Genomic DNA, 72,089 nt, shown 5'->3' with positions numbered 1-72,089 from the left:
CCTCCAGTTCCATCCTTGTCGATGTCAATGGTAAGTATAATCCTTTCTGCTGGCTAAGTAATATTCCATTGTATATATAAACCACATCTTTTGTATTCACTCATCTGTTACAGGACATCTTGGCTCCCTCCACAGTTTGGCTATTCCACAAACATTGCTGCTATGAACATTGAGTGCAGATGCCCCTTCATTTCCCTACATCTGTACCTTTAGGGTAAATACTCAGTAGTGCAATTGCTGGATCATTGGATATCTCTATTTTTAACTTATTGCGGAACCTCTATACTGTTTTCCAGAGTGGCTGTATCACTGTTGCATTCCCACCAACAGTGTAAGAGGGTTCAACATTTCCTGCATCCTTGCCAACATCTGTTGTTTCCTGTCTTGTTAATTTTAGCCATTCTGACTGGTATGAGGTGGTTTTGGTTTGTATTGATTTGTAGTTCCCTGATGACAAGTGATGTGGAGCATTTTTTTCATGTCTGTTGGTCATTTGTATGTCTCTTTGGAGAAATGTCTGTTCATGTCTTCTGCCCATTTCTTCACTGGATTATTTTGTTTTCTGGGTGTTGAATTTGATAAGTTCTCTATAGATCTTAGATACTAGCCCTTTATCTGACATGTCATTTGCAAATATCTTCTTCCATTGCATAGGTTACAGTTTAGTTTTGTTGGCTGTTTCCTTTGCTGTGCAGAAACTTTTTATTGTGATGAAGTCACAAGAGTTCACTTTTTGTTTTGTTTCCTTTGCCTTTGGAGACATGTCTAGCAAGAAGCTGAAGAGGTCAAAGAGGTTGCTGTCTATGTTCTCTTCTAGGATTTTAATGGATTCCTGTCTCACATTTCAGACTTTCATACACTTTGAATTTCTCTTTGTGTATGGTGTTAGAAAATGGTCTAGTTTCATTCTTCAGCATGTGGCCGCCCAATTTTCCCAGCACCATTTATTGAAGAAACTGTCATTTTTCCGTTGGATAGTTATTCCTGCTTTGTCAAAGATTACTTGACCATAGAGTTTAAGGGCCATTTGGGTTTCTCTATTCTGCTTCACTGAGCTATATGTCTGTTTTTGTGCCAGTACCGTGCTCTCTCGATGATCACACCTTTGTAATGTAGCTTGAAGTCAGGCATTGTGATGCTCCCCACTTTGGTTTTCTTTTTCAACATTCCTCTGGCTATTCAGAGTCTTTTCTGGTTCCTGCCCTGTGAAAAATGTCCATGGTATTTTGATAGGGATTGCATTGAATGTGTAGATTGCTGGATAGCACATACATTTTAACAGTACTTATTCTTCCAATCCATGAGCATGGAATGTTTTTCCATCTCTTTGTGTCTTCCTCAATCTCTTTCCTAAGTGATCTATAGTTTTTAAAGTACAGATCCTTTACTCTTTGGTTAGGTTTATTCCTAGGTATCTTATGATTTTTGGTGCAACTGTAGATGGGATCAATTCTTTGATTTCTCTTTTTTTAGTCACATTGTTGTGTAAAGACATGCAAGTGATTTCTGTGCATTGATTTTATATCCTGCCTCTTTGCCGAATTGTTGTATGAGTTCTAACCATTTTGGGGTGCAGTCTTTTGGGTTTCCCACATAAAGTGTCATGTCATCTGCGAAGAGTAAGAGTTTGACTTTTTTGCCAATATGAATGCATTTTATTTCTTTTTGTTGTTTGATTGCTGAGGTTAGGACTTCTAGTAGTATATTGAACAACAGTGGTGAGAGTGGGCATTACTGTCATGTTCCTGACTTTAGGGGAAATGCTCTCAGTTTTTCCCCCCTGAGAATGATATTCACTGTGGGCTTCTCTATATTAAGGTATGCTCCCTACACTTTGAAGGTTTTAATCAAGGAAGGATGCTGTATTTTGTCAAATGCTTTCTCTGCATCAATTGAGAGATCATATAGTTCTTGTCTTTTCTTTTATTAATGTGATCTATCATGTTGATTGCTTTGTGAATGTTAAACCACCCTTGCAGCCCAGGAATAAATCTCACTTGGTTGTGGTGAATGATCCTTTTAAGGTACGGTTGGATCCTATTGATTAGTATTTTGGTGAGTATTTTGGTATCCATGTTCATCAGGGATATTGGTCTGTAATTCTCTTTGTCGGAGGTCTTTGTCTGGTTTTGAGATCAAGGGAATGCTGGCCTTATAGAATGAGTTTGGAAGTTTTCTCTACTCTTTCTATTTTTTGAAACATCATCAGTAGAATAGGTATTATTTCTTCCTTAAATGTTTGGTAGAATTCCCCTGGGAAGCCATCCAGCCCTGGGCTCTTGTGTTTTGAAAGATTTTTGATTACTGCTTCCTTGCTGTATTTATAATTTCCTTGCTGGTTATTGGTCTGTTCAGATTTTCTATTTCTTTCAGTTTCAGTTTTGGTAGTTCATACTTCTCCAGGAATGCATTCATTTCTTCCGATTGACTGATTTCCTGGTATATAGTTGCTCATAATATGTTCTTAAAATTGTCTGTATTTCTGCGGTGTTGGTCAGGAACTCTCCCCTTTCATTCATGATTTTGTTAACTCAAGAACTTTCTCTTTTTGACAAGTCTGGCTAAAGGTTTATTGGTCTTATTAATTCTTTCAAAGAACCAACTTCTAGTTTTGTTGATCTGTTTTACTATTCTTCTGGTTTGTTATTTCATTGGTTTCTGCTCTGATCTTTATTATTTCTCTTTTCCTGCTTGGTTTAGGCTTTATTTGCTGTTCTTTCCTCAGATCCTTTAGGTGTAAGGTTAGCTTGTATATTTGAGATTTTCCTAATTTTTTGAGAGAGGCTTGTATTGCAGTTGCGACTTCCTTACAGCAAAGGCTGTATCCCAAAGGTTTTGAATGGATCTGTTTTCATTTTCATTAGTTTCCATGAATTTTAAACTCTTTAATATCCTGGCTGACCCATTTAGTAGGATGTTCTTTACTTTCAAGTGTTTGAGTTCCTTCCAAATTTCTTCTTATGGTTGGGTTCAAGTTTCAAAGCACTGTGGTCTAAATATATGTAGGGAATAATCCCAGTCTTTTGGTATCTGTTGATACCTGATTTGTGACCCAGTATGTGATCTATCCTAGAGAAAGTTCTATGTGCACTCAAGAAGAATTAGTGTTCTGTTGTTTTAGGATGGAATGTTCTGTATCTATCTGTGAAGTCCATCTGGTCTACTGTGTCATTCAAAGCCCTTGCTTCTTTGTTGATCGTTGCTTAGATTATATGTCCATTGTAGTGAGTAGTAGTTCCCTACTATTATTGTATTATTATCAATGTGTTTCTTTAATTTGGTTATTAATTGGTTTATATAATTGGCTGTTCCCATGTTGGGGGCATATATATTTACAATTGTTAGATTTTCTTATTGGATAGACTCTTTAAGTATGATATAGTGTCCCTCTTCATCTCATTATGGTTTTTGTTTAAAATCTAATTTGTCTGATATTAGGATTGTCATCCCAGCTTTCTTCTGAAGCCCATTAATATGGTAAATGGTTCTCCACCCCATCAGTTTCAGTCTGGAGGTGTCGTTAGGTCTAAAATTAGTCTCTTCTAGACAGCATATGCATGGGGCTTGCTTTTTTTTTTTTTTTTTTTTAATCTAATCGGATACCCTGTTTCTTTTGATTGGAGCATTTAGCCCATTTATATTCCAAGTAACTATTGAAAGATATGAATTTAGTGTTGTAAAGTTGCTTGTAAAGTCCCTATTTCTGTAGATTGTCTCTGTTTCTTTCTGGTCTATGTTACTATTGGGCTCTCTCTTTGCTTACAGGATCTCCCTTATATTTTTTGCAGGGCTGGTTTTGTGGTCACATATTCTTTCCATTTTTGCCTGTCCTGGAAGCTGTTTATCTCTCCTTCCATTCTGAATGACAGCCTTGCTGGATAAAGTATTCTTGTCTGTATATTCTTCCCATTTAGTACCCTGAATATATCATTCCAGTCCTTTCTGGCCTGCCAGGTTCCTGTGGATAGGTCTGATGTTCTAATAGCAGATGTTCCTCCCTCTGTAGGTTAGCCTCTTGCCTTGAGGTGCTCTCAGGATTCTCCTCTTCTCTGAAATTTGCAAGTTTCACTATTAAATGTCAGGGTGTTGCTCTATCTTTATTTATTTTGGGAGGGGTCATCTCTACCTCTTGGACATAAATGCTTGTTTCCATCCCCAGATCAGGGATGTTCTCAGCTATGATTTGCTCAAATAACCCTTCTGGCCCTCTATCTCTTCACCCTCAGATACCCCAATAATTCTGACACTGGTGCATTTCATGGCACCATTGATACCTCGAAGCTCTCTTCATTGGTTATTAGTTGTTCTTCTCTCTCTTCGTCAACCTCCTTTCTATCAACCTGTCTTCTAGATCACTTACTCTCTCTTGTGCTTCTCACCCGAGCTCTTAGAGCATCCAATTTAGACTGCATCTCAGTTATAGATTTTCCATTTTGGCCTGATTAGATTCTCTAGTTTCGTTTATGCTTTTTAAAAAATATTTTATTTATTTGACAGACCAGAGATCACAAGTAGGCAGAGAGGCAGCAGAAAAAGAGAGGGGGAAGCAGTCTCCCCACTGAGCAGAGAGCCCAATGTGGGGCTCGATCCCAGGACCCTGAGATCATGACCCGAGCTGAAGGCAAAGGCTTTAACCCACTGAGCTACCCAGGTGCCCTATTTTATGCTTTTTTTTTTTTTTTAAGCCCAGCTATTAACTTTAAAATTGTTATCTTGAATTCCATCTCTGACATGTTACTTATAACCATGTTGCTCTTTCTTTTGTTGTGAATTCTTCCTTGTAATGATTTTTCCAAGAGAAAAATGGATGAGTGAATGAGCAGAGTCAAAAATATCAACTATGACCCAAGCAAAATACACACTACATAAATCTGAAGAGACCAGGAACCAAAACAGAAAAGCCAACAAAAACAAAACAAAATGCGGGGTGGGGGTAAAGAGAGAATATAATGTCACAGGGTGACATTACAGGGTGTCACAGAATGGACAAAACAGGATGATCCACTTGTGCCTGAGTGAATTTTGGTCTGTTTGTTAAAAGACACTAAATCCCAAGTTGCAAAGAGAGCAAAACTTATATATATACAAAAATAAAATTGAATAGAATGAAAAAAGGCCATAACTGAAGCATATATCTATCAAATGAAGATGCAAAAACTAAAAGTTAAAAAGCGACTTGAAAATAAAGAGCTGAAAAAAATAAACTAGTTGTAAAGGGGAAAAGGAAAAAAAAAAAGAAATAGAAAATTTTAGCCTGAAAGATAAATGAATCAAGAGAAAAGTCCTTGGGGCACCTGAGTGGCTCAGTGGGTTAAGCCTCTGCCTTCAGTTCAGGTCATGATCTCAGGGTCCTGGGATCGAGCCCCGCATCGGGCTCTCTGCTCGGCAGGGAGCCTGCTTCCTCCTTTCTCTCTGCCTGCCTCTTTGCCTACTAGTGATCTCTATCTGTCAAATAAATAAATAAAATCCTTAAAAAAAAAAAGAGAGAGAAAAGTCCTTGAGTTCTATATACTACTTTACCATAGCACAGAAGTTTTACAGTCTTGTGCTGCGTCTCAGGTGTCTTTGCCTGGGTGGTGTTGCACCACCCCTTGCCAGGAGGCTGGGCTCAATGCAAGCTGGCTCTCTCTATGGCTTTTGTTCCCTGAAGACTTTCTGTGCTTCTGTAGAGGATCAAAATAAAATTGCCCATGCCCTGATCTCCAGCCCCAGAGCTGAAAATTGTTCAGTAACCCTGCTGGACAGTTTGTGTGTTCCAAACTCCACAGACTCCTGCCAGTGCATGCCCACAGCAATCCTCCCACAGGAGTCTGAGGATCCCAAGTTACTGCCCTTTGTAAGGTCCCAGGGCTGAGAGCAGTCACAGAATCATGTGCATACCCATTCTGCTGCTCCCAGGGATGGTGGATGGTCCCCAAGTTCCAGTCCACTGCTGGATGCCCAGGCAGAGAGCAGTTACCTGATCTGGCCGGCTTGAAGTTTCTGACAACCTGAGCTGAAAGACCCTTCCTGGACTTGTTGGTGGTAACCAGTTTCCCCACTCCACTGCTTTAGTATTCTACCAGCTCAGGCATCCCTGTTAGTTCTGGTTCCTGGGGTCCTGAGACCATGCTGACTCACCTAGAATTCTGCCCATTTCATCTCCTGGGCCTCCTTCAGACAGCGATGTCTCTCACTGAAGCAGATTTCTAAGAGTACTGATTTTGCCCTCATCACTTTCTGGTATTCAGCTTATGGAGGATCCCCCCCCCCACTTCATCTTCTGATACCCCCCCTCAGATTCACTTCTTTGCACTTCCTACCTAGCAAAAAAGCAGTTGATTTTCTACTTGTAGAGTTCCAGATATTTTGTTCTTACATCTCAGGCTGATTTCATGGGTGTTCAGAACGGTTTGATAGTTTTCTAGCTAAATTCAAGGGACCAGATGAATTGAGGTCCCCTACTCTTCCACCAGCTTGCCTCCGCCTCCTCATAACTAAATTTCCATCTGGTAAAAAAAAAATTCCAAAAAGTTCCATTGTGATTTGAAATTGAAACATCTTATTATGAGCTACACTTGACCGCAATGACCAGTATTACCTTCATATACAGTTCTTCTCCTCACCCCAAGTTACCCTTGCTTATTATATTACTGGATCAGGGCCTTATCTATAAGGTTTAACGCCTGAAAAGACAGCCTGGTTCACAGGTGAAATAGTTTGTCCCTACGTGGAAATATCCAATATAATTTGCAGCCATCTAACCTAGAGGTGATGATTGCCAATAGCCTCACTGCACTGAATGCTTTCATAGTAGGCTGAATTTCAAATGGTATTCTTGGCTATAGAGCAAAGACTGAATACATTTACACAGACCAATGGATCGACAATACCACCTTAGGACTAGATTATGAAATACTGCTCTATGGGAACAGATACAACTTACTAGGTACTGGCTTTATGTTACATGTGCATACAACAATGCACGTGTGCATGAAGCAACTCCATCTAAAGAAAGGCATCTGGTGATTCAAAGGGGCACATGCAGCCCCAAGTTTATAGAATCAATGTCCACAATGGCCAAAATATGTAAAGATTTCCATCAACAGATGAATGGATAAAGGAGATGTGCTATATGTACACAATGGAATATTACACAGCCATCAAAATAACGAAGAAATCTTGACACTTGCAACCATGTGGATGAAGCTAGAGGGTATTATGCTAAAGAAAATAAGTCAGAGAAAGACAAATACTATACAACTTCACTCATATGTGGAATTTAAGAAATAAAACAGATGAACATAGGGGAAGGGAAGGAAAAATAAAATAAGATAAAAATTGAGAGGGTAGAAAACCATAAGAGACACTGAACTCTAGGAAACAAACTGAGGGTTTCTGGAGGTGAGGTGAGAGGGAGTAAGCGATAATTGGGTAATGGACACTAAAGAGGTCATTTGATGTAACGAGCACTGGGTGCAACTGATGAGTCACTAAATTCTACCTTTGAAACTAATAAAAAAAATGTTATCTGGATTGAAAAAAACAATCAAACATGTAAAATCATCATCTCCATGATGAAACCACTACAGAAGACTGGGATCCCCCAAAACAGGTCTTTTAACATGTGTGGGAGCTACCATTCTCTCCAAAGCAGCCTCCATGGGATCAGCTCACCTGGCTCTTGTCAGTCATTTATGTGTACCACACAGCCATACCTCTCTATTCTTGGCTCAGCAACTAAGTACCCCGAACTCAGGAGCTGGGGAAACAGGAGAATTTGAGGAGGAACAGAACATTTCTTTCCCCCTTTTTATGGCATAATACCACCTCTTTTTTTTTTTTCTTGTGCCTGTTCGATCTCAGTGGACAGATGGATATAGATCACACTGTGCTTTCTTTGAATTCAGTGGATGGTCTCACAGTTCATATTCGTCAGAACCAAGACCCACTTTGAAAAACTTGAACTTGGACATTGACTGCCCCAGGTGCCTCTCACCACCTCCTTGGCTTCTTTGGTCACTTGTAATAACAGCATGGCAAGAGTGGAACTCATTGCTCTGGGGGAAAAAAAAAGAGACTAGCTTATTTTTAAGAGGAGATGGTAAACTTTAATTGGTTGTGCATGTGTAAATCAGAACTTGAAAAGTGGGATGGGACAGTGGAGTAGAAAACTCTCTTCCTATTACAGAAATGGAACTAAGAGCCCCAAGTAGCCTTCATTACTGTTCTAGGCAGTAATTCATCATGAGAACACTTCATGATGTTTGTTCATCTGTCCCAGACCATGGGATGTTATTGACGTCTCATTCTTTTTTTTTTTTTTTAAGATTTTATTTATTTATTTATTTGACAGACAGAGGTTACAAGTAGGCAGAGAGGCAGGCAGAGAGAGAGGAGGAAGCAGGCTCCCCACTGAGCAGAGAGCCTGATGTGGGGCTTGATCCCAGGACCCTGGGACCATGACCTGAGCCGAAGCAGAGGCTTAACCCACTGAGCCACCCAGGCGCCCCCAATTTGGTGTTTATGTATGGCAAATACTTTTCATAAAATGTCAATTACTCAAAATTTTCTAACACATTGTTGGAACCTAATATATAGTCAAATGTGGAAAAAATTTGTATGTGTTTGTTGTACCTATAAGAGACTCTATATACCCCTTAGCTTAAGCTTATTGAAAACATTATTCAATGAATTAATTTTTGTCTGATTGAGCTAAGGGTTTTCAGTATGTATGTATAATAAAGTCCCCTATTTAACATTGAATTTGTCAATTTTTCTTTGTACTTATGTTACTTTCTACTTTATGTATTTTGAGGTTACATTGTTAAATTTATATGTGATCAGGATTTCTAGGTTTTCTATGCAGATTCCATTTTCCTCACTTAAGTACTATCATTCCTTAATGTTATTAAATCTGTTTGCCTTAAATGCTATTTTGTCATTTGTTAAGTGTTACTCTACCCATTCTCATCTGCATCTATCTCTTTAAATACTTTTTCCTGAGATCAAATCCTTTCAGTGAATTCTGTCTGTTCTAATTTTATATTTTTGTCCCTCTTGGCCTGGCTTAACACCCTTAGAACCAAATCCCATACATGATCCCCAGACTCCTGTTGATACCAACTGATAAACCCTGACACTCTTAAGTCTATAGACCATTTTCTCCTGGACCAGGATTTGTACTCTGCTAGTGGGCCATGGTGGGATGGGGGATGGTTGATTTAAGGGAAGGTTGGAAGCATTTGTTCTCAGCTCCATTTGTGTCTGCTGGTGCCATGACTGAGTCCACTCATACTGTGCCAAACTCCATCAAAGGCTTTTTTATTTTCTTCCCTTTCCCTGAATTGGAAATTCAGAGCTTTTAAGTTGTCTTTTCTCCACTTTTCTTGGGCTGTGCATACATCCTGTGTACTTCACAGTCTTTGTTGCCATGGGAAGCAGTGCCCAGCCCCTTGATCTCCTAGTGCCCGCCTTCCATCTGCACTCTACCCCATGCCTGTCATAGTGACAAGTTGAGTAATCATGCCACCAACCAACACCAAAGACATCTCATTTCCCTCCACCAAGCAGGTTATCTACGGGTTTACTAAACACCTTTGTAACCTCATTTTAAGGGTTTATTATCTGAGGCCACTTCTGCCTCAATTACTCTACCAGTTAGGTTTCCAGCAGGGAAGAAGGGTACATTCAGAAGGGGTATGACTGAGGTGAGCTTTGTTAGGGGTGAATTTAAAGAAAACCCATGAGGGATAATGAAGCACTTCGGGACTTGCACCAGCAGGAAATAGGGAAGCCACTTCCACTTGTAGCCTATGGGCCAAAGCTGCTACTAGAGCCAGCACAATCTGCAGCTGGATCAAAACACTCTGTCTACAGTCTGTCTGTTGGCCTCTTGTAACTCCCAGATCTCACCACTCTAAGCTTGGGGCTCCCATAGGTTTCCCCTTTCTTTTGTGGGGACAGGTCTTCATCATCGCCATTCTAAGTGGCTATCCTCTCTTACATAATCCTATTTGCTTTCTGTTTTTATGGGATTCCAGTTTTCTGAAACCCCTTGCTTTTGAGTTTAGTTATATTCGCTTATTTGAAAATTTAAGTCTGTCTTCTTGATCATTTCCACCATTTGGTACAAGGGAGGAAGATTGCAGTATGTCCACTTAGCTAACTTGAAACTAGAACTCTATGTACATTGCAATAATAATGTTAAAATTTTCAACTTTATAATTCCTTATCTGTAATTCTGGCATTTACAAAATTTGGGGAAACCTTGCATTTTTCTCCCAAGTCATTTGGCAGCACATCTTGATGCAATGTGAATTAATTTAACAAAATTAATTAATAAAACCTGTTTTGAATTGACCTGACACTTTTTGATTGTCTTTATTTATCCTCCTTAATATGAATGTTCAGATGTATCACTGAAGAAATATTAATATATTTCTCATAACTTCTGTAGATTTATTCTGTTAAAATGTCCCTTTTTTATGATTTCATGTTGGTACACGTGGAGGAGTTGAGCAGGTGCACTCAGTACTTTGTAGATCCAGTTCTGGGCTCTCTGACTTTGGGCAAGTTGTTCAGACAAAGCCTGCATTCTGCAGATAGAAAATGCAGATCATATTTGCACTGATATCAGTTGGTTACTATGAGGCAAAAGTGAGGTAACAGCATATTTTGTCTATTATTCAGCACAATGCTTGAAGCACAGTGAGCTCTCAAAACTTAGAAGCTGTTACTGTTACGATGATCTTTTTAGCAAGCAACTCATATATGAATGGGACCGTGCTGTGTGTAATATTCTGTAACTTGCTTTTTAAATTAAACAGTATTGGGACCTGGTTTCCATCTCATTAATTTGATCTTTGCCTTTTAATGGTTTTTATAGTGTAATCTCTACTGACCCCTACAAGTGCGTTCCTTCTGCTACCACCCATAAGGTGGGTGAAATATGAATTTGAGCACATGTCTCTCTGTTCCAAACCTTAACTGACTCCTCTTTCCTTAAAGTGTCAAGTCTGAACTCCTAGGGTAGTCTGAACACTGCTTCTGTAACCTCAGCTGCCAAGCCCATCACCTTTAGGTTCTGCTTTAGGAATTCCAAGGACCTGTGTTTCTCTACTTCTGGAAAACCCTTTGTAATTTCTTGGCATTCTATTTTTACACATTTTGTTATGGCCTAAAAGAGAACCTAGAGAACTTCTCCCCTTTCAAGAGCCTGTTCAAGTGAATAAACCCTTTCCTGCCCGAATGAATCCCTTTCTCCTCATAGTGCCTGCATAGGCATTGCAGGACTGTGTAGGGCTCTCTCCACTGTGGTGCTTAATATTGTCCAGAGACTTGAACATCTATTTATATGATTGTCACCTCATCAAGGCTCAATCTGAAGGGAGGAAACATATCATTGTTATCATATTGTATCATATCTTTGAGTCTAGCACAGTATCACCTGGGAGACACACACACATATTTCCAGACAAATAAAAACTTTGATCATTTCTATATGTAGCACATCCTTTTCTAATTCTCAATTTCAGGAAGTAAGGTGATTTCTTTGAAATATTATCTGCGTCCTCTGGTTAAAGATAATCTTGTGGAGGACCTGTGCCAGATCTCATGTTACTGCTTCCTCATTGTCTTGTACAGGACCTAACACAACAATGGACAGTAGCAAAGTAGCAAATAGGACTAAATTTACCCACGAGGATGAGCATCTCAGAGAATTAAATACATTTTCTGAAGTTGTACATTTAGAGGAGCTGAGGTCAGAATTCTGGTTTTCACATTCTGAGGACGTACTTTTTCTTCTCTTTGCAAATATCTTTTCTTCGGTTCCCAGTTCTGTGCTGACCAGTTGATGTGCTTCTACTCAGTTCTCTATGTATCCTCACATAAAGCATCGGAAGGGTCTTTGTTTCTCTCCTTCTAATCAACATAAATTTCTCTCAGATCAGGTTGCTTGCTAGGGTTTAGTTTTTTGTAGTAGTCACATCAAAGAGCTTTGGTAACATCTCTGTACTTGCTCGTAATTAGAAAAAACTGCCATAGCAAACTTGCAACACAATCTAGAGTCTTCTACTGGATTGATTCTCACTATGGAGTCTGACTTCCACATGGTCAGGGCTGCTCTGCAGTTTCCCAGGTGGCCTGTGAAGAAAACAGTGAGGGATATGAATCTCCTTTGGCTTGTCTTTTCCTTGTTTTCTCTGGATAAATTTAAACTAGGAGGGGGGTAGTTAAAGGATGGGCAGGGGAGAGTCCCCTCCATCTTCACTTTCTGCCTTTCTTCAAGCCAGAAACCGTATGTTTGGGCTCTCTTTGTCACAATCCCCACGGGATTTCTATTCTCACCCACTCAATTTTACACTTTTACACACACTCATTGACTCATTTCTCCCACTCGATTTTACACACACTTCCAGCAACCCTTTGACTTGTCTCTCTTATCTGGCTCCACCTTACCTCAGTGAAACTTGAGTTTTACATATATATATATATATATATATATATATATACACACACACACATATATGTATATATATATCCTCACCCTCTAATTTATTTTTCCTCTTGGCTGTATCATATATCACTTTTTAAAAAGGTTAATTATTTATTTATTTGGGAGAGAGAGCAATCATGAGCAGGGCGAAGGGCAGAGGGAGAAGGAGATCTCTTTTTTTCCTATTTTTAATTAAAAATATTTTTTAACATCTTAATTTAATTTTATTTTTTTCAGTGTTCTGAGATTCATTGTTTATGCAACACACCCAGCGCTCCATGCAATGCCCTCCTTAACACCCACCACCAGGCTTAAGCAGACTCCCTACTGAGGTCAGACCCAAATGCAGGGCCCAGTCTCATGACCCTGAGATCATGATCTGAGCTGAAAGCAAGAGTCAGATGTTTAAGTGAGCCACCGAGGCTGCCCTCACTTTTTTTTTTTTTTTTTTAAAGCCAAAGGGAACTTTCTAGATCCCAATCTTATAGCTGTTTTACTTGAAAGGCTCTTGGTGGAAAATCAAAATACTCTTTTTCACTTATCAGGCTTTTTAGGGTCTATTTAGGTCTTCCCTTGTATTGGAGTGATGTGTCTCTAGCTAGCATAGTTTCCAATATACCATCAGTTAAGATTCTTTCTTAGAGTGACTGAACAGGAAACTGCTTCATTGAGGACAGCCATCAGACATTTTCTTAACTTTGGATGCCTCTTTCTTATATTACTGGAAAGCCAGTTTATAGGTCATGCTTAAAAATATATATACTCAACTCTTCAGTGACAGCAACTGGTCCTGAATCCTGTTCCTACCCTGGCCTCAGACTCTTTTATGGGTTTTCCTGGGCTACACTCCCCACTCCTGATAATATGGTGCCAGTCCCATTTGTGGGGAGAGCAGCAGGTGTCTACCTGTTCCTACTGAGTTAAGTTTGGATTTCAAAATGTACTAACTTTAGATCACAGAATTAGTTATGGAGACACGTGAACTCATGGTTCTTTGTTTTATAGATATTTTTATTAATTTTGCACTCCCTAGTAAAATTAGAGTATACATTCATTTCAGTGGAAAGACTATTGGAAAACCAAGACAACTTTGACAACTCTATTCTAGTAATATTCCTATTACCGTTCTAGTCTCTTCTAGTAATATTCCTGTTAAGTCATGCATGTTTTTTCCTAGTGGAAGCATAGTTAACTAGCTTCACAAAGACCGATGACTTGTCTTTTTATCTCAAAGGATGGCCAGATGTGCTCTTGCTGCTTCTTTCTAAAACTCATTCCCAAGACTCCAGAGGCTTCCTTCCTTCTGAGCCTGTACTTCACACCTCAGGCTGGCATTTCTTTCACATTTGGAACACCCATCCCTCCTCCTGCAGTTGTCTAAATCATTTATGTAGTCAATAAGCACTTGTTGAAGGTTTCTTACATGCCAGGAAGTTTTTTCGGTGTTAGGATCCAATAGTGAATTGGACAGTCACAGTCTCTGCCCTCATAGAGCAGAAATTTGTGGTGTTGAAAGAGAGACAACAGATCAAAAATGGAGTCACTTGGTTGCTAAGCTCATGTAACCAAACCAAAACTTAATACTTACTAAGTAAGTATTGCAGTTTCAACCTCTCCCAGGAAGGTAATCTTAAACCAAAAATCTGGAATTTTCTGGTCAGCACTAGTGAGTTAATTCATTCCACAAACCCCTTCCATTCCCAAAAGAAAAATGAGTGAATCTGCTCTTTCCTTGCCCTTCCCCCCATTATGTGTATAAAAGTCACCTGCTCTAGGCTGAGACTACATCAGGTAGCAGGAGATCAGCTTGATAGCTTATCTAAACATTGCAAACACCTACAAATCCAACGGGAGATCGAAGAGAAGAAGAACAGCAATTCTAGAAACAGAAAATCAACCACTTTCTGAAAGGTAGGACTGGCGGAGAAGTGAATATAAAACGACGGGAAGATAGACCGCGAGGGGCCAGCTCCCGGCAAGCGGCGGAGCAACGGAGCACAAAATCAGGACTTTTAAAAGTCTGTTCCACTGAGGGACATTGCTCCAGAGGCTAAACCGGGGTGAAGCCCACGTGAGGTCAGTGTGACACCAGGTCCCGCAGGGTCACAGGAGGATCGGGGGTATCGGAGTGTCACAGAGCTCGCAGGTATTAGAATGGAGAAGCTGGCTACAGAGACAGAGCCGAGGACTGAACTCTGAGCTCGGGGTTACCTTGAGCTGGTCGTGGGCTGGGTGAACTCGGAGCGCGGCTGGAGGCTGGGGATACGGGAGTGATTGGGTGCTGTCCTCTGGCGGTGCACTGAGGAGTGGGGCCCCGGGCTCTCGGCTCCTCCGGGCTGGAGACTAGGAGGCCGCCATTTTCATTCCTGTCCTCCGGAACTCTACGGAAATCATTCAGGGAACGGAAGCTCCCAAAAGCGAACCCGAGCGGATTCCTTAGTCTGGCCACTGGTAAGAGCGGTGCAATCCTGCCTCGGGCAAAGACACTTGAGAGTCACTACAACAGGCCCCTCCCCCAGAAGATCAACAAAATATCCAGCCAGGACGAAGTTCATCTATCAAGGAAAGCAGGTTCAATACCTAAGACAGCAGCGGATTTCCAGAGGAGGAGAAAGCAAAGCACGGAACTCATGGCTTTCTCCCCATGATTCTTTAGTCTTGCAGTTTATTCAATTTTTTTTTCTTTCTTTTTTCTTCCTCTGCTAAATTGTTTAAAACTTTTACCCTTTTCTTTTTTAACATTTTTGACTAGTTTATCTAAAATATATATTTTTTCTTTCTTTTTTATATTTTTTCTTTGTTTTATTTTTAAAATTTTTTCCTTTTTTGAACCTCTTTTTATCCCCTTTCTCCCCCCCACAATTTGGGGTCTCTTCTGATTTGGTTACAGCGCATTTTTCCGGGGTCTTTGCCACCCTTTTAGTATTTTATTTGATCCTTCATATCCTCTTATCTGGACAAAATGACAAGGCGGAAAAAATCACCACAAACAAAAGAACAAGAGGCAGTACCGAAGGCTAGGGACCTAATCAACACAGACATTGGTAATATGTCAGATCAAGAGTTCAGAATGACGATTCTGAACGTTCTAGCCTGGCTCAAAAAAGGCATGGAAGATATTAGAGAAACCCTCTCTGGAGATATAAAAGCCCTTTCTGGAGAAATAAAAGAACTAAAATCTAACCAAGTTGAAATCAAAAAAGCTATTAATGAGGTGCAATCAAAAATGGAAGCTCTCACTGCTAGGATCAATGAGGCAGAAGAAAGAATTAGTGATATAGAAGACCAAATGACAGAGAATAAAGAAGCCAAGCAAAAGAGGGACAAACAGCTACTGGACCACGAGGGGAGAATTCGAGAGATAAGTGACACCATAAGACGAAACAACATTAGAATAATTGGGATTCCAGAAGAAGAAGGAGAGAGGGGAGCAGAAGGTCTATTGGAGAGAATTATTGGAGAGAATTTCCCTAATATGGCAAAGGGAACAAGCATCAAAATAGAGGAGATGCAGAGAACCCCCCTCAAAGTCAACAAGAATAGGTCCATACCCCGTCACCTAATAGTAAAATTTACAAGTCTTAGTGACAAAGAGAAAATCCTGAAAGCAGCCCGGGAAAAGAAGTCTGTAACATACAATGGTAAAAATATTAGATTGGCAGCAGACTTATCCACAGAGACCTGGCAGGCCAGAAAGAGCTGTTATGATATATTCAGAGCACTAAACGAGAAAAACATGCAGCCAAGAATACTCTATCCAGCTAGGTTATCATTGAAAATAGAAGGAGAGATCAAAAGCTTCCAGGACAAACAAAAACTGAAAGAATTTGCAAACACCAAACCAGCTCTACAGGAAATATTGAAAGGGGTCCTCTAAGCAAAGAGAGAGCCTAAAAGTAGTAGATCAGAGAGGTACAGAGAAAATATACAGTAACAGTCACCTTACAGCTAAAAATGGCACTAAATTCATATCTCTCAATAGTTACCCTGAATGTTAATGGGCTAAATGCCCCAATCAAAAGACACAGGGTATCAGAATGGATAAAAAAACAAAACCCATCAGTATGTTGCCTACAAGAAACTCATTTTAGACGCGAAGACACCTCCAGATTTAAAGTGAGGGGGTGGAAAACAATTTACCATGCTAATGGGCATCAGAAGAAAGCCGGGGTGGCAATCCTTATATCAGATCAATTCGATTTTAAGCCAAAGACTATAATAAGAGATGAGGAAGGACACTATATCCTACTCAAAGGGTCTGTCCAACAAGATCTAACAATTTTAAATATCTATGCCCCTAATGTGGGAGCAGCCAACTATATCAACCAATTAATAACAAAATCAAAGAAACACATCAATAATAATACAATAATAGTAGGGGACTTGAACACTCCCCTCACTGAAATGGACAGATCATCCAAGCAAAAGATCAACAAGGAAATCAAGGCCTTAAATGACACACTGGACCAGATGGACATCACAGATATATTCAGAACATTTCATCCCAAAGCAACAGAATACACATTCTTTTCTAGTGCACATGAAACATTCTCCAGAATAGATCACATCCTGGGTCACAAATCAGGTCTCAACCGGTATCAAAAGATTAGGATCATTCCCTGCATATTTTCAGACCACAATGCTCTGAAGCTAGAACTCAATCACAAGAGGAAAGCTGGAAAGAACACAAATACATGGAGACTAAACAGCATCCTTCTAAAGAATGAATGGGTCAACCAGGAAATTAAAGAATTGAAAAAATTCATGGAAACAAATGATAATGAAAACACAACGGTTCAAAATCTGTGGGACACAGCAAAGGCAGTCCTGAGAGGAAAATATATAGTGGTACAAGCCTTTCTCAAGAAACAACGAAGGTCTCAAGTACACAACCTAACCCTACATGTAAAGGAGCTGGAGAAAGAACAAGAAAGAAACCCTAAACCCAGCAGGAGAAGAGAAATCATAAAGATCAGAGCAGAAATCAATGAAATAGAAACCAAAAAAACAATAGAAAAAAATCAATGAAACTAGGAGCTGGTTCTTTGAAAGAATCAATAAGATTGATAAACCCCTGGCCAGACTCATCAAAAAGAAAAGAGAAAGGACCCAAATAAATAAAATCATGAATGAAAGAGGAGAGATCACAACTAACACCAAAGAAATACAGACAATTATAAGAACATACTATGAGCAACTCTACGCCAACAAATTTGACAATCTGGAAGAAATGGATGCATTCCTAGAGACATATAAACTACCACAACTGAACCAGGAAGAAATAGAAAACCTGAACAGGCCCATAACCAGTAAGGAGATTGAAAGTCATCAAAAATCTCCAAACAAACAAAAGCCCAGGGCCAGACGGCTTCCCAGGGGAATTCTACCAAACATTTAAAGAAGAACTAATTCCTATTCTCCTGAAATTGTTCCAAAAAATAGAAATGGAGGGAAAACTTCCAAACTCATTTTATGAGGCCAGCATCACCTTGATCCCAAAACCAGACAAGGATCTCACCAAAAAAGAGAACTACAGACCAATATCCTTGATGAACACAGATGCAAAAATTCTCACCAAAATACTAGCCAATAGGATTCAACAATACATTAAAAGGATTATTCACCACAATCAAGTGGGATTTATTCCAGGGCTGCAGGGTTGTTTCAACATCCGCAAATCAATCAATGTGATAGAACACATTAATAAAAGAAAGAACAAGAACCATATGATACTCTCCATAGATGCTGAAAAAGCATTTGACAAAGTACAGCATCCCTTCCTGATCAAAAATCTTCAAAGTGTAGGGATAGAGGGCACATACCTCAATATTATCAAAGCCATCTATGAAAAACCCACCGCAAATATCATTCTCAATGGAGAAAACTGAAAGCTTTTCCGTTAAGGTCAGGAACACGGCAGGGATGTCCATTATCACCACTGCTATTCAACATAGTACTAGAAGTCCTACAGCAATCAGACAACAAAAAGAAATTAAAGGCATCCAAATCGGCAAAGAAGAAGTCAAACTATCATTCTTCGCAGATGATATGATACTATATGTGGAAAACCCAAAAGACTCCACTCCAAAACTGCTAGAACTTGTACAGGAATTCAGTAAAGTGTCAGGATATAAAATTAATGCACAGAAATCAGTTGCATTTCTCTACACCAACAACAAGACAGAAGAAAGAGAAATTAAGGAGTCAATTCCATTTACAATTGCACCCAAAACTATAAGATACCTAGGAATAAACCTAACCAAAGAGGCTAAGAATCTATACGCAGAAAACTATAAAGTACTCATGAAAGAAATTGAGGAAGACACAAAGAAATGGAAAAATGTTCCATGCTCCTGGATTGGAAGAATAAATATTGTGAAAATGTCTATGCTACCTAAAGCAATCTACACATTTAATGCAATCCCTATCAAAATACCATCCATTTTTTTCAAAGAAATGGAACAAATAATCCTCAAATTTATATGGAACCAGAAAAGACCTCGAATAGCCAAAGGAATATTGAAGAACAAAGCCAAAGTTGGTGGCATCACAATTCCGGACTTCACGTTCTATTACAAAGCTGTCATCATCAAGACAGCATGGTACTGGCACAAAAACAGACACATAGATCAATGGAACAGAATAGAGAGCCCAGAAATAGGCCCTCAAATCTATGGTCAACTAATCTTTGACAAAGCAGTTAAGAATGTCCAATGGAAAAAAGACAGAGTCTTCAATAAATGGTGCTGGGAAAATTGGACAGCCACATGCAGAAAAATGAAATTGGACCACTTCCTTACACCACACATGAAAATAGACTCAAAATGGATGAAGGACCTCAATGTGAGAAAGGATTCCATCAAAATCCTTGAGGAGAACGCAGGCAGCAACCTCTTCGACCTCAGCCACAGCAACATCTTCCTAGGAACATCAGCAAAGGCAAGGGAAGCAAGGGCAAAAATGAACTATTGGGATTTCATGAAGATCAAAAGCTTTTGCACAGCAAAGGAAACAGTTAACAAAACCAAAAGACAACTGACAGAATGGGAGAAGATATTTGCAAACGACATATCAGATAAAGGGCTAGTGTCCAAAATCTATAAGAAACTTATCAAACTCAACACCCAAAGAACAAACAATCCAATCAAGAAATGGGCAGAGGACATGAACAGACATTTCTGCAAAGAAGACATCCAGATGGCCAACAGACACATGAAAAAGTGCTCCACATCACTTGGCATCAGGGAAATACAAAGCAAAACAACAATGAGATATCACCTCACACCAGTCAGAATGGCTAAAATGAACAAGTCAGGAAATGACAGGTGCTGGCGAGGATGCGGAGAAAGGGGAACCCTCCTACACTGTTGGTGGGAATGCAAGCTGGTGCAACCACTCTGGAAAACAGCATGGAGGTTCCTCAAAATGTTGAAAATAGAACTACCCTATGACCCAGCAATTGCACTACTGGGTATTTACCCTAAAGATACAAACGCAGTGATCCGAAGGGGCACACGTACCCGAATGTTTATAGTAGCAATGTCCACAATAGCCAAACTATGGAAAGAACCTAGATGTCCATCAACAGATGAATGGATAAAGAAGAGGTGGTATATATACACAATGGAATACTATGCAGCCATCAAAAGATATGAAATCTTGCCATTTGCAACAACGTGGATGGAACTAGAGGGTACCATGCTTAGTGAAATAAGTCAATCGGAAAAAGACAACTATCATATGATTTCGCTGATATGAGGACATGGAGATGAAACATGGGGGGTTAGGGGGATAGGAGAAGAATAAATGAAACAAGATAGGATTGGGAGGGAGACAAACCATAAATGACTCTTAATCTCACAAAACAAACTGGGGGTTGCTGGGGGGAGGTGGGGTTGGGAGAGGGGGAGGGGGATATGGACATTGGGGAGGGTATGTGCTATCGTGAGTGCTGTGAAGTGTGTAAACTTGGTGATTCACAGACCTGTATCCCTGGGGATAAATATACATTATATGTTTATATAAAAAAAAAAAACTGGAAGGGGAGGTAAACCATAAGAGACTATGGACTCTGAAAAACAACCTGAGGGTTTTGAAGGGGCGGGGGTGGGAAGTTGGGGGAACCAGGTGGTGGGTAATAGGGAGGGCATGTATTGCATGGAGCACTGGGTGTTGTGCAAAATCAATGAATACTGTTGCGCTGAAAAAAAAATAAGTAAATTAGAAAGTGAATAAAAAAAAAAAAAAGAAGCCACCTGCTCTGTTCAGCTCTTCAGACCTCCTTTCCATCTGCTAGATGGGATGCTGCCTGCATCATGAATCATTGAATAAAGTCCATTATATCTTGATCTCAAGGTCCTGGGATCGAGCCCCGCATCGGGCTCTCTGCTCCGCGGGGAGCCTGCTTCCTCCTCTCTCTGCCTGCGTCTCTGCCTACTTGTGATCTCTCTCTGTCAAATAAATAAATAAAATCTTTAAAAAAAAATATATCTTGAAATTTATTCAGTTGAATTTTGTTTTTTTAATAGTGGAAATTGGGTACCTTTTTTTTTTTAAGAGATAGCATGATTTTATTGAAATGTTTTAGCACAAGGTTGGGGAATCTTAAAATCCTGTATTCGCAGCCAATATGAGCACTGTAAATGACATATTCCTGAATTTAGCTGGCATTGTATCTGAGTTAAGTTATAATATGATAGTAGTACTAATAAACTAATATAATTTAAATTGGAAGCTAACTAATTTCTGCATATTCACATTTCTCTGGTTGACCTTTATGACTAGACATACTCAAAACTACATTCTTTCAACTGAGTTGGACAGGACCAACAAATTTAGTTGTCTCACTTAAAAGTCTTCACACCACTAGTGGCAAGGAATAGGAAAGTTCTGGCATTAAGATACAGTCAATGTGTATCACACAATTACTTTACCAGGTTACAATGTCATTCTTTCTCAAAAGCCATTTTAAAATACAGCAAAGTGCTAGGCTCTGCAACAACTAAAATGATAATTCTAACTTTCATCCAAACTCTGATGCGATAAAATTTGAAGTTTTAAAAATTGTTGCTCAGTGGGGCGCCTCGGTGGCTCAGTTGTTAGGCATCTGCCTTTGGCTCAGGTCATGATCCCGGGTCCTGGGACCAAGTTCTGCCTTGGGCTCTCTCCGCTCAGCAGGAAGCCTATTTCTCCCTCTCCTGCTCCCCTTGCTTCTGGTCCCTCTCTGTCAAATAAATAAAATCTTAGAAAAAACAGTTGTTCAAGTTTGTTAATGGCTTAAATAGATTTGATTTTCCACCCACAGCATTTAGATCAAAGAATTAATTCTCTAAAAATTTTAAGATTCGACAGAAGGGTGAGATTGTTGTTGGTTACCAGCCCTCTTCTTTTGGGGCTGAAGAAATCAGTTGGTTGTCTACCAAAGCACACAGAATAAAATTCACAGAGTCAGGGCATGACTTATCCCGGATACAGTGAGGTACTTCACTTAGGAGAATGCTGTCCAGAGTCATCTCACAAATAATGACTACTCAGTGAACTTCTCCTCCATGGCACTTTTGGGCCACTTTTTAAAAATTATCTTACTAGAGCAACTAATGTTTAATTATTTGTATTTTTTCCACAGGCCTCTCCTACCCACATTTTTCATGTAACTGCTTTAGTTAAAATAATCAGTTGCCTTGGGCCTTGCTACTTCAGATTACAAAAAGCAAAAACACAACCAAAATGAACAAATGTTTAAATATGCATTCAGTGGCGCTCATAAAATTTTGCCTTTTTATTTATGTTAAAAGCAAAATAATGATCATCAGATTGGTAAATTTGAGGAGAATTATAGGAGCCTTTATCTTGATGAAAATCCAAAATATGAAATTATATTGGAAAAAATGCAAAGTAAAAGCTATGGTTAAAAATGCAACGTTAAAAGGGCAAGACCTGAGCTACACTAAAGAACCGTACATCTGGAATGGAGAGAGGGGAGTATCGGTGTGACAGTGACTTTGGAGACTGTATCTCAAAACACTTTCTCGATCAGATCTTTGGCCGAGCAGGACTTTGGAATTTTAGCACACAGCATTTCGGGCAATAGCTATGTAACCAAACCCAAGTTCATCTGTCTGATGTGCAGTAAAGCCAATCACTGAGACACAGAAGAGAAAGCAAGGAAAGGGTTCATGCTAGAGGCAGCCAAATGAGGAGACAGGAGACTAGCTTAAATCCAGCTCCTCAGCTGCGGTTAGAATGTCTTAATAACCACAAGGGTTGGGATTACACACATACTGATAAAAGGGCAGGGAAAGTTATGATCATGGAACATATGCATTGAACAAACACATAGGTAACATATTGTGTGTTCACTGCAGGGTGAACTAACACTGCAGGGTGTTAGTGCCTAACACTAAAATTAGGCAGATTTGGCCACTGACATCAGAAGGTCATCTTCAGGACAAGGAGAGGAATTGTGTGTGAGCTCAGAGAGCTGATATAAACTGGATTGGGTCTTGGGCTCCTTATCTCTGGTAAGGTATGCAGGGCCTTGCATGTTCCCAGGCTGGAATCGTATCAGTGACCTTCAGTTGTGTCAGCTCAGGCCTCTGTGGAGACAGCTAGCGCATTTGTTGGTGGCCGTTTTTATATGTTCTACTCCAGGAACCATGGTATGGGGTTTAAAAGATAAATTTAGTCATATTAAAATTTTTTTAAGTTTTTTAGAGCAAAACTTTGAGTTGGGCAGCATCCAGTCTTGCAGAGAGAAAGAAACTCTGAGGAGCCATACAAAATGAAAGACTTTTAATAGGTTGAAAGGAGGGGGTTTAAGGAAATTATACTGGCATAAGAGTGGGTTGCTTTATGCAAAGTTTCTTTCCTTTAGAGGATGGCAGGGTTGTATTGTGCAGATTATCTCACTAGTGCTGATCAGGTGATTGACTGGTTTAAGATTCCATTTCTGGGGGCGCCTGGGTGGCTCAGTGGATTAAGCCTCTGCCTTTGGCTCAGGTCATGATCTCAGGGTCCTGGGATCGAGCTCCTTATCGGGCTTTCTGCTCTGCGGGGAGCCTGTTTCCCCTCTCTCTCTGCCTGCCTCTCTGCTTACTTGTAATCTCTGTTTGCCAAATAAATAAAATCTTTAAAGAAAAAAAAGATTCCATTTCTGGGAGAGCTGAAAGCATATTTCTCAGTTTAGTGACTTAAGGCTTCACTTACGTGACTTCATTTTGGGCCTGTTGTCTTGTTTGATATCTTTTATTTTCAAAGAATATGCAAATTTGCATTTTTCTTTCATTCCTTTGTCTATTTGGGGTTATTTCCAAGAGGGTAAGGGGAAACCACAGCCTTTGCTCTACCATTTAAACAATGGAAATTCTCTTTATTGGTTGATCCAACATTTGCAATTGTTCTTTTCTTTTGGCATTTAGATTGACTTAAGCATTTGGCAGGTTCTTGGGAAAGACAATGAGAAACCTCTTTCTAAACAATTTCGTTCACAAAAATGAGCATCTTTTTAGTGTTACCAGATAAGAGCACTTGGATACCCAAATTCGCTGTTTGCTGCCCTAAGGTTTATTTTGAGTGAATTCTTCATTTAAGGAACTCAGATTCTAGAAGGGGAAAGGATAAAAGGCAGATTTAGAACATGTTTTCTGCCTTCAAAGTCTTATAATTTAATAGGGAAATTATAAGACATTCCGCTACAATGTTAGTTCATGATTCATCCATGTTAGAGGGAGAAAGCATTTCAGACTGGAAGGATTTGAAAAGAAAGGATTCAAGAGGGGGACATAGAATTCATAGACATAAGTCTATGAATACACAGAATGTATGAGGTGAATGGGCAAAGTGGATCCCAGCTGGACCAGGGGCGGGAAGAGGGTGGGAAGAGAGCTGCAATGTGTATTTGAAGAGGCTGCTTCTTTTTCAGCTTATGGTGGTCTAGGGAGAGTAGGGGTGGGAAAGTCCAATAAAATTGGAAAGGTATATTGAGCTTGAATTTAGAGGGTCATACACACCAGGTAAAGGAGTTTGAATTTTACTTGATCAGCAAAATACACAAGATATTTTTAATCAGGAGAAATGTTGAGGGTAATGCATTTGAAGGAGAGTTTGAAGAATGGCTATGAACTGGGAGGGGGGGGGCGGGGTGGGTAAGTTGTGAAGTAGACTAACCCAATCAGGAGGTGATGGTCATAGTCAAATGTGTAGTTATTGAGTTTCAACATGACTGCAAGTGAGAAAGGGCAGATGTGAGGGACAAGGGGGCTGGTGTTGAAAATGTCTTGCAGTGTGACTACCTTTGGGGGTTCATATGCTGAGAGGTCCTACACAGAACTAAGGGACTCACTGGATGTTATATTTTCTCTTTCATGGTTTCTCTCTTCTTTAAGGACATTTGGTGAAATTATAGCATTATTAAATGGACATTTGTCACAAACACTCTCAATTTTGTTTTCTGAGAAAGTTCCCAAATGGGGTCTATACCTGGCAAGGATGCAATGCTTATTGCAGAACACCAGAAAGCTTTGAGCTATTGTCTGGCATTTTCCAGTTAACAGAAACAAAAAATAAAATGCTGGTCAATAAACTTTTATTGAAGAACATCTTCTGTGTGACTAGAGCCATACTAAGTGCTGGGGGCACACACAAAAGACTAGAAGACAAACCTTACCCTTTGCAGGCTCATTGTTCTAGGAGGGTGGGCAGACACACCTGGAGTGTAACTATAACAACTACCTTAACATTCTTTTCTGCTAGTTCCTTCACTTGTGAATATGTTTCTACTGATTAATTTTTCTCCTGGTTATGCACCATACTTTCCCTGGCAATTTTTTAAAAGATTTATTTATTTATTTGAGAGAGAGAGAGAGAGCATGAGCAGAGATAGAGAGAATCCTCAAGCCCACTCCCCACTGAGCACGGAGCCTGTTGCAGGGCTCTATCCCGGGCTCCTGGGATCATGACCTGAGCTGAAATCAAGAGTTGGCTACTCAGCTGACTGAGCCAGCTAGGTGCCCCTAGCTGGTAATTTTTTATTGTATGTTGGGCATTGTAAATTTTATGTTGTTTGCTGGATTTGCTGTAATTCTTTATGTATTTCAGAATGGGATGTCACTATGTCACTTGGAATTAATTTGATCATTTGAAGGATTGTTTATAAGCTTTGTTAGAAAGAGAATATATTCCAAATCATTATTAGGACTCTACTGGGTGCTCCACACTTTAAGAGATCATCTTCCCACTCTGGGTGGTGAGATGTGAACAATTCCCAACCCTGTGCAAGCCCTGAGGATTTTTTTCTGCTTAATCCTTTTTAGTCATTTTTTTCCCCTGGCCTTGGTAGTTTTCTCACATGTATGCCCAGTTCAGAACTCAGACAAAGATTCATGGGAACCTCTCTGCAGATCTCCAGAGCTCCCTGTGCAGATTTCTTTTGGGCACTTTGTTCTACAAAGTAGCTATCTTGATACAATTTAGCTATCTTGGTCCCCCAGCATTTGGATCTCTTATTTGGATTCCTTTACTGTGCTATACCCTGGAAGCTGCATGCAAGCACTAAGCTCATGCAATCATAGGGCTTATCTTGTTGGCATCCCTTATCTCAAGAATCACAGTCCTGTGCTGCCTTCTGTCCATGTCTGGAAAACATTGTTTTAAATATTTCTGTCTGGTCTGGTTTTCTAGCTGTTTAAGGCAAGAGGGTAAATCTGTTCTGTGTTTTAAATGTTACATATTACACCTTGGTTGGATCAAGTTCTCTCTCTAGATTTTAGGATTATGGAAACTGCTCTAATTTTCATCTTATTTAAATGCCTAAATTTAATGAATGGTAAATATGAGAAGCTGAATAATATACATACACTTTGTTGGAGTAGGGATAATTAATAATGAGTGTTGGATTAATTTATAAGAAAGTTTCAGAAATTGGAAAAAATATATAAATATGAAAACCAGGTAAGAACCCTGAAGTTTTTTAGAAAAATTAAAGAAAATTAAGTAATAACTTATAAGTTATATGATCAACATAATCAATAAAATTGATCTAATGTACTATAATTTCTTAGCTATGATTTTGATATTTCACACAGCAATGTATTTTTACCCACAAAAAAAGATTCTTTATTATATTTAATGTTTTTCCTTGAAGGTATTAGAAGCAAGTGAGAGAACTATGTCCTAGATCAATATGTTTATTGTGTTCTAATATCTTCCCACAAATACAAAAGCGTTTGGCACATTTTCTATTACAGATTATTTTAATCTGTATTTCTTAAGGTCATTATAGCATTTTCTTCCTTCCATCTAACTTTTCCTCCTGAATACAATCCAAATAAGCTAAAAATCTACTTTCTTTTTACAACCAAATACATGAATTTCAATTTTGAGGTATTCCCGATGATATGACCTATTCTAACAGTTACGGCTTTAAATATTTTTATTATCCTTGTTTATATCTTAGTGTAAGTACTTTTTAATTTCTATGTGTAGGACAGTTCTTCTAAGCTGAAAGTGTGACAGACTGTGCACACATTTCTTCTAGGCTTAGGTTTCAGTATAATACTTCAAAAAAATACCAGGTTGTCATTTAGAATATGGACTCCCTTTCCCCATGCAGTGACACCAAGGCAGGCACAATATGAAGAGCTTCCAGCAACAGCAGGGGCCACTCTGGGGAGTCTCTCTGTCTTTGCAATCCTGAGACACTCCTCTGGTGTCCAAAGACACCAGGGTAGTCAGGGACATAATCACAGCAGGGGATAGAGGGAAAGATCCAAGAACTTAAGAATTATAGAATTCCCAATCTGAACAGCAGAGAGCAAATAGGCCAAATCATCACCATCATCACCATCAGAAATTCAGGAACTTGTGGGAAAGTAACAAATAATAAAATACATCTAACATTTATATTATTGGAGTCTGATAAGAAGAGGAAGAAGAAAGTTGGGATGAAACAATTTTTGAAGCAATAATGGTTACCCACTGCAAGGAAGGTACCCCACAGGTAAAGGGCTCAATCTCACATGACTGTCTCCTACTAACCCCATTTGATGCCATTTTCAGGATGTCACTTGTATTTCTGATTAGCTACAAATCAGTTTTTCATAACTCCCTCTGCATGTTTGATATTTGCTAGAACTGCTCATAGAACTTTGGGAACGCTTAGGTTTACCAATTTATTATAATATTATAAAGGATGCAGCTCAAAGGAGCCAGGTGGAAGAGATGCATAGAGCCAGATATGAGGAAGGAGCATGGAGCTTCCATATCTTCTCTGGACTTACCACCCTCCCAGCACCTCATCACATGTCCATCAACGTGGAAGCTCTCTGAACCGCTTCAGTTAGGGTTTTCATGGAGCCTTCATTACATGGGTACAATTGATTAAATCACTGGCCATAGGTAATTAACTTGACCTTTGGCCCCTCTCCTGTCCCCAGAGGTCAGAGTTGGGGAGTGAGGAGCAGATGCTGAAAGTTTCAACTCTCTAATCACATGGTTCAGTCCCCTCAAAACCAGTTCCTCCTCATCCTGAGGGGCTTTCCAAAAGTTACCTCCTTAACATAAATTCAGACATGCTTGAAAAAGGCTTGTTACGAATAACAAAAAATGCTCTTCTGCTCTCTTTCACTCTGGAAATTCAAAATATTTTAGGAGCTGTGTAGCAGGAACTGGGAATGAAGACCAAATATATATTTCTCATTATATCACATAATATTACACCCCTGCAAATTCTATATCTGGCAAAAGTATGTTTCAGGAAGAAAATTAGGATAGTAATGCTATAAAAAATGAAGACAGGATCCAAGTACCTGACAAATTTCAACACCATTCATAATAAAAACTCTCAGCAAATTAGGAATAGAGAAAACTACTTCAACTTGATAAATAAGATATACACAAGCCCCACACATAACATCATACTTAATGGTGAAAGACTGAACATTTTTTATCTAAGTCTAGGAACAAAGTAAGGATGTGAGCTCTTACCACTCTTACTCAACATAGTACTAGAAATTCTAGCTGCCGCAATTAGATAACAGAAAGAAATAAAACTGTATTTGTAGATGACATGATTGCCTCTGTAGAAGATCCCAAGGAATTGGATTTTTAATTCCTAAAACAACTGCCTAGAATTAATCAGTGAGTTTACCACGGTCACAGAATCCAACATCAATACAAGAAACCTAATGGCATTTCTAGATGCTGAACTGAACATACTGAAACCAAACTTAAAAATATAATAACATTTAAAATCACGCAAAGGAATTGCAACACTGAGGTATAAACATGCATAGGATCTGTGTGAAAAAAAAATCACAAAATTCTGATTTAAAAAAGTGGAAGAAGACCAAAAGAAATGAAGACACATAGCATGTTCATGGATTTGAAGAGTCAACATTGTAAAGATGTCAAGTCTCCACATTGGATCTGTAGGTCGATTGCAATTCCTATCCAAATTTTAGCATGACTTTTTGTAGAAAGAGACAAACTTATCCTACATTTTATATGGAAAGGCACTAGCCCTAGAATAGTTTTTAAAATCTTGGCAAAGAAGTATAAAGGTTTGTAGCTGTTAAAACCAAATTTATAAAACGGTATATTCAAAGAAGAAAAACATGCTTCTGTGTAACATGTATAAAGACCCATAAGTCCATTGCTTCCAACCTAAGAATGAGAAAAAAGATGGATAATCTACAGAGTTGTTAATATATATATACACATACACCTGTAATGAATGAGACAAGAGAAGAAAACTCATCATATTTTCTGAAAACTATAGTCCTAATTTCAACCTGATGCCACAGGCTTTGTTCATTCAAATGGGAAAGAAAAAGCAACAGCTTCAAAGGGAAAAATCAGGAGACTTCTCTTCATTACAGGGACTTCAAACCCTGCACATTCCAAGCTGGGTTCATCACTGTTCTGTCTATTCAAACCTCTGTCACTTGCTGTGTTTCCTATCTCAATAAATGTCACCACCATCTACCCCAGTCTGAAACACAGTGTCATCCCAGACTCCTCTCTATCATCTGCCTCATCCAATCACTTATCAAAAGCTACCAGTTTTACCTCCCCAAATTTTCTTAAATCAACTCTGTCCTCTTGCTTAATATTAAACACCATGAGAACAATCCAGCCCTTATCCTGGGATCACCAGGTCTATTAGGATGACTTGTCTGTTTCCCATTTAGCCTACACCTTACAGGCTCCTCATCTCCAGAAAATTACTATCTAACTTAGTTTCTGCTTGCAATCTGTGGAAAGAGGCTGAACTAAAGTAGTTCATTGCCTCCACAGCCCTCCCTGGCCCGCCTCCTCCTGATCTGATCTCGCCAGCCCCATCTCTTGCTAGTTTGTAACCAAAGAATTCCAAACTGTACTTCTTGTATATCCTATGTGGATACTTTCAAACTGTTTCACCGATAGGAACAGCACTCCCTTCTTTGCTCTGGTAATTCTCTTAATTTACAGACTCGGTTTGGTTAAACTATGCTCCTCCAGGGTAGCCTGTGTCCCTCACCTGCACCTCTGTGGCGCCCTGTGAAACCTTTATTTTGGCATTTACCCATCGTTTTGGAACTGTTCGTCTGTGTGCACACTCCGTCCATTGGTTTGAACGCGCTGTCTGCAGCCAGAGGGACACTCAGCACAGTTGCGGAGCCCGCGGAATACGCTTAGGCCAGGTTGTCTTTTTTTTTTACTCCCACTTATCGCAGCTTTTCCCTCCCAGCTGGCTGGTGACACAACAGTATAGGAAAACCAAGGTCATGGCCAATAGCTCAAGACCCTCCCACATTACTCGCCCCAGTTGAAAGTCATCTGCGCACCCAGGCAGTTCCGACAAGCTGGGTCGGGTGCGGTGCTCTGCCTTTCCCGCCCCCTCAGAGCCCGAGACTTCCTTGGCACTATTTGGCAGGCTCCCCAGCTCCGGTGCTCTGCGTCTGGGTCTGCGGAGAGGCGGCGGGAGCAGCGCGGGCTGCGCGTGATGGGCCTCCCTCGGCGCTTCAGGTGACCTTGCCCTAGTAGCGCAGCCCGCAGCGAGCTCGCCATTCCAGGCTCCGTGCGACCCTCGGCGCCTGGCGCGGCTGCTGGGTACCTCCCTGCAGAGAGCCTGCTAGACCTCTCTCCCCGTTCTGTTAGTCACCCGGTCATCTGCAGGAGGTTATTAGCTGGGCCCCGGGCCCATTACGTGGAGCAAGGGCGCCTTTGGACTGGGACTGCCCCCCGGTCCTTCTCTCTGCGGGAGCCGCTCCCCTTATCCACTCGCCTTTCGAGCTTTCGTTCCTCAGCTCTTCTGCCCACAGCTTAGATACGCCCGAGCTCTGCTGAGAGTCTGTCCATTATACCCGAGAGAAGAAGATCAGCGTGTAGACGCTGACAAAATGCTTCAGGGATCGGACGCTGCAGCCTTTCTGAACCTGGTGGATGGAGTGCTCCCACCTCTCACTGAGCCCCTTATCCCTCCTCCACCTTTTCCCAGGACCCCTTTCCCCAGCTCCCACGCCTGTCCTGTTCCGTTCCTGGCTGTGGGCTTCTAGGGCTGAGTCTATTCTCAGTTTTCTGTCGGGACTGAGGTGGGCTGTGCGGCAGCATAGGGGACTGTGGTACAGGGGACCTTCGTGGATCCCCGTAAAGCCACAGTCTCTCAGCGCCTTAGGCTAGCCTGGAGGACCTACCTTGATGTGAGCCTCTTAAAATGCTGAAGCAGCATTTTAACCCTTACAGTTGGACGAGTCCAGTGCCTTCCCCCCACTGGTCATTGCTTTTTCTTTCTCTTTTCAGCCGGTGTCTCTCCTGGAAAAGAATCCTGTGCATCTTTTTCCTGCCACTTATCTTAGCAAGTTTTGCTCCCCGAGTGAAAGATAAAGAGGGTCTTATATATGCAAATGCACAGCTACACCCTGCCGGGTAGGTGTTTGCCTGAGTGGGGGGAAGGGGAGGGTTCTCCTTTCTTGGAGAAGATAATAGCAGCGGGATGCTCAGAGCTTGTCCTGCCGCAAGAACTTATTTTCCACTAAGGCTATGGCGGCCTGTCCTCTCTCTCTCAGCACGTTTAATTGGTCTCACCTGACCCCCCTCACGCTGAAGGACCGATCTGTGGGACTTGAGACTGTAAGCAGAGTCGGAAGTAAGCCATACTTCACCCTGGGGGGTCACAAGTTCCTGATTTTTGGGGGCTCCATCCACTATTTCCGGGTGCCCAGGGAGTACTGGAGGGACCGCTTGCTGAAGCTGAAGGCCTGTGGCTTCAACACGCTTACCACGTGAGTGCTGGCTCTCTACTCCTCTGTGAACTTGCTACCCTACAGGGACTCCTAACCCCTGCATCCAGGTGCAGGACCTCTGGATTTGGGATCCCTAATGTTTTCTAACTTGTCCTGATAAGCTTAAGGGTCACACCTCACACTTAGCTGACTTTGGTCACAGCCTTGGATAAGGGTTAATGAGAGAAAGACAGAAGCACTAAGTGATTGCCATAGTAATCTCTCTAATGAGAGGGTCATTGGGTCCCTTAGGAGCTCTTAGTTTAATTACAAAGGCTCAAAGTATACTTCCAAATAAATAAATACATAAGGTGAGTGTGCGCGCGTGCATGCGCCCATGTGTTTTAAAGATTTTATTAGTTTGACAGACAGCGAGAGAGGGAACAGAAGCGGGAGGAGTGGAGAGAGAGAAGCAGGCTTCCTGCCCAGCAGGGAGCCGGATGTGGGGCTAGATACCAGGACAATGGGGTCATGACCTGAGCCAAAGGGAGATGCTTAATGACTGAGCCCCCAGGCACCCCCATAGGGTGTTTTTTTCTTTTTTAAAAGATTTCATTTATTTGACCGAGATCACAAGCAGGCGGGGGGGGGGGGGGGGGGGGGGGGGGGGGGGGGGGGGAGCAGGCTCCCCGCTGAGCAGAGAGCCTGACGAGGGGCTTGATCCCAGGATCCTGAGATCCTGATCTGAGCCGAAGGCAGAGGCTTTAACCCAGAGCCACCCAGGAGCCCCATAAGGTGTGTTTTTTAAACGATTTTATTTATTTAAGAGAGAGAGAGAGCGCGCGCGCGTGCGCGCGCACAAGCTGGGGGGAGGGGAAGAGGGAGAAGCAGACTCCCCCATGAGCAGGGAGCCTAACATGGGGCTGCATCTAATCCCAGGACCTTGAATCATGACTTGAGCCAAAGGCACACTTAACTAAGACACCCAGGCACCCCAGTACATGTGTTTTAAAAACAATTTTTATTCATGTATATGGTGGTGAGCTTGAAAAGGAATAGTAGTGTCAAAAAATGAACACATCAAAGGAAATACCAGTATCACTGAAGTTAAATTTAATGGCGTTAAGGGAATGAAGACTGTAGCTTAATGATTAAGAACATAGGGATGCAGAATCAGACAGACCTGTCAGTCAGACAGTCCCAGCTCTGCCTCCGAGCATCACATCCCAGGGCCCTGGTGTCCTCATCTATAAATGTGCAAAATAAAAATTGCTTCATAAGTTTGTATTGCTGATTAAATGAGATAAAACTTTTGCCTTGTTTATGTGAAAAATGCCTATCCTAATGCATGGCACGTATATGGACTCAATTATGATGGCAAAAAAAGAAATGCAAACCTACTATAGTCAAGCATAAGAATTTAAATATAAATGTAACATGATTAAATATGCATTTAGCATGATAAATTTAGCATGATCTTTAACATGATTAGATGTTAGTGACAAAGGTAACGTGTATTTAGGGTCTACTGATGGCTGGGCATTTTGTAATCATCTTCACAGAATCACTTAATCTTTACAACTAGCTGTCCTGTGAGATGGCTAGTATAATTCTCACTGTGCAGGGGGAAAGTAACAGAAGCATAGAGGGCTTAACTAGCTTGCTCATTTCACCTGCCATCTTCTCAGGGTATGACCATGAAGTTGTGAGTGAGGGTGCTGCCAAGGTCACGTATAGGTATGGACTCCTGTCTGTGCACAGATGGTCAGTCAAATCAAAACCAGCTGGAAGCAAAAATCATGTTTGAATAGGAACAGTGGAGATTCCTTCGTAACAAATCAATTTCCAAAAAAGTCCTGAAACTAAAAAAATTGGGAGTCAATAAAGATGGGTTATAGGGTAAGCCTAAAGAAACTATCCCATGGAAGGCAGCACCGTAACAGGTGCACATGAAAGGATGTGAGGTTAACTTCATGGGAATGTGTTTTTGGAGCTGGAGAAAAGGCAGGGGAGCCCACCCTTAGTATAACAATGCTGCCATTGACAGGACACTGAGATCCCAGTCTACGTACGTCTACACTGTAAGGTAAAACAACCAGTTTTAGTTATTCAGTGAACATGTCTCTAGCACTTAAACTCAGCCAGGCATGTTCTAAACCCTGGAAATTATTAATTCACATTGTCACTGTATCAATAGTATGTGGAGAGTAGTGTAATCACTGTCTTTCGTAGGCGAGAAAACTCAGGTGGGGAGAGGTTAAGGCAATTGCCTGAAGACTATGTAGTATTAGCAGAGCTGTGCTTTAAATTCAGTCAGGCACGTGGTTCGAGCTGCTAAGCAGCTCGTCTTTCATAATTGTGTTCTTCACTTAGAGATTGAGGATGACATTCAGAGTGTTTTGCAACCCTGTTTTTGAAGTCTTGTAAACTTAAGTCCCCTCTGCAGGGCATTTTATCATTTTATGAAGCAGAACTCATTTTTCTGTTTCTTAATGAGATGTTTGTCACCAGCAGTCAGAAGGGTATGTTGTCTTCATGGTCAAGCTGTGGGATTTTATTAGTTACATCAGGAAAAAGTAAAGGCAGTTGTGAGCAGCTTAAACTTACAATATAGAAGGGGAAGGAGCAGAAAAATGTTAGCAAAACTCTATGGGGCATTTAATGTAATGTTTAACATCTGTAACTATATTAATTATGTTAATTCAAAAAATAGTTGAGTTCCCTTGCCTTTCTGGGGTAATACTACATTGGTTTTTATGGATTATACTTACAATGCTTTCATTATTTAAAAAAACAAAGAACCACCAGAAGTCCTCACCCACTTATACCACAGACCAGACCTAGCAGGACCATAGAAATGCAAAACCTGCATTGGAATCCGAAGTGAAGCCCCTTTCCTCCTGAATGTCTCTCCACTGCCCTCTTGTGGCAAGGCCAAGCACGGTACTCACTACAAAGGACGAAATGCTTCTAGGGCTGGCCCCATCCACTCCTGCAGAGCTGATATAAAGGCTACGTTTGAAGCTGGGAAGCCATAAATTGATAATTGGCTCATTTAATATACAAAGAACTTAATCATAAATAACTATTGAGTTTTACTGAGAGGCTTTTATACATCTATTGAAAAATTATATAGTTTTCCTGCACTCTATTGAAGTAGTAAATTATATGGACAATTTTTCTGATATTCAACCAATCCACAGCTCTGGGATAAATTCTGTTTGATTGTGAGACATGCACATGTGAATGTGCACACACACACACAGAAATTGCTAGACTTCATTTATTCGTGTTTCATTTCAGATATATATGTTTATGATTATAATTGAAATTGATTTAAAATTTTATTTCTCTTAATATCTTGTTCAGTTTTGATATGAGTCTTGTAATAAACTCTTCAAGTGACTATATGTTTTTTTCTTTTCTCTCAAACTATCTTGAAAAAGAATTCTCTTTACCCTGAATGTTTCTTAAATTTCACCTGTAAAACCTCTGTGACTACTATCTTTTGTGGTTGTGAAGATTCAACTTTATTGAAAGGCTACTGCTTTTTCTGCTAGAGTATACACTATTTTTATCCTGTAGATCTTTTTTCCTTTTCTTTCTTCTTTTGGATTCACTAGGACTTTTAAAAATTCTCCTTTCTTCCTTGGTATTTGTACATCATATTGTGTATTTGGGACTTTTTTTTTTCCTTGTCTGTTCTTTTCAAAGAACTAGCTTGGCTTTACTAATATGCTCTGTATCTTTTTGTTTTCTAGTTTATAATTTCTGAGTTATGTATGATTTCCTTTCTTCTACCTTATTTGAGTTAATACTTTCCTCCCTCTCCTCTTCTCTTCCCCTACTTTTTGCTCTACCTCCCCTTCCCCTCTTCCCCCTCCACTTGCTTCTTTTCTCTTTGTCTCCTGAGTTGAATATTTAGCTCATTTTCTTTCCAGGATTTTGCATTTTCTAATATATTTATTCAGGGATATGAGTATACCTCTAATTATTGCTTTGGCTACATATCCCATAAATTTTGCTCTGTAATACTTTGAATGTCATTTGGTTCCAAACATTTCAGCTGTTTGGGAATATGCTTTCTGTTTTATTTATTTATTTTACTTTTTAAGCTTTTAAAGCATAATTTTCTAATGTAGTTGCCTTTGTCTTGGGATCATGGACTACGTGATGTAAGTTTTTGAGATTTGTTGAGATTTATCTTGTATTTTATGACTGCTGCATGTGTTTTTAAGAATGTATGTGTTCCACCTTTGCTTACTGAGTTCTCCGTGTATTTCTTAGATCCCCAGCCTTTCATTTGTGTTCTAGTTTTTGCTGTTATTTTCCTTGATTCTCGGGGAAGTATTTTAAATCTTCCCACTATGACTGTGGATTTATCCCTTTCTTCTCTGGTTCAGTAAATTCCTCCTTTACTTGAAGCTATGGTTATAGAGAGCATGTGGTCATGATTACCATATTTTCTTGATGGATCATTTCCTTTCTTATAATTTGATCCCTTTCAACATCTATTTGTGAGGGATTTTTTTTTGCCTTAAAATTCATTTTGCCTGCTATTTAAGAATGTTAGAATAATTTTGCCTCAACTATATAATTTTCCATCTTTTTGTTTTCAACTTTTTCCAGCAGTTTCCTTTAAAGTAAGTCACTTATAAGCATCATTTAGCAATTTTTTTTTCATTTTGTTCTCTTAGTGCATAGCTATCAACTTTATCATGCATATTTGTCTTTAGCAAACCAACTCTTCATTCCTCCTCACAAGGAAAGATCTTAAATACAGTCAGTTCTACCACAATGCAACATATGGATTTTAAATGTCTACATTGTACAAAACTGTGTAATAAGAACTACAGAGCTGATGAGAAACATGAAGTTAGAGGCACAATGCTCAAGAACTTTGTTGGTGACACACACAAAAAAGACAGTCACCTACTAAAAATAGCACCTAATAAAAATTCTACACATACCTTTTGTCCCTACAGGTTCAGCCCTAAGGGGGAGGTGCCTGCCTGGCAGCTTCCTTCTTGCTAAATCTAAAGCTGGCAATTTTCTTTACTACATTTCTTTTATCCTCATAGGAAGTCCTCCTCCACTCCTATTTTGATTAATTCTTAGCAAAAATTTCTTCGGCATTTGAGGGTTTTATCCTTTTTATTATATGTTTAATGGGTATTACATAGAATGGGGTGGTGAGTGGGATAATTTATATATAAATTCAAGGAATCTAGAATCATAGAATTATTGGCAGCTTGGACCAAGGCTGGGTAATAAAGAAAGGAACTATTGACAATAATCATTATTCATGTAATACAGATTTAATTGCCATTGAAACTCCTACTTATTCCAAAATAGAACTATCCCAGGTATTGGGATGGATTTGGTGATGACCTACAAATTTAAAGGAAAGAAATCAGAAGATGTTTATTGTACTTCCCCCTTCCCTATTACAGCTATGTTCCATGGAACCTCCATGAACCAGAAAGAGGCAAATTTGACTTCTCTGGGAACCTGGACCTGGAGTAAGTGCTGTTGCTGCTTCTATGGCCTGGCCTGGGGTGGGGGAGGCAGAGAGATGGCTCCTTGGGGTTGATTAGGAACCATGAGGCCATCTTAGTCGGGCACCATGTTCTCAGGACCCACATGCTCTCCATGAACCTGTTACTCCTGGGGTCTGGGTCTGCTTCCTCTGAGCCCAGACCTCTTCACTGCAGCCCAGAGGCTGCAAATCCCCAGTGTCTGCCCTGCTTTGCAGTATGGTCCAGCCACCTGGGCTGGGACAGGGTCTGCCCCTTTATGGTAGCAAGGCCGTTGGGGTCAGTTTCACTCTTAGGACTCCCCTATACCCTGTCTAATGCCTTTGATCCTCACGTCCCCAATGGGGCTATGCAGAAGGTCCTGGGCTGGGACCAGAACCCAGCTCCCATGGCCTCTGCAGGGAGAGGAGGGGCTGGATAGCTCCACCACCTTGGGATGTTGGGCTTGTCCCCACCCTCCTCTCTGTGTCTTGAGAGTTGCTGATACTGACCTCCCTAGGGCCTTTGTGCTGATGGCTGCGGAGGTCGGATTGTGGGTGATTCTGCGTCCAGGACCCTACATCTGCGGTGAGCTTGACCTCGGGGGCTTGCCCAGGTGAGCAGGGATATGAGTCCAGAGTTGGGCTTGTAGTAAAGTTGTTGGCTTTACTAAACATAATACTTCAGTCTAAAATGAATGAGCACATCCTCTGTGTCTCGCACTGTTACGTGCTTTATATACATCGTCTCAGGCAATGGTTGCAGTAATATGGTGAGGTGTATGTGCCTTTGTCATCCCCATTTTATAGATGACACTTCGTCCTGGTGCCCTGGGTGTGTGACTAAGTGTGCAGAGGGAAAAGCATCAGGATGATCATAGCCTTCTTTCCCCACTGGAGGGAGCTATGCCCAACTCTGTCCTGTGATGCGAAGAATGGGAAGGGAAGCTTTAGACAGAGAAGAATGGGCTAGTTCTGACAATGTCTGATTTTTCTCATATTTTATTAATGGAAGACCAAATTCTCTATACTAAGAGGCCTCGGATCCCCTGCCTTCCCTCTCATTTTTCTTTGCCTTCTCTCATCTGTGATGATTGCCGTCAATGCAAACAACTAAGGTTCAGGGTGAGAATTCAAGAATGCTCTTCTGTTACTGTCACAAGCTGACAGGACTGGCCGTTTAGTCCATGGCTCTGATCCAGGTGAGCTTTTACTTCCCTTTGTCAGGTACAAGCACTGTTTTTCTCTAAGATGAGCACCTTCTCCCATCCCAGCTCAGGAGCAGAAAATACATGACCTTGAAGGAAGAGGGTACTTCAGAGAAGTAGCAGTTCATGGTTAGCTGGAACCCTGTCCAGTACTTTACAGATGATCTGGAGGTGTGCTTCCTGGTTTATTTGCTCCTGCTCTGTGCTGGATGTCTTAGCTCTTAGAGGAAATGCAACCCTCTGCCTAAGGTGTATACGCTGTGCTCAAGAAAAATGTTTTTAATGAATGGAAGAAGAATAGAGGAGAGTATTCAATGAAAGGTTAAACTACCTCTTGTTAAGATGTGAGAGTACAAGTCTTGATAGTAGCTTGTAAAGTGTCATGTGGATGGAGTTGGTATCTTTTCTTCTAAATCTGTGAGAATGGTGCAAAAAGTTGACATGGACATATCCCTTCAGGACCCCTGAGTGCTCCAGGACCATGGACATGAGCTCAAAGGATGTAAAACTGCCAAAGCCCCACCCCACTTACCCTCACCTATACCTTCCCATCTCAGACACTGAGCTTGTCTCCTTTTGCCCCCAGCTGGCTGCTGCAAGATCCCAAGATGATATTGAGAACAACCTACAAGGGCTTTGTTGGAGCAGTTGATAAATATTTTGACCACCTGATTTCCAGAGTTGTTCCTCTCCAGGTAAAGCAAATCTCCTGTTCCTTCTTTCCTATCTTTGCTTTAGGAAAATGGTTTTTCTGGCTTGTTCACAGGATAGACCATGCCCAGTCTCTATGAGAACTGAAGCCGACATTCTTGCAATTTTCAATTCTAGAACCTCGTCTTAAGTATACCCTTTACCCTAAGGTTTCTAGAAAGACACACATCATACAAGAGACTGACAAAGGTTGTTCATTTGTGGTTGTCATTGTTCTGAATGTAACTGATATTCATTAAGCTCACTGATCTTCATACTGTTTATTTTTACTCTTAAATTATCTTTGTTGTTTCAAATAGTTAATACAGGCCCTTGGTGATAAAACTCAAGAGTATAAAAGAGTTTTTGGTGAAATAATTCTTCCCTCTTACCTTGAGCCAAAGCCATTCAATTGTCTTTTCAGAAGATAATCAATTTTGCCAGATTTTTATGTATCTTTCCAGAGATTTCCTACACATATGGAAGCAAATTATTTATACATACACTTACACTTATATGTGTGCATTTATGCATACCTTTGCATAAAAAAATACATAATTCCCACTGGACTTTTTTTCATTAAAAATATACTCTTGAAACCCTTTCTTTTTAATATCTGCTTAGTACCCCACAATTTGAATATATCATAATTTATTTAACTAGTACCTCATCATAGAAATTTGATTTTTCAAGTTTATGCTGTAATGCATAACTTGGTTCATATGTCATTTTGTACCTGTGTGAGTATTTTACTCTTGCTTACATTTCAGTTTGTTTTCGTTTCATAAGTGCACAGAGCACAGACACCATGCATTTTCCTTCCTTCATGGAGTCTCCAGATCTATGCAAGGTAACCACAGCATGCAGACCAGTCTGGGATTAAAAAAAAAAAAAAAATTATATCCTGCAGTCTACAAGGCAACAATTATTTGGTCATTATGTTTGATTTTTAAAATACAACTCTCTTCCAAACAAGAGGAGACACATGGTTGTTATTTAAATAAAAATAAATCTCGGGGCACCTGGGTGGCTCAGTGGGTTAAAGCCTCTGCCTTCGGCTCAGGTCATGATCCCAGCGTCCTGGGATCGAGCCCCGCATCTGGTTCTCTGCTCAGTGGAGAGCCTGCTTCCCTTCCTCTCTCTCTCTGCCTGCCTCTCTGCCTACTTGTGATCTCTGTCTGTCAAATAAATAAATAAAATCTTTAAAAATAATAAAAATAAATCTTGTTTTGAGAGCATATATCTTGATAAAACTTGAGCAAGGATAAAAACCAGTTATTAGGTAGTAGACCAATAGCTTATTATCTTAGACTCTTTTTTTGGGGGGGAATATGATGCGGATCTAACTCTTTGTAGCTAATTCTCAATTGTGAATTATGAATTACTCTTAGAATAATTTTAAAGAAAAGAAACTGCAGATTAGGAATGAAAATAAAGGGAAAGACAGATTAGGAATAATGTCTCTGCCGTACAGCTTTAGGAGAGATAAGCAATGCTGTGGGGAAGAAGACATCATCATTAGGATTAAACTCTGGGTCTCTTAGGCGGAGTTGAGGTACATCTTTCATTGGAAGGGCTGAAAACCCTATGTTTCTGGCTGCATTTCTGCCATATAGGTGGTAAAGATGCAGGGGCAAAAATCTCTAAGCCTTAAAACTAGAACGATTTCGAATGTTTGCCTGGAAATTCAAGCACAAGTACAAATACCACATACCATCAGTACAGATGCAGCAAGCAAAGTGAATTTACAAATTCCCCACTGGAATCATGAGGTAGGAGATCCTAGGAAATTTTTAAGAAGCAAGAAATTTCAAGTGCAAATGAAATTTATAAGCCTTATTATTACTAAATTGTTAGTATCTTAAGGTTTTCTATCTGGTTGTCTTCATTGTGTTAAGTATTATATTTAAATAATTTTTAGAGTATCTTTCCTATTTCACTTGGGACTTTTATTCTTCTAACACTGTTTTATAAGGTCAACTGTGAATTTATGATGCAGTTTTTAGGAATCTCACCCTTCAGGTTGGGGAGAAGATATGGTTCAATAATACAAACAATTTTTCTTAATTCATTAGTGTGGAATACTTATGTTCACTCAGCAAGGAATTAATAAGCAGCTGCTATGTGCCAGGTGCTGTGTAGGAGCTAAGCTTCCAGTGATGAGAAGGACAGACATGGTTCCTGCCCCATGAAGACAAACGGTCACTTCCAGTGTGAGGAGAAATTGCTGCAGTAGGAGAAGTGCAGGGCACCCCTCATAGGGTAGAAACAGGAGAGAAAGGGAGGTTCAGGGTATGACTTTCCAGAAAAAGTAACTTAAACAGTGACCTGAGGCATGGGCAGGCATTAGCAATGGTCAGGAGTCTCCAGCATGGGTAAAGGTCAGAGAGCAAGGAATGGAATGAGGAATTTGAAGACCTGGAAGAAGTTCAGCTTGTGTGGGGCATAGAAATTGAGGTAGGAAAGAGGGAAAAAATGAGGCTGTAGAGGAAAACCCACCACACACGCTCATTCTCTCCTGTCCCATTGTCCAAAAGGGAATACCTCACTCTGCAATTGGCGGTTACCCTATAGGCAATAGGGGAGAATGAGGGGTGGGGGATGAAGTGGTCAGGCTGTCAAGAGCTCACCCTGCCTTCAGTATGGAGAGGCTTCTTTCTGCAGTTCAGTGTGGAAGGACGTTGAAAGATTAAGTTAAACATTAAAAACTTACAATTTCAGTATAATTTCAGCTAGGTTACTGTTGATGACGGGGCACAACAGCATGGGAAGAATTACCATGGTGGCTTGAGGGGCGGAGTCAAAGTGAGAAAGCCAAACAACCAAACCAAACCAAACAGAACAAAGCGGGAATGCAGAGAAAAGTGAGTGTAGACAACCGGTAACTCTTTGAAGACGCAGGGCTCTTAAGAAGGAGAGAGCAAGATTCTCTCTGCCTGCCTCTCTGCCTACTTGTGATCTCTGTCAAATAAATTAAAAAAAAAAAAAAAAAAAAAGGAGAGAGCAAGAGAACCGTGGGTGGGGAAACAGTCCTGAGGTGCATGAGCTCTCCCTCTCTGCTATGAGGGTTCCAAATAAGTTTCCATGATACTGGAGGTCAGTTGGTTTGGAAGGAAAGATTGAAGGTTGAAGGTAGAGGGAACAGGGCAGAGAGCACGCAGTAGGAGGCAGGGGGACTCCACACACAAGTGGTGGCGTTATCCTAAGGCAGGGGGACGAAGGAACACCTCTTTCATTTGTTGGGGGAAATGAATAGGGTGGGCATGCAAGCAGAGGAGTTTGTAGGTTTGAGATTCATATTTAAGCAGATAATTAGTATGAGAAATGGAGGGAAAACTGTGGGACTTTGTGCTTGAAGGGAAACTGTGAAAGACTAGGGAAGGCAGGCCTCTGTGCATAACTGAAGTGCCTGGAGGTGACTGACTCCAGGACCCGGGGGTGGAGAGGGAGCACTGAAGGAACACGAGGTAACTACTTGGATCAAAGCTCACCCACAAGGTGTGTGATCTTAGCAGGAAACTCAGAGACTGCAGGCTTTTTTCACCAGTCACTTCACATTCCCCCTTGATCTCCTTGTTTCTCAGTACCATAAGGGAGGCCCCATCATTGCAGTGCAGGTGGAGAATGAATATGGTTCATTTGCCAAGGATAAAGATTACATGCTTTATGTTCGAAAGGTAAGAGACACTTGGTATGTTGTTCTCATATTTGCATCCTTCCTTCCTCACTCTGTCACTTTTATAGGCATGCATTTTTGAGGCCCTGCTGCATGGGTGACCCTATGGTAGGTGCTATGGATGATAATATGTGAAATCAAGTTCAGAGTCTCCGTGAGTCAGCAAAGTTGTCAGGATGTACTCAAATAACTTTTTTAGGAGATAAAACATGATGTGGAAAGATTATTCCTTTCTGTTGCTATCTCTGTGACCCATAATTCTTAAATTCTCTCATCCTGCAGCTTTCTGACCTGTAGTGTTAACATTCTTTCTTTTATTGTCTTTGTTCCTCCATGGGGAGAATGTCTCAGGCCAGGAAATAACTGGAGTCTTGCCTGGTTGCCTTTCTGATGGGTCAGACCCCTTCCTGTCCCTGATTTCCCACAGTGAAGAACCTGGACCTCCTCCTCAGGTTGCTAAGCAGAATGTGAGGTTGCATGTTAGTTGTGTCCACACAGAGACCCCTGGGTGGGGTGACCTGCCAAGCAGTGGGAAAGAGTGGGGAGCAGCTGCCAGCTGGGCAAGGAAGAACGAGTACGTGACAAAAGGGGAAGAAGGACAGGGCTGGGCTCCCTGGACATCCTGGCTCCTGCCATACAGCTGTAGCCTCTGGGGCTGGACAAGATCTATGAGGGATTCCCACCTCTAACTTTTTTCAGGGGCATCATATTAGACCCCCTTCAAATCAATCTCATTCCGTTAGCATTGTGTTTTCTTGATTACCAGATATACTACTTGACTACCTTACCAGGCCTAGACATGGCTTAGTGAACATGTACGACACACAGATAGGGTCCTCTTGCCCTCTGGCCATCTGTCTGCTCCTCAGCCCTTAGTAAATACAATTTGCAAATTAGATTCCCCCCATTCCCTGAAGCCATGACAGACTTCCTTGCTTCCTTTGAGTATCCAGTTAGGATCCAAGTTTTATAAAGTTTATCTGTGGTCCCCACAGCCTTGGCCTCTTCCCTTCAAGCACAAAGTGCTTCATTTCTCTCTTTCTCTTGGATTTAGAGCCTCCCTCAAGTGCTTCCCCATAAACATCAACCTTGTGTTTTTTTCTCATGAGGCTGTGTCCATGGCTGGCAGAGCCCGTAACTCAGCTACCTTTGTGGTCATCCTTGGGAATAACACAGGCTGGGACAGAGATCAAGGTTCCCCTAATTTACTGAATTGCAGATGGTCAGACTCAAAATTCAAACCTTTCTCTCTAGCTCACACATTGCCCAAGTGAGCCCAAGCTATATTTTTTCCCTAATTTCCTTATGTTTCCTTCTTCTTATGGGAGTAAGGGAAGTAGGTTCATTTTGTCCAGTTTTCTCCACAGGCCCTGCTGAAAAGAGGGATTGTGGAACTGCTCATGACCTCGGATGATGCAGAAAATCTGCTAAAAGGCCACATGAAAGGAGGTACAAATTTAGACTTGTTTTAAGGAAGAACCAAGGCTCTTCACCAGCCAGCTTGAATCTTGAACCAGGTATCTCAGATGTCTCTTTTTCCCATGTACATTGAAGAGAACTCCAGAAACTTGATACCGAAGAGGACTCAAGGTCCAAGTGAAGAGCTCACAAAAACCCCATCTCTTTCCCTCATTCATGTTGTCTTTAAACAGAGCTGTAATCAAGATCTTATGGCCTCAGTACCCTTTTTGTAATCTTTCCATGGGTCAAGAATCTGGATTGGTGCTGGGCATGGCTTAGAATCCAGGTCTTCTAAGAGAAAACTCTTCCAATGGAGAGCTACATGGAGAATCAGAAGATAACACATGTGTCAGGAAGCTGGCATAGGCCAAGTTCTAGTCCTGGGATCTTACAGCTGGAGGTCACTGTGCACTTGGAGTGGAGTTCATCCTAGAGAGTGAGGTAACAGAACAGTTCAGACCAGAATCATAAGGTGACAAGAGTGAGGGAAATGACCAAGGTATTATCAGCAGCCATTTGAATCCAGGGGCGTATCTGTTAGGTAGTCCTTATTTCAGACCTGTTACTTCCATATATTGCTGTTCTCCCTTTCTTTTTGGTGGCTCTTCCCCTTGTTATTATGGTCTGGTGGGAAGTATGCTGAACTTGGATCAGGAAACTTGTATTCTGTTCCTAGGTCTAATCAAGTTGTATGATCTTGGCCTATTCTACTTCTCTACACAAAATGTGATGAATTTTAACTGCCCTTCTTATCTTACATTGTCCTTACAAGTGTCCAGTGATGGGAGGACGTGTATGGCAGCACTTTGTACTTTGCAAAGTGGACTATGAGTCGAGTCCTGTTATCCTTCCTACTTAGCACATCTTCCTTCTGTGTGCAGGGTGTGGGCCTGCAACCACCCCCTGCTGGCACTGGCACAGTACCTCCTGCAGCACCTGTCTCTTCTCTCTATAGTTCTGGCCACCATCAATATGAACAAATTTGAGAAGAGTGCTTTTGAGCAGCTTTCCCACCTGCAGGTAAGGATGTCTTAGAGATGAAGAGTCTTTCCTCCTTTGCCTGTCCAAACCTCCTTAGCCTGTGCAGCTGGTGTTCAATAGGAACAGTCTTGGTAAGGAAACTGCTGCTTCCCTGCAACCCCCAGGGCCTCAGCTGGGTTCCAAAGCAATCTGGCGAATTCATTCATGCCTTTTGTTATGGGGAATGAAGAGCAAGTCCTGCTTCTATCGCCATTGTTAGCGAAGCAACCCATGGAGATGACTAGAGCGAAGGTGAGGGAATTATGTGGGGTAAATCAAAGGGAGATGATGTTCTTTTTCCCCTGCAAGGACAGAGTTCAGAAATGGGCTATATACATTGCTGAGAGAGGACTCATACCTAGCTTTGTTGGAGTCAGCCTATTTTAGCCAGACTGCAAATTATGGGAGTGAATAACTGATGTACATGAATTCATTAACAGCCATGGAAAATAGGAGTAGCTCCTATTCCTCTCAGTGGGTTGTCCCTTGTGATAGTTTCAAAGATGGAAAAATCATAGACCATGCCTTTGGGGATTATATCCTTTCTTCACAGAACAGCTGGATTAAGCTCTTAAAGACCAAACTGATTATGGTTTCCTCTGCTTAACACACTTTCCTGGGTCTCCTTTGTGCCCAGGTTAATATCCAAAGCTGGTGCCAGGACCTGCAAGGCTCAGCCCGCACTGTTCTTCTCCCTTAGGCAGGAAAGGCTTCTGCAGAACTGCAAAGTATGGGGCATACTGCTCGCTTGGCCAGAACATCCCAAGGTGCTTCCTCAAGTGCCTTACACCCTCCTACACAAGTTTTAATTAAGGAAGAATTAGTCTTATTTCCTCTTCTCACTGATTTCTATACATCTGACCTAATAAATGGAAGGGACTCTGCCAGGGCTGGATCCATGGCTACCTAGTTTTTAATGGCTATAATAAGTCTCTTTTTTTGTTGTTGTTGGTTCTTTTTCTCTTGTCACTATTTAAAAATTTTTAAATTATTATTGTTATCATTACTATTTTATTTAAATTCAGTTGGCCAACATATAGTACATCATTAGTTTTTGATGTAGTTGTTCAACGATTCATTAGTTGCATGCAACACACAGTGCTCATCATGTGCCCTCCTTAATGCCCATCTCCTGGTTACCCCATTCCCCCACCCACATGACCTTCTGCAACCTGAGGAAGTTTGTTTTCTCGAGTCCAGAGTCTCTCATGGTTTCTCTCCCTCTCTAATTTCTTCCCATTCAGTTATTCTTCCCTTCCCTTATGATCCTCTGCACTATTTCTCACATTCTACATTTGAGTGAAACCATATAATTGTCTTTCTCTGATTGTCACTTTTTTAAAAAGCAACTTAGTTGAAATATAATTTATACACCATTATATCTACCTATTGTAAGTATACAATCCAAGATGTAGAGTTTTACAACCACTACCACAATCTAGAGTTTCCCCACATTCATTAGTGCTAAATCCCCTGCTCCCATCTCTAGCCCAAGGCAAACGCTTACCTGCTTTCCATCTCTATAAATTTGTTTTTTCTGGACATTTTATATAAATGGAATCATACATGATGTAGTCTTTTGTATCTGGTTTCTTTCATGCAGCTTGAATGAAGTTCGTCTGTACTATAGCATGAATCAGTACTTCATTCCTTTTGATGGCCAAGAGGATCACATTCTTGTATCCTATGTCTAAGGTCATAAACAAAGCCACAGGTCATGCAGTTTTTCTCATGTGTCCTTCTTCTTTCATACACTAATATGGTTAAATATGGGTCTTGAAAATTGATCCAGTCTTGTATTCCTGGGACTAATCCTCCTCGATTGTGGTGTATTATATTCCAATGGATTCAATTTGTTCATGTCTTACTGACAAGTTTTGCTTCCACCTTCATGAGGGGTATTGGTCTTTGATTTTCTTTCCTTGTGATGTCTTTATTTTAGAATCAAAGCAATGCTGGCCTCATAAAATGAGTTTGGAAATATTCCCTCCTTTTCTATTTTCTGGGAGAGGTTGTATAGAATCCATAGCGTTTCTTACTTAATGTTTGGTAAAATTCAACAGTGAAACCATCTGGACCTGAAGTTTTCTTAAAGACTTTTAACTAGAAATTTAATTTCTCTAATAGATGTAGCATAATTTAGATTATTTCTTCTTGAGCAACTTTTGGTAATTTGTGTCTTTTAAGGATTTATTCTATGCTGTTTCATCTAAGTTTATGACTTCATGGGCATAGAGTTGTCTGTAATATTCTGTTGATATCCTTCTAATCTTAGTTGTCAGTGGTGGTAGCTCTTCTTTCATTCCTGATATTGGTATGTTTGTGTCTCCTTTTCTTTTTTTTTTTCTTTTTAAAGATTTTATTTATTTGACAGAGATCACAGGTAGGCAGAGAGGCAGGCAGAGAGAGAGAGTGAGAGAGGGAAGCAGGCTCCCTGCTGAGCAGAGAGCCCAATGCGGGGCTCGATCCCAGGACCTGGAGATCATGACCTGAGCCAAAGGCAGAGGCTCAACCCACTGAGCCACCCAGGTGCCCTGTCTCCTCTCTTTTTATCTCAGTCATTGTGATTAAAAGTTTATCAGTTTTGTTGATCTTTTCAGAGAACTAGCTTTTGGCCTTATTTATTTATTTATTTGCTTTATTTTCTTCCTGTTTTCTATTTCAGCGATTTCTTCTCTGCTCTTTAGCATTTTTCTATTTTGCTTCCTTTGGACTGAATCAGATCTACTTTTTCCAGATTGTTTTTTTGTTTGTTTGTTTGTTGGAAGCTGAGATTACTTACTTGAGAATTTTTTCTTTTCTAATGTGAGCATTTATGGCTACAAATTTCCCTGAATGCACTGTTTGATATGCTGTATTTTCATTTTCAAAAATGTTTCAAAAAATGTTCAAAACATTTTAAAATTTCCCTTGAGACTTCATCTTTATTCTATGTATCTGAAATATGTTGCTTAATTTTTGAATCCTTGGAGATTTTCCAGGTATTACTCTGTTTTTGATTTCTAGTTTAATACTGTTAAAATCCAAGAATATACTTTGTATGATTTCTGTTCTTTTACATTTGTTAAGGTTTTATGACTCATAATATGGACAGTTTAGTAAATGTTCCATGTACACTTGAGAAGATGTGTATTTTGCATTTGTTTATATATTTCCATTAGCTTAAGTTGATTGATGGTACTATTTAGGTAATCTCTATTCTTACTGATTTTCTATTTACTTACTGTATCAATTATTAACAGAAGAGTTTTGATATCTTTAAATATAACTGTGGATTTATTCATTAGTCCTTTCAGATCTATCCATTTTTGTCTTGTGTATTTTGAAGCTCTGTTTTTAGTTATATATACATTTAGAATTGTTGTATTTTCTTGGAGAATTCACCCCTTTCTCATTATGTAATGACCATCTTCCTTATTTTGAAGTCTACTATAAATATAGCTATTCCAGCTTTCTTCTGGTTAGTGGTTTGCATGATGTATTTTTCTTTATCCTTCTGCTTTTTGTCTTTTTTTAAAAAAAGATTTTATTTATTTATTTGAGAGACAGGGCACAAGTGGGCCAGAGGGGCAGAGGAAGAGGAAAAAGCAGGTTTCCCACTGAGCAGGGAGCCTGACTTGGGGCTTAATCCCAGGACCCTGGGATCCTGACCTGAGCTGTTAATGACTAACCCACCAAGGTGCACTACTTTTTACCTTTCTTTAAGTATTCGTATATAAAGTGGATTTTTTTTTTATATTTTATTTATTTATTTGACACAGAGAGAGGTCACAACTAGGCAGAGAGGCAGGCAGAGAGAGAGGAGGAAGCAGGCTCCCCACGGAGCAGAGAGCCCGATGCGGGGCTCGATCCCAGGACCCTGAGACCACGACCTGAGCCGAAGGCAGAGGCCCAAACCACTGAGCCACCCAGGTGCCCCTATAAAGTGGATTTTTATGTAGAGTGGATATATATGTAGATAACATATAGTTATGTATTACTTTTTAAAATATTTAATTTGACAGTTTTTGTCTCTTAACTGATACAGTTAGATAATTCACATTTAAAGTGATTATTGGGGACGCCTGGGTGGCTCAGTTGGTTAAGCGGCTGCCTTCGGCTCAGGTCATGATCCTAGCGTCCTGGGATCCAGTCCCATATCGGGATCCTTGCTTGGCAGGGAGCCTGCTTCTCCCTTTGCCTCTGCCTACCTCTCTGCCTACTTGTGATGTTTCTCTCTCTGTCTCTCTCTCTCTGACAAATAAATAAATAAAATCTTTTAAAAAAAGTGATTATTTTTTTTTTTAAAGATTTTTTTTTTTTTTTTTTTTATTTAGTTGGATTAACATCTAGCATCTTGCTAATTCTTTTTCTGTTTTGATAAACACTTATGTTTTTTTCTTCTTTTTTCCCTTTTCTTGACTTAATTGAGCATTTTTTATGATTACATTTTGTCTCCTCTATGGACTAATTACTTTTCTCAGGTTTTAAAGTTTTAGCTGTTGCCTGAGGATTTAAAATACACATGTTAAATTAATCTGAAAGTACTTTCAAATACTGAAATGCTTCACATGTATTATTAATATTTTATAATAATATATTCCTAAATCCTCATTTTAAAGTGCCATTCTATTCTGTTGATTTTTGTTATGCTTTGTCTTGTTTTGGCTTTCCTGGTTTCTGATAAGAAGTCTGTAGTAATTCTTATCTATGGCTTTTGTAGGTGATTTTTTTCTGACTGCCATTAGAATTTTCTCATTCTCTTTGGTTTTTCAGAAGCTTGAGTATAATATACTTAGGCGTGGTTTGTTTCTTAGAGTTTATCCTGCTTGATGTTCTCACAGATTGGATCTGTGGTTTGGTGTCTGTAATTATCTTTAGAAAATTCTCAGCTGGGATGCCTGGGTGGCGCAGTAGGTTAAACCCTCTGCCTTTAGCTCAGGTCATGATTTCAGGGTCCTGGGATCGAGCCCCGAATCAGACTCTCTGCTCAGCAGCGAGCCTGCTTCCCTCTCTCTCTGCCTACTTGTGATCTCTCTCTGTCAAATAAATAAATAAAATCTTAAAAAAAAAAAAAGAACATTTTCGGCCATTACTTAATCACATATTTCCTTTCTTCTCTCTTCTTTTGCAGGCCCAATTACATGTACATAAGATCATCTGATATTGTCTCACACTGCTTGGATGCTAGGTTTTTTTCCTATTCTTTTTCTCTTTATTTTTCAGTTCAGTTTTGGTTAAGTTCTATTCTATTCATATCTTCTTTATCCATTCATCCATCGATGGACACTTGGTTTGTCTTTATACATTGGCTATTGTATAATGCTGTACTGAACATGGGAGTGTGTAAATCTTTCTGAGTTTGTGCTTTAATTTTTTTTCAGATAAATACCCAGATATGGAATTGCTGGATCATATTGTATTTCTGTTATTAATGTTTTGAGGAAACTCTGTATTGTTCTCCATAGTGGTTCTACAAATTTACATTTACAGAATTTTATGAATTTTACACAAATTTACACAATTTACAACAGTGGGTTCCTTTTTCTCTACATCCTCACTAACACTTGTTATTTCTTATCTTTTTGACAAGAGTCATTGTTACAGGTGTGAGATGATATATCATTGTGTATTTGATTCACATTTCCCTGAATTATTAGTGATGTCGAGCATCTTTTCACGTACTTGTTGGGTATCTATATTTCTTCTTTGATAAATATCTATTCATATCTTCTGCCCATTTTTAAATCAGGTTATTTGTTTTTTTGCTATTGAGTTGTATGTGTTCTTTATGTATTTTGGATATTAACTGGTTGTCAGATATATGGTATGGAAATATTTTCTCACATTCAATAGGTTGCCGTTTCATTTTGTTGATGGTTTCCCTTGCTGAACAGAAGCTTAAAGTTTGATGTAGTCTCCATTGTATTTTTGCATTTGTTGCCTTTGCTTTTGATGTCAGATCCAAAAATCATTTCCAAGACCAACATCAGGGAGCTTACTGCCTATGTTTTCTTTTAGGGATCCTTTGGTTTCAGGTCTTACATTCAAGTATTTAATTTATTTTGAGTTAATCCTTATGTAAGGTATAAGATAGGAGTTCAATTTCATTGTTTCATGTGGCTGTCCCTATTTTCCTAACACCATTTATTGAAGAGACTAAACTTTCCCCCAATTTATATTCTTGGCTTCTTTGTTGTAAGTTAATTGACCATATATGTGTGGGTCTATTTCTGGGCTCTCAGTTCTGTTCTTCATTGTTTGATTTATGGATGTTAAACCATTCTTGCATTGCAGAGATAAATCCCACTTGTTCATGGTGAATGATTCTTTTAATGTGTTGTTGAACTTAGTTTGCTAATATTTTATTGAAGATTTTTCATATATGTTCATCAAGTATATTGACTTGATATTTTCTATTCTTGCAGTGTGCTGGTCTGGTTTTGGTATCAGGGTAATGCTAGCTTTGGAAAATGAGGTCAGAAATACTTCCTCCTTCTATTTTTTGGAAGTTTGGAAAGGATTGGCATTAGTTCTACTTTAAATGTTTAGCAGAATTCACCCGTTAATCCATCTGGTTTGGGACCTTTGTTAGGATGTTTTTGATTCTCTGTAGTTTCATGATTCAGTCTTGGTAGGTTGTATGTTTCTAGAAATTTATGTATTTCATCTTGGTTGTCCAATATTTAAGCATATTCATTGCATGTTCATTGCAGTCTCTTATCTTCTTTATATTAATGTGGTATCAATTATAACATGTCCTCTTTTATTTCTGATTTTATTTATGTGAATCTTCTGTCTTTTTCTTGGTAAGTTTAGTCAATAGTTTGTTTATTTTGTTATCTTTTTTTTAAAAAAAACAGCCCTTAGTTTTATTGATTTTTTTTTTTTAAGATTTTATTTATTTATTTGACAGACAGAGATTACAAGCAGGCAGAGAGGCAGACAGAGAGAGAGGGGGAAGCAGGCTCCCTGCTGAGTAGAGAGCCCGATGCCGGGCGCAATCCCAGGACCCTGGGATCATGAACTGAAGGCAGAGGCTTAACTCACTGAACCATCCAGGCACCCCTTATTGATCTTTTCTATTGTGTTTTTATTCTCTCATTTATTTCTATTGTGTTCTTTATTATTTCCTTTCTTCTATTAACTTTGGGCTTAATTAGTTCTTTTTTAGTTCCTTGAGGTGTCACGTTAGGTTGTTTATTTGAGATCTTGCTTTTTAATGTAGGCATTAATCATACAAATTTACTTTTTAGACAGCTTTTGCTGCATCCCTTAAGTTTTGATATGTAGTTCTATTTTCATTTGCCTCAAGATTTCTTGATTTCTTTTTTGATTTCTTATTTGACCCATTGATTGTTCAGTATCATGTTTAATCTTTATATACTTTTGAATTTTCCAGTTTTCTTCTTGTAATTTATTTCTAGTTTTATACTATTATGTTTGGAAAAGAGCTTGATAGGATCATCTTATATTTATTAACCTTATTAAGTAAATATTTACAAATGTTATATCCTCTTGTTGGATTGACCTCTTTTTATTGCTCCCCTATATAATGACCTTCTTTATCACTTATTACAGTGTTTGTCTTAAAGTTTATTTTGTGTGATATGAGTATAGCTATCCCAGTTTTCTTTTGGTTTCCATTTGTATGGAATATCTTTTCCATCTCTTGCTTGCAATATATGTATGTCCTTAAATGTTCAGTAAGTCTTCTGTAGGCAGCATATAGATGGGTCTTAATTTTTTTACCCATTCCACTATTCTGTGTTTTTTGATTAGAAAATTTAGTCCATTTACTTTTATTTATTTTGTTTATTTTTAATTTTTTAAGATTTTATTTATTTATTTTTCAGAGAGAGAGATAGGGAGAGAGAGAGAGAAAGAGCAAGCACTGGGAGCAGCAGGCAGAGGGAGAAGCAGGTTCCCTGCTGAGCAAGGAACCTGATGCAGGACTTGATTCCAGAACCCTGTGATCATGACCTGAGCCAAAGGCAGATGCTTAACTGACTGAGCCACCCAGGCATCCCTATTTTATTTTATTTTTTAAAAGATTTTATTTATTTATTTGAGAGAGAGAGAGAACAAGAACAGGGGAGAGGGACAGAAGGAGAGGGAGAAGCAGACTCCCCGATGAGCAGGGAGCCCAACACAGGACTTGGTCCCAAGACCCTGGGATCATGGCCTGACCTGAAGGCAGATGCTTAACCAACCAAGCTACCCAGGTGCTACTCCATTTACTTTTAAAGTCATTATTGATAGTTAATGTACTTATTGCCATTTTGTTCATTGTTTGATGGCTGTTTTATAATTCCTTTGTTTCTTCTTTTCTTGCTCCCTTCTTTTGTGATTAGATGATTTTCTCTAAAGGTATGCTCAGATTCCTTTCTCTTTATCCTTCATATATCTACCATACGTTTTGCTTTTTGATTACCATGAGGCTTGCATAGAACAACTTAAATTTTTATAAGTCTATTTTAAGTTGGTAACAACTTAGTTCAAACACATTCTAAAATTACATTTTTACTACCCTCCCCCACGTTTTGTGTTCTTGATGTCAGAATTTATTCCCAATTCTGCAATAATTATTTTCTTTCAAGCTTCTAATACACTGTATTATGCAAAATGTAGTCCTTTTACCAGCTTGTGAACCCCATTCTGTAATTACAAATACGATATTGTCAATATATTATAGGGTATGCTTTCTACTTGGAAGAAATTTGTGCTGGTACTCTGTGCTGGTACTAAAATCTTCAACAAAAAGCAATTTCTTTCTACATTTGTTCAACACCTGATAGAACTTCAGGACTTTGGCAGTCATTTTTTTTTTTTTTAATTTATGCTTTGAAGTTTCAGATGTCCATTGGATGCATAGAAGATGTTGTTTGTGTTTCTATTTCTCATTTTTCATTATGATTTTGAGGATTTCCAAGAGGAGTATGTCAAGTGCACCAATAGCACAGTAACTTTTGAATACTAGAAATCAGTCTTCCCTCTTTAATACAAATGGTATTTATTTAATAAAAGTTTCCAGTGAAAAATAATAACTACCAAAAAAGAAGAAAATGGAAGCCAGGGAGTATACACTTAATTCAGGAAATAGAATATAATATCAAAAATGCTTATTAATATGCATAAAGATATGAACAAGATTATTTATGTGTGAGAGAAGAGTAAGATATTAAGGAAAAGGACCAGAGGACCAAAAAGAATCTTTGACCTTAAAATCTAATATTAAAAGTTAAATATGAGTTGGAGGTAAAGTTGAGGAAATTTCCTAGAAATAGTACGAGTCAGTAGGATATAAAATATGAGAGAACATAAATGTCTCATAAGATCAATTTAGAAGGCCCAACATCTTACTAATAGCAGTTATCAAAAGAGGACAAAGAACACAGAAAAAAGGAAATTACAAGTAACTAATGTAAGAAAACTTCCTTTAACTGAAGGATATGTATCTCTAAATTGAAAATACTCCTCAAATGGTCAACACAATAAATAATTAAAAAAAGATCCATATTGTAAAATTTACATTATTCAGAAAGAAAAACCATAGGCTTACTATATACCAAACAATGAGAATCAGGATTTTTAAGTATTGGCATTGGATAACACAAAGCAATGAAATATACTTTTAAGATTTTGAGGATAAATGAGTTTCAACTTAGAATTTTATACTCAGTCTAAATATGAAGAAACTGTATTGCAGCATACAGATATTTAAGGGCTCAGATCACTTATTTTCTATACACCCATTTTATGTAAATGTTTGGAGGATGTAGAAATAAGGGATTAAGCCAAGATAGAAGAACACTTAGAATCCAGAAAACACCGTATTCAACTCCAGGGTTCAGCTGAGAAAAGGCCTTGGAGGACAGGTCTTCAGGCTTACAGTAAGACCTTTTTTTTTTCTTTCTTCCAATTTTCAGTATGATTATTTTTGATCATGGCAGGATGCTGGAGGACTCCAGGAGTAAAACTGAGAATGCGCAATATGAATGCCTGACATATTCCCTAAGAGAAGACCACCATAATTTTCCATTGTAATATCCATGGGATATTAACTGCCTCTCCTGTTGTGCAGAAGATGTCAACTTTTTAAAAAAGAATGTGCATTATTCTGGAGCATTGAAAATGTTGGGCTAGATGTGGATGCAGGTATCAGACAAAAGCCTATGGTGTCTGACAGTTTAGGTCACCAGTAACATGAATTTTAAAAGAGATGCCCATGTTTTAAGGCAAGAGTTAGTTCAGAAGTTTTGAGAAATGGTATTGCTTTGATACGTTCTCCTCTACTTTTAGGTAATGAGTCGTTTACATTCCAGATGCAATAGGGTGTATTGGTTAAGAGTGTGGAGTCCAGCTACTCTGGCTGAACTCAAATCCCAGTTCTAGTACTTCCTAGCTGTGTGAACTTGGATGGGTTATCTCACCTTATTTTCTTCATTTGCAAAACAAAGACTCATAATATCTACTTAATAGTTTGTCACAAAGAACAAAGTAAGTGAAGTACTTCAAGCAGTACTCGGTACATAGTAAAAGTTTGATCATTAGTCATTTTAATATGATAATAATTGCTTTATATAGATACAAAGTATAATCCATAAAGACATAGTAACATTTATGAATTGTTATATATCGAAGTGTTTATTAACAAATATATACAAAGTAAGAATTTTTGGAAATAAAAAATAAATAAATAATAATTACAGTGGATCAATACAGATGAGGTAGAATAAAATTTGCTTTACTACAAAGCTGTGATCACCAAGACAGCGTGGTACTGGCATAAAAACAGACACATAGACCAGTGGAACAGAGTGGAGAGCCCAGATATGGACCCTCAACTCTATGGTCAAATAATCTTCGACAAAACAGGAAAAAATATTCAATGGAAAAAAGACAGTCTCTTCAATAAATGGTGCTGGGAAAACTGGACAGCAATATGTAGAAGAATGAAACTCGACCATTCTCTTACACCGTACACAAAGATAAATTCGAAATGGATAAAAGACCTCAACGTGAGACAGGAATCTATCAGAATCCTAGAGGAGAACATAGGCAGTAACCTCTTTGATATCAGCCACAGCAACTTCTTTCAAGATATGTCTCCAAAGGCCAAGGAAACAAAAGCGAAAATGAACTTTTGGGACTTCATCAAGATCAAAAGCTTCTGCACAGCAAAGGAAACAGTCAACAAAACAAAAAGGCAACCCACGGAATGGGAGAAGATATTTGCAAATGACAGTACAGACAAAAGGTTGATATCCAGGATCTATAAAGAACTTCTCAAACTCAACACACACAAAACAGATAGTCATATCAAAAAATGGGTAGAGAATAACATTTAAATATGGAGAAAATGAATGGAATACCTGATAGGTCGATAGTTGATAGTTGATAGTTCAGCTTAGACTTGGATTTGAGTGTAGCTCTGCACTTACCAGCAATGTGACTTCTGAGCCTCAGTTTTTTTTCTTTTTTCAAATTTTTGTTTAAATTCTAGTTAATGTATAATGTAATATTGGTTTTAGGAGTAGAATTTAATGATTCATCACTTACATATAATACCCAGTGCTCATCATAACAAGTGCCCTCCTTAATACCCATCACCTATTTTGCCCACCCCCCACCCACCTTCCCTCCATCAACCCTTAATTTCTTCTCTAATATTGAGTCTCTCATGATCTGCTTCCCCATCTCTCTCTTTTTCCCCCTCCCATATATTCATCTGTTTTGTTTCTTAAATTCCATATATGACTGAAATCATGTTATTTGTCTTTCTCTGACTGACTTATTTCGCTTAGCATAATGCACTCTAGCTCAGTCCACATTGTTGCAAATGACAAGGTTCCATTCTTTTCTATGGCTGGGTAGTATTCCATTGTATATATATACCACACCTTCTTATCCATCAGTCGTTGGACATTTGGGCTCTTTCCATAATTTGGCTATTGTTGACCATTCTGCTAGAAATAGCAGGGTGCATGTACTCCTTTGAATCTGGATTTTTTTTATCTTTTGGGTAAATACCTGGTAATGCAATTGCTGGATTATAGGGTAATTCTGTTTTTAACTTTTTGAAGAACCTCCATACTGTTTTCCAGAGTAGCTGTAACAGCTTGCATTCCCACTAACAGTGTAAGAAGGTTCCCTTTTCTTTGCATCCTTGCTAACATTGGTTGTTTCCTGACGTTAATTTTAGCTATTCTGACAGGTGTGGGGTGGTATCTCATTGTGGTTTTGATTTATATTTCCCTGATGACAAGTGATGTGGAGCATTTTTTCATGTGTCTATTGGCCATCTGGGTGTCTTCTTTGGAAAAATGCCTATTCATGTCTTCTACCCGTTTCTTAATTGGATTGTTTGTTTTTGGGGGGTGTTGAGTTTGATACGTTCTTTATAGATTTTAGATACTAACCTTTATCAGAAATTTGAAAATATCTTCTCCCATCCTGTAGGCTGCCTTTTAGTTTTGTTGGTTGTTTCCTTTTCTATGCAGAAGCTTCTTATCCTGATGAAGTTCCAATTGTTCATTTTTGCTTTTGTTTCCCTTGCCTCTGGCAACATGTCTAGTAAGAAGTTGCTACCACCAAGGTCAAAGAGGTTGCTACTTGTATTCTCTAGGATTTTGATGGTTTCCTGTCTCACATCAAGGTTGTTCATATATTTTGAATTTATTTTTGTATATGGTGTAAGACAGTGGTCCACTTTCATTCTTCTGCATGTCACTGTCCAGTTTTCCCATCACCATCTATTGAAGAGACTGTCTTTTTTCCATTGGATATTCTTTCCTGCTTTGTCAAAGATTAGTTGACTATACAGTTGTGGGTTCCATTTCTGGGTTTTCCCTTCTGTTCCATTGATCTATGTGTTTGTTTTTGTGCCAACACCATACTGCCTTGATGACTACAGCTTTGTAATATAGCTTGAAGTCTGGAATGGTGATGTCTCCTGCTTTACTTTTTCAGGATTGCTTTGGCTCTTCAGGGTCATTTGTATTTCCATACAAATCTTAGAATTGTTTGTTGTAGCTTCGTGAAAAGTGCTGGTGGTATTTTGATAGGGATTTCATTGAATTTATAGATTGTTTTGGGTAGTATAGATTTTTTTAAAACTTTATTTATTTTTTTAATTTTTAATTTTTTATTAACATATAATGTATTATTAGCCCCAGGGGTACAGGTCTGTGAATCATCAGGCTTACATACTTCTCAGCACTCACCATAGTACATACCCTCCCCAGGTAGTACAGATATTTTAACAATGTTTGTTCTTCCACTCCGCGAGCATGGCATGTTTTACCATTTCTTTGTGTCCTTTTCAATTTCTTTCATATGTGTTCTATAGTTTTCGGAGTACAGAACTGTTACCTCTTTGGTTAGGTTTATTCCTAGGTATCTTATTGTTTTTGGTGCAATTATAAATGGGATTGATTCTTTAATATTTATTTCTGCTGTTTCATGATTGGCAAATAAAAATGCCACAGATTTCTGTATATTGATTTTATACCCTGTGACTTTGCTGAATTCATGTATTCTAACAAATTTTTGGTAGTCTTTTGGGTTTCCTCCATAGAGTATTGAATCATCTGAAAATAGTGAAAGTTTGACTTCTTACTTGTTGATTTGGATGCCTTTTATTTCGTTTTGTTTTCTGATTGCTGAGCTAAGACTTCCAGTACTATATTAAATAGTATGATGAGAGTGGATATCCCTGTCTTATTCCTGGCCATGGAGGAAAGGTCTCAGTTTTTCCCTATTGAGGATGATATTAGCTGTGGGTCTTTGGTATATGTGAGCCTCAATATTTGTGTCAGGAATTGCAGTCAGGTCCTTGTTTATCCAAAGCCAATTATTTTAAAAACAACCTCACATATGACAAGGTTGGAATCATAGACAGTGCTATCAAGGTATAGCAGCGAGGCATAAAAAGTTTAAGGAGTATGGAGAATGTTTAGGAAAGGTGGGGAAACCAAAGCTATGGGTGATGGTAAACGGGTGATGGGAAAGGAGGGAGAATGAAGTGCTGAATTTTGAAAAAGTGAAGAGAATGAGTTCCTTAAATTCTCGTCTGTTGTGCTTAGCTTTTCTGATTTTCTTTTCACATTTTCTCAGACTTGGTATTTGATTTGGTTTGTTTCTAGAGCAATAAGCCCATTATGATCATGGAATTCTGGGTTGGCTGGTTTGACACATGGGGAAGTGAACATTCAGTTGCTAATGCTGAGGGTAAGTGTTCTGCAGTGTTTGACCCCAAGTAGAGGTGTTTCTGAGTCATGGATCATTCATACATTTCTTTGCTATTTAATTAGCTCATTCAGCCCAAACTATTCATTCAACACCTATGTGTACAAGGACTTGGCTATTCTTAACTGATGAATAAAAATGACCTGGACCCTTCCCCACAGGGAGCTTGTTATTTAGTAGCATTGTCAGGTAATTAAGAAGTAAATCAAGGGTTCCACATCTGACAAGAGCTTTGAAGCAAACAGGTGCAGTGATAGAAAAGAGAGGGACAAGCCTGCAGAGGTAAGGCAAGGTGGTCATGGAAAGGGTCTTGGAAAGGCAACATCTCTGAAGAAGGGGATGCATTTGCTAAAAGTCTTAATAATCTCTGATAAACAGCAGGCCATTGCTATGGCGATGTCAACTAAGTGGTAGTCATTGTCAGGAAATAACATGCAATGATGGTTGAAAGCATGCGTCCTGCAGCCAAAGAGATCAAGATTTCAGCCTCAGCTCTGCTAGTCTGCGTGACTTGCTGCATGATCTGAAGCAGCTTTCCTTGTCTGCTAAACCTCAGTATCCTCACTGAAAATGGGAATTATCATGTACCCTACCTCATAGGGTTGTTGTGGGGGTTAAGTGCGGTAAACAACTCAGAACAGTGCCTGGCTGATGTTGACTTAGTAAAAGTATTTTGCCGCTAATGATATTTTGCTGTCGATGTTATGAAAATAAGCTCACTTGTACCAGAAGTAACGTAAACCAATGAAAAATGCCAGGTAACTGAGGAAAGCCTGCTTGGCCTGAAACAAAAGAAAACCCATCCCCAAAAACAAGTTTTTTGATTGCTTTCATGTCAGGCACTATGGTGTGTTTCTTACCTGTATTCTTTCATCAGTACTACGAGATAGTAGAAATGAGGACTTTCATTTAACAGATAAAGAAACAGAGGCTCTGAGAGAAATATAAGTTGTCCAAGTTAATACGAGTAGTAAAGAGCACAGCCAGAACTGAATCCCATATCTGAATAACTTTTAACCAATTCCCTATGATGGCCAGTGGAAGGTTGATCATACCTCTTAAAGTCATGATAAAAAAAAAAAAAGAGTTTCTGTGGCTAAAGATTGGGAACAGCTACTTATGGACTACTGCAGTGGTTTTATATTACCCTAGAAGGGAGTAATGAGATTATACTTATTATTTGTATAATTTCAGAACATTTAATGAACATTAGATATTTAAGTGACATAAAGTTTCTTAGGCTGTTATTTAATAGATATAAGGTGGAGCTAAATTATGTCTATACTCTGAGGAAAACAACTTTTAAAAAGGCTCTTGGTATTGATAAGACTTGGTTTCCTGGAATAGTTTTGGCCAATTCCACCTATTTTCTCCTTAGAATCTTAGTGGAGTTTGAAACACAAAACAATTAAGTTGATTCTGGGGTGAGGTTGAGAATAAGATTTCACCAAAGACTTCTGTCTTAATTTTTAATTTTTCCTGTGTTCTTGTCTTCTTCCTCTACAGATGTTAAGGAAACTGTGTCCAAATTTATCACATTTGAGATCTCCTTCAATGTATATATGTTCCACGGTGGAACCAACTTTGGTTTCATGAATGGGGCCACATATTTTGGGATACACAAAGCTGTTGTCACTAGCTATGGCAAGTGCTTGCTGATATGGTCACCTCCCAGCATAAGTGGTACCAGAGTTTTACAGAGAAGGTTCCAAAAGCATCTTCTGAGCATCATTGAATTCTTGACTTATAATCTATGTTGAGCATTCAGGATATTCCTGTCTATTTTCCTTTCTTTTGTGATGTTCATAATGCCCCCAGCAGGTTGTCATTGCAGTAGATGGGGTGCCTCAGACCTAGAGCCCTGCTTCACTCATCATATATATGACCCCTTGACTTGAACCTTCTAAGACACACAGAATACAAATGGTGATTGCTGGTACTGATAGACACACCTGGGCAATCCAGGTTGAGGGAAGAAAAGGGTATCCGTTAGAAAGCAAAACAGAAGGATGAGTCCAATGTCTTTGCAGCCTCAGATCCCCAGGAAGGGTTGTGGGGAGTATTCCCAGAGTGACATAACACACCCTCCCCCCTGCCCACACACACACATCCCAGCCTGGGATGGACTGGTCCAGGGCATGGGGAAGATGTATCTTCTCTCTCCCTCTGGTAGCCCTGGCCCATCTCATGCCAGCAGTGCTAAAACAGGTTCTGTTGTGGAAGATTGCCTGGCCAGTGACTCTGGTGTCTTGCAGACTATGATGCTGTCCTGACAGAGGCCGGAGATTACACAGAAAAATATTTCAAGCTTCAAGGACTCCTTAGCTCTGTTTTAGGTACTCAGCAATCACTTTTAATTTGAGGGATGGCTCTTCTCATGAAGTGGAAGGGTGAGGGAAGGGAAGGTTCCCCCATGGGCAGAAGTTTGGAGCCTAAAGGGCAAGGGCAACCTTAAGTTCAAATCCAGGTTTTCCCACTTAAAAGATGAGGGGCTTTTCACGAGTGTTTCAAGCCCCTCAGGCCTGTTTCCTCACTAAAATATGAAGACAGTGATATTCATCTCCTCTAATGACTGTGAAGATTAAATCATTTACTATTTGTAGATCTGTTGGTATGATGGCATGGTACCCTTACATATGATAGCAAAAATAAATCCTGTTAATAGTCCGCTATGTGCTAGAAAGTGAGCACTGGCATTGCCAGAAGGCACAAGGTAGATTTCTTGCTCCCTGAGAGCCCTCAGTCCCTATGACCAACATTACCTTATAGAGCTCTATAGCTATCAGTTACCATGCACATAAAACTCGTTCCAATTTAGTTATTTCCAGTTTCGCATCACTCTTGGAGAAGTATACACATGTGCTAGGATAGGACCCATTTCTCTTGTTGGCCCTGGGATATGAGAGTTCACGGTAGGGTTGGGGAAATTTGGAGAAAGCAGTAGTTACCTCAGGCCCTTCTTGCCCCATGCCTTATTTTCATTCTAGGATTGCCTCTGCCACCTTTGCCCAAGGTCACTCCCAAGGCTGAGTATCCTTCTGTGAAACCATCCCTTTACTTGCCACTGTGGGATGTTCTACAGTACTTACATGAGGTGAGTACTGCCTGGCACTGGAATGGGGGGCTGGCTACTGGGGACCTGTGGGAGAGAGCTTTAGGCCACAGAGTAGAGATTCTTTCAAGGACTTTTTATGGGAAGGGTGAAAATAAATCTTTTAGATTTTGTCCAAATTTAGAACTGTGGGGTAAGAACCACAAAATTTTTCTCTGGGTAGACTGTAAAGGAGTTTGAACTTGAAGAATGAGTGGGGGTGGGGGAAAGCAGAATATTAGAGGATCCTGTTTCCCAGCTCAAATGAACCATCTGCTAGATGTTCTTAGGGACTGCATGATCCGTACAGGAAACACTGAGAGCCAGGAACCCATAAAACTGAGTTTCTGACTCTTCTTCACCAGCAAATAGGTCAAATCTCTGAACTTTTATGTGTCCGTTCTCTCCCTTTAAAATTAGACTACCTGTCCTATTTTGAAGAAAAGGTGAAAATTGCTTGGAAAATATTAACTCTTGAATTCATATTAGTTTCACTTCTGCTATCTCTGTTTTAGATAAGTACAGTTATTGGCACATAGTGTAGATGCTAACTTAAATGTTTGCTTTAGTGCATAATTCTTATTCGACTTCAGTTATGTTAAAGTACAGTTTATTCACTCCATTAATTCTCATGATTACAGCAATTGTTCCCTCTATGATGCTCCTACTATCCCCTGAGTTTCCTGGTCAGTGGAGATCATGAAAATCATCAAATAGCGTGGGTTTAATATTTCTTACCCAAAGAACTGTTGGGGACCATTAGGATGTACAACAAAAAATGACAAGGGCCTGAGGAAGAAGGATCCCAACTTCTCATCACCCTGGCCCCTGTTTCTGCCATGTCTCTCTCATAGCCAGTTATATCTCAGACACCAGTCAACATGGAGAACCTCCCTATAAACAGTGGGAATGGCCAGTCCTATGGATTCGTGCTTTATGAAACTTCCATTTGCTCTGGAGGTTCTCTCCATGCTAATGTTCACGATACAGCACAGGTAAGTGTCAACAGACTGTAAATGGAGGTAAGCAGAACCGGACTCTGTTATTGGGGCAGGTAGTCACTGGTTAGCTTTACTATTAGGTGGTATTTTCAAGCACCTATTATTTGTGAGGCATTGAGAATATAAAGTCAAGCCAAAGAGATTTGTTTTTGGCTTTGTCACAACTTAAGCCTATGAAGTTCTTCTGTTCAGCTTCTAGCCATCTGTGATCACCAAGGCTAGTCTCTTCCTTCAAAATGACCTGCTTCCTAAACCAGAGCCTCTCTTCTTTCTTCAGGTGGGCCTGTAAGTCTGATGCTGGCACTTCTTTTGCAGGTTTTTTTGAATGAGATAAGTATAGGACTTCTGGATGATCATACTAAGAAGTTGAATATTCCTAAAATCAGGGTATGTGATTCAAGAGTCTTTCTTGGTGCTGCCCTAGACATCTGACTCAAAAGCAAGCATAGCCTGGTCCTGAGATAGAATACCACCTTTATCTGCACTGCCCTTTGGTATTGCTTCTCACTTGGGGTTCCATCAACAAGTGCTTAGGGCTATAAGCATAACTGCTCTCCCAGGTCCAGGTGTAGCAGAGTTGCAACACACATGCTACAGGGTAAATGGAACTTCCCCGTTAGGCCCTGAGTCAATCATTAGCTGCTGGTTGGGTCTCTGATCAAAGCACACAGCTGAGCCTCTCTGCCTTTCTTAAGGCGGATCAGCAGATGAAAGGGAAGATTGAGTTTGGAACAGGAACACAAAGGGTCCTCATGAGAGAGAAGGACTGCTGTGCTCTGGAGACCCCTTTTCTCCCATTTGCTTGTCTTTCTATTTGGGACTCAGAGAAAAGAATGTGTTGGAGAGTAAAAACTCTGCGAGGACATGTAGTCTGTGTAAAATGGTCTATCCCAAGCAGGAATGCCAACTTCCTTCTTTTTTCTTTTTCTTTTTAGGAATGTCAACTTCTAAGGATCCTGGTAGAAAATCGAGGACGAGTCAATTTTTCGTGGAAAATTCAAGATCAACGGAAAGGTGGGAAACAGGCTGTAATCTCTCTTTGTAGTTGCTTGGATCCTCAGATCGGGACAATGTTGCTGTTGGGAGGAGAAAATGAGTCCCTTGAGCAGTGGGATGACTAGGTCCCTGGACGAAAGGCTCCCTCTCCATTGTCCTGCCATCTCCAGTTCTCCTGAGGGGAAAAGCAGAACAGTTAGATAGGGCCCTCACCTATTGTAGAGCCGGACCCAGTCTCCCATTGGGAATTTCAGAGAAAGTACTGATACTAAGTGGGAAACTTTCTTGGTAATATGGAACCATGTAACAGGAAACTTTCGGTAATAGCAGGTCCGACTTTTGCCCTCCTGGCTGATTCCTTGTCACAGGCATATACAGTCTGAATTTCTTTATCCCAGACACTGGAGAATGTCCAATCCCTGTATTTTTTTTTTACTCTCAACCTGCAGGACTAACTGGTTCAGTTACCATCAATAAGGTTCCCCTGAATGGTTTTGCTATCTATTCTCTGGAAATGACAATGAGCTTCTTTGAAAGGTAGGTTCCTCCTTATGCCTAAACCTTTGGAGGGATCAAGGGGCTTATAGATATCAAACTCTTTGCAGAGGAAGAGCTAAAATCCGAACAACTGATTTACCCAGGATTATAGAGTGCTTTGGGGTCAGGACTAGAACCCTAAAACAAGTCTCCCGACTCTTGATTTTAATGCTTCTAGTCTAATACATCTCCTAGTCTCTGGGTGGGGAAATCTAGGGTCAGTGTATGCACTAGAGTGGGGAAAGGTCTTTTCTCTTCTTCAAGGCTCTGCTCTTCCTCCAGACTCCGCTCTGCCACCTGGAGGCCTGTCCCAAAGAACTATTTGGGCCCTGCCTTCTACCTTGGTACCTTGAAGGTGGACTCTTCGCCCAAGGACACCTTCCTGAGTCTACTGGTAGGTGAGCTGCCCTCATCTGTTCTGGTGTCCCAACCACCTCTTCTTGTCAAAAGAGGTTTTTTTTTAATATATTTTTTATTTATTTATTTGACAGAGAGATCACAAGTAGGCAGAGAGGCAGGCAGAGAGAGAGGAGGAAGCAGGCTCCCTGTGGAGCAGAGAGCCCGATGTGGGGCTCGATCCCAGGACCCTGAGATCATGACCTGAGCCGAAGGCAGCGGCTTAATCCTGAGCCGAAGGCAGCGGCTTAATCCACTGAGCCACCCAGGTGCCCCGTCAAAAGAGTTTTAAAACAAAGCTGTAGTGTTCCTGGCAGGAATGCCTCCCTGTTTTCCTTGTTTTTCTGTTCTTCATTTCTAACAAGACTTCCATTTCTCAAACTTCCTAATTATCATTATTTAAAAAATCTTAAATCAAAACACAATAAAAAACCTGAAATAATAAGATGGAGAGAGCAAATGATGGAATTTCTCCTTTCAACCCACCTTCCATTCCAATTACTTTCTACTTTTCAGAACTAAACACTACCTGTGTCACTGGACCAAAGTGGGCTGCTCCTTCGTGAGTTATAGACAGTCTACACCAAATGGAGTTGCATCACAAGTCATTTATTTATGCAAATGAGGTTGTGGGGAATAATTTCCAAAGTCCTGTCTCCCTGAAGATGGGAAAGCAGACTCTTTTATTATTGCTTGGGATGAATATTCAGAAGGGGTTTTTAACACCATGAGGCTGAGGTCATTTCTGGCACTTTCTGGTTTATCTGCACAGGTGTGGCCCTCAAATATTTCTTTTTCTATTCTAGCAGTCTGTTATTTTCTTTCTAAAAGGTAAAATTGACAGCTCAGCAGAAGCCTCTAGGAGTTAGTTCCTAAAAGATAACATTGACAGGCAGAAGCTTCTACTAGAAATTTCCTGAATTCAGGGGTTAGGCTGGTGACATTAACAGTTTGTGGGATTTCATATATAAGTTTGCCTAAACATATACACAATTACTTTTTACACTAATGGGTTCACTCCCTAAATTATATTCTGCAACTTGCTTTTTAAAAATATTATACCTCCTATAGCTTTTTATGTATAAATGCACATAATGAATGCATAGTTCAATAAATTATCACAAAGTGAACACCATGTACTTCTTTTGAGATAAAAAAGTAAAATATTTTCAGCACCCTTCCCAATCACTATCTCTCCTTGTCCCTTAAAGTGAACCATTATCTAGGGGTGTCTGGGTGACTCAGTTGTTAAGCGGCTGCCTTCATCTCAGGTCATGATCCCAGTGTCCTGGGATTGAGCCCCGTGTTGGGCTCCCTGCTTGGAAGGGAGCTAATTTCTCCCTCTCCAGTTGTCCCCTATTTCTCCCTCTCCAGCCCCTCCACCCCCACTTGTGTTTCCTTTCTCACTCTCTCTTTCTGTCAAATAAATAAATAAAATCTTAAAAAAAAAACATATTAGGGGTGCCTGGGTGGCTTAGTTGGTTAAAGCCTCTGCCTTCAGCTCAGGTCATGATCCCAGGGTCCTGGGATTGAACCCCACATCGGGCTCTTTGCTCAGCGGGGAGCCTGTTTCCCCCCTCTCTCTCTGCCTGCCTCTCTGCCTACTTGTGATCTCTGTCTGTCAAATAAATAAATAAAACCTTTAAAAAAAAAAACAGACTAAAAAAAGGTGAACAATTACCTTGACTTCTAACACTTCAATTCAGTGCTTTCCCTTGTACTTTGTGTAAATTGAATTGCATAGCATGCCTTCTTTATTTGTGTGCCTGGTTTTTTGCTAAAATTCAGCCATTAAGTGATGTTGTGGTGATTTATTCATTTTCAGTATTGTATGGGGTTCCATTTCATAAAATTCCATACTTTATTTAACCATCCTACTGTTGATAGACATTTGTATTATTTCCAGTGTTTGGTTATTATAAATATTAAGACTTCTTTTGTGTTAATGTTTGCTACTAGACATCTTTGTCATGTCTTGGTACCAAGTTTTAAGACCCCCATAAATGATTTGGGAAGCAGAGTCTCTGTAAGCCTGGTATTACTTCTTACATGTTTGGTAGATTTCACTAGTGGAACCAATTAGGGCTAACATTTTCTTTGTGGGAAAGTTTTTAAGTGTGGATTAAATTCCATCAAGATTGAAGTACTAGTCAGATTTTGTTTAAAAGTGAGTTTTCATAAAATTTATTTTTCTGGGAATTGTTCCATTTCCTCTGAATTTTCAGTCTATAATGTTTAAATTTTTCATTTTTAGTATCTAGACCATCTGTAGTAATGTCTTTTTTGTCTTGGTAAATTTCATCAGAATATTACCAAATTATTAATCTTTCAAAGAATCAATGGTTGGCTGTGACTTCTACCATATTGTACAGTTTTTTTCTGTTTCATTTCTGCCATTTTCTTTATTATTATTATTATTTTGTTCTTTTGTGAAATCCTGCATCATCTTTGCAAATTTTTTATAGATCTGAAATTATTTTAAAATAAAAATATATTAAACATTTTAGTTTGTTTCTAACACATATTATTTCAATTGTTCAACTTTTTTTTTTAAGATTTTATTTATTTATTTGAGAGAGAGATAAAGCACGAGTGGGGTGGAGGGGCAGAGGAGAAGGAGAAGTAGACTCTACTGATCCGGGAGCCCGACACAGGGCTCAATTCCAGGACCCAGAGATCATGACCTGAGCCAAAGGCAGATGCTAACTGAATGAGCCACCCAGATGCCCCACAACTTTTAAATACTAATAATTTCCCTTATCACCTAGTCCTATTATTTTTCATTTTAAAGTTTTTAATTCAAGTATAATTAATATCCAGTGTTATATTAATTTCTGGTGTACAATATAGTGATTCAGCAATTGTATTCATTTCTTGGTGCTCATCAAGATAAGACTACTCATAATCTCCTTTATCTATTTCATCCCTTCCTCCACCCATCTCCCCTCTGGCAATCACTGGTTTGTTCTCTGTATGTAAGAGTCTGTTTATTCACTTGTCTCTTTTTTCATTTGCTCATTTGTTTTGTTTCTTAAGTTCCACGTATGAGTGAAATCATATGGTATTTGTCTTTCTCTGTCTGATTTATTTCACATAGCATTATACCCTCCAGGTCCATCCATATTGTTGCAAATGGCAAGATTTTGTTCTTTTTTTTTTGTGACTGAGTAATATTCTATTGTCTACACACACACACACACACACACATGCACACACACACATACATTCTTTATCCATTCATCTTTCTATCGACACTTGGATTGCTTCCATATTTGCTAATGTAAATAATGCCATAATAAACATAGAGGTACATATATCTTTTTGAATTAATGTTTTTGTTTTCTTTAGTTAAATACCCTGTACTAGAATTATTGGATCATATGGTGATCCTATTTGAAATTTTTTGAGGAACCTCTGTACTGTTTTCCACAGTAGCTGTGCCAGTTTGTATTCCCACCAACAACGCATAAGGGTTCCATTTTCTCCGCATTCTTGCTAACACTTGCTATATCTTATTTATTTATTTATTTATTTATTTATTTACTAGCCATTCTGAAGGTGTAAAGTGTTTTGTTTATTCTACTTTTTATCTTAGGAGTTATCTTCTTTCTTTTTATAATTTCTTGAGATGGGTGCTTAGATAACTGACTTTTAGTCTTTATTCTTTTAGGCGATTTTTCATTTAAGTATGAATTCAGTTGTATCCCATAAGTATAAAACATTTATTGAGGTGAAATTTACATTAACATAAAATTAATCATTTTAAAGTGAACAATCCAGAGGCATTTGGTACATTTACAGTGAATGCAACTCTTCCTTCTATCTAGTTCCAAAACAGTTTTATAACTCTAACAGGAAACCTTGTACTCATTAAGCACTTTCTTCCCCTCCCCTTAACCGCTGACAAACAATAATTTTCTCCCTGTGTCTATGGAATTGCCTATTCTGGATATATACTCCATAAGTTTTTATATGTTTTATTTTCATCACCACTCAATTCAAATATGTTTTAACTTTCCTCATGATTTTTGCTTTGGCTTCTGCGTTATTTAGAAGTGTACATGTTTCTTGGGCACCTGGGTGACTAAGTGGGTTAAGGCTCTGTCATCCGCTCAGGTCAGATCTCAGGGTCCTGGGATCAAGCCCTGCACTGGGCTCTCTGCTCGGCAAGGAACCTGTTTCCCCTCTTTTTCTGCCTGCCTCTCTGCCTACTTGTGATATCTTTCTGTGTCAAATAAATAAATAAAATCTTTTAAAAAAGAAGTGTACATGTTTATTAATTTCCAAATATTTGGATACTTTATCGTAATTTTTTTGTTATCAATTTCTTTTTTTTTTTAAAGATTTTATCTATTTATTTGACAGACAGAGATCACAAGTAGGCAGAGAGGCAGGCAGAGAGAGAGCAGGGGAAGCAGGCTCCCTGCTGAGCAGAGAGCAAGATGCGGGGCTTGATCCCAGAACTCTGGGATCATGACCTGAGCCAAAGGCAGAGGCTTTAACCCACTGAGGCTCCCCTTGTTATCAATTTCTTGTTTAACTGTACTGTGGTCTGAGAATTTTAAAATATAACAGTTGTTTAGTACAATATAGAGCCAAAGTTATAAAGATTATTGTGTATACTTGAAAGAATAGGTATATTCTGCATGTATTAGATCAATGTTCGATATATGTCAATTAGTTCAACTTTGTTAATTACCTTATTTTAAATGTTTTATGTCTTTATTGATTCTTGTTTGCTTTATCTATTAGCTACTGAAACATTGTTTGAAAATTTTCCATTATGGTTATGAATTTTGTTTCACCTGTTATTTTATCAATTTTGCTTAGATATTCTGAATCTATACTTTTAGCTTTTATATATATCATTATCACTTAGATTAAGAATTTCATTGAGAGATGTTCCTTTTTATCTCTAGTAGTGCTTCTTGCCTTAATGTCAAATTTTTAATTTTAGAATTTTCATTCTATAACTTTAGACTTTTTTTAATAGTTTCCACTTCTCTGTCAAAACTCTAGCTCTTGTCTGTCATCCCTATGAGCAGACTAACTTAATAAGCATACTTCTTTTAAAGCCTGGTACTTATAAATCCATTATCTGCATCACCTGTGCATCTATTTTTATTGTCTATTGTTCCCCGTAGTTTTTTAAAATTATATTGTCTTCCCCAACCCCATCTGCTTGATTTTTTTGAGTTCCAGAAATTACATATGAAAACTGCTAGAAATAACTTAAAGCCCAAGATGCTATCAGGAATTTACATCCACCTCTGGAGTTGATTCAGTGCATTAGTAATCACCTCAGTACAATTATGAGGACAGAAATGATTTGAATCAAGGCTTTCATACAATGGCCAGACTATTTCTAGTTCACTCTTCTCCTTGGGTATAGGCAGGCGGTCAGGATCACAACCCAGAGTGTAAATTATTTAATAAGGTTCCTTGGTATCCAATTTTTGCTCCCTAAACTTGTGAGGCTATAGAAGTTTCTGCTAAGCTTCTCAGCCACCTCTTCCTGAATAAGCAGATGCCACTATTGGAAAAACTGTCTCAATGTCTTCTTGTCTCTCAGTTTTCTTTGCCGAGATCTTGGTCCTATCACTCATCATGGTATTGTGAGCAGATTTTTAAAAATGTATAACTTTTATAACTTCTTAGCTTTATCATTCATCTTTATTATCTAATACTTATCTCTGGAAACAGAACAACTTCTTTTAAAAAAACAAAACAAAACCATACCATTATATATCATGGGTCAGGAACAACAGTAGCATTAGCATTAAAGTTTTGATTCATGTTTTTCTCTGTCACCCCTAGATCAGCTACATCTTAGTAGAGCTTCTCGAACATACCATTCTAAACTCACTGCCACTTCCATCGCCACAAAGCATTGAGTCTTGCTCTCACTCCCAAAGGTGCCTTAGGTTTTACTTTGCCAGTGTGAATCCGTTCCTATGTCTCAAGACTCCATTCCTTCCAGACCTGGAATTCTGGATTTGCATTTATCAATGGACGTAATCTTGGGCGATATTCAATTATTGGACCCCAGAAAACACTTTACCTTCCGGGTGTTTGGCTTCATCCGGAAGACAATGAGGTGAGTCATCCCTACCCCTGCTTTTATGTTTCATGAATGTTGAGATCTGCCTTCATCCCCAGAATACAGTTCAGTGTCTTTCTCATCCTGTACTGAATAGGCTTACCCTTTCTTACTGTTAGCCTTTCTTTTTTTCCCTAGATCATCCTGTTTGAGAAAAAGAAGAGTGGGTCATACATCCAAACTACAAATGAACCCATCCTGTAAGACTGTGTTATAATATATTTCTAGGATTGTTAGAGTTCACCTACAAGCATTTTTTTTTTAAGTAGGAAGGTTTAAGTCGAGAGTATCAGTGTTGCCTACAATAGCCAAAATGTAAAACTAAGCTAAAAAGTAACAAAGGAAATTGTTACGAATATTATAGTATATCCATGTGATGCCTATTTTGAGGCTTTAAAAAGTCTTCAAAATCTTTAATGACTGATTTACCTAGTTAAATGCCTAATCCTTAGCATATTCTTATTCTCTAATCAAATGTGCCTTTAGGAAGAT

The 72,089-nt window shown here is 39.4% G+C and overlaps 1 protein-coding gene across 1 annotated transcript; it reads left to right on the top strand.

Annotated features, from left to right (window-relative positions):
* The first annotated feature begins 30,443 nt into the window (after positions 1-30,443).
* Positions 30,444-71,801, top strand: GLB1L3 (galactosidase beta 1 like 3). Its single transcript, XM_046016668.1, has 20 exons — positions 30,444-30,481; positions 31,256-31,381; positions 31,522-31,737; positions 37,131-37,199; positions 37,714-37,809; positions 38,987-39,095; positions 42,675-42,767; positions 44,134-44,215; positions 45,183-45,247; positions 59,374-59,458; positions 60,983-61,120; positions 61,732-61,812; positions 62,464-62,570; positions 63,422-63,562; positions 63,884-63,955; positions 64,504-64,582; positions 65,014-65,101; positions 65,384-65,495; positions 71,478-71,594; positions 71,736-71,801. Exons 1-20 carry the CDS (start codon positions 30,459-30,461, stop codon positions 71,799-71,801), a joined length of 1,965 nt encoding a protein of 654 aa, XP_045872624.1. The 5' UTR covers positions 30,444-30,458.
* Positions 71,802-72,089: the final 288 nt, after the last annotated feature.

Source organism: Meles meles, chromosome 8, assembly GCF_922984935.1.
Source record: "Meles meles chromosome 8, mMelMel3.1 paternal haplotype, whole genome shotgun sequence".
NCBI classification, from domain to species: Eukaryota; Metazoa; Chordata; class Mammalia; order Carnivora; family Mustelidae; genus Meles; species Meles meles.
Note: the sequence above shows the minus strand (reverse complement) of the source record. Positions and strands in the feature narration are given on the sequence as shown.

Coding starts and splice junctions, on each gene's coding strand:
- GLB1L3 (XM_046016668.1), top strand. CDS start 30,459: ATGGGCCTCCCTCGGCGCTTCAG. Junction 59,459..60,982: donor TTCAGTTGCTAATGCTGAGG/GTAAGTGTTCTG, acceptor CTTCCTCTACAG/ATGTTAAGGAAACTGTGTCC. Junction 65,496..71,477: donor ACACCTTCCTGAGTCTACTG/GTAGGTGAGCTG, acceptor CATTCCTTCCAG/ACCTGGAATTCTGGATTTGC.